This window comes from Chiloscyllium punctatum, chromosome 48 (genome assembly GCF_047496795.1).
Source record: "Chiloscyllium punctatum isolate Juve2018m chromosome 48, sChiPun1.3, whole genome shotgun sequence".
Classification (NCBI taxonomy): domain Eukaryota; kingdom Metazoa; phylum Chordata; class Chondrichthyes; order Orectolobiformes; family Hemiscylliidae; genus Chiloscyllium; species Chiloscyllium punctatum.
Genome location: NC_092786.1, coordinates 22479250 through 22551338, shown reverse-complemented (window position 1 = coordinate 22551338; position 72089 = coordinate 22479250). Strand labels below are relative to the sequence as shown.

General features: G+C 45.7%; 1 long non-coding RNA gene across 2 annotated transcripts; it reads left to right on the top strand.

Moving 5' to 3' along the window:
• Window positions 1-26215: 26215 nt before the first annotated feature.
• Window positions 26216-53822, top strand: LOC140468777 (uncharacterized). 2 transcript variants are annotated; one of them, XR_011955829.1, is made up of 4 exons: window positions 26216-26421; window positions 27727-27959; window positions 29246-29359; window positions 51016-53822. It is a non-coding gene; the product is annotated as an uncharacterized lncRNA (long non-coding RNA). The 2 variants fall into 2 exon arrangements; XR_011955828.1 differs by having other exon boundaries at window positions 27342-27959.
• The last annotated feature ends 18267 nt before the right edge of the window (window positions 53823-72089 follow it).

Here is a 72089-nt window from a genome sequence, read left to right as displayed (position 1 = left end):
CATCTTTCTGTGTAATGACAGAGGTCTAACACCTGTCCTTCTAACTCTTTTCTTACCAAACCAGGTCCCAAACATTCCTGATGAGCGAAACAACAATTTACATGCTTAGAGTCAGAGCTGTGCAGCATGGAAACAGGCACTTCATTCCAACTCTTCCTTGCCAACCAGATCTCTTAAAGTAACCTAGTCTCATTTGGCAGCCTTTGTCCCATATCCCTCTCAAACTGTACTATTCATGTACCCATTCAGATGCCTTTTCAACATAATTGAACTTGTGTAATTGTACTTCTTTCAATTCTGTACACTTTACCTGCTCATAATGCTATTTGTCCTGCACTGGGGAGACTAAATGTGGATTGGGTACCACTTACAAATGTGTGTTCACTACCATCCTCTCCAAGTCACATACCATCTTGACTTAGGACTATATTGCTGTTTCCTCACTATTACTGAGTAAAAGTCTTGTAACTCCCTTCCTAACAGTATTGTGGGTATATCTAAATTCTAATGAATACAACAGTTCAATAGCTCACCACCACCTATTCAAGGGCAGTTAGAGAGAGGCAATAAATGCTGGTATGGCCAGTGATGCCAATTGGTAAGAAATTTAGTAGAATATCTTTGATCAATCTGCAGTCATGACACTAAGGTCCCAGTGAACTGTCATTTTAATTATATAGTCATAGAGATGCACAACACCGAAACAGACCCTTTGGTCCAACTGGTCCATGCTGACCAAATATCCTAAACTAATCTCTTCCAATTTGCCAGCACTTGGCCCATATCCCTCTAAACCCTTCCTATTCATATACCTATCCAGATGCCTTTTAAATATTGTAATTGTATCAGCCTCCACTACTTCCTCTGGCAGCCAATTCCATACATGTACCATCCTCTGCCAAGAAAATGTTACCACTGAAGTCTTTTATATTCTCTGCCTTGCTGTTGAAATAAAGCAGTCAATCAAATTGGGAAGGCAGAAAAAGAACAGAAAGGGAAATGTGTGATGGGATGAAAGATGAGAAACATTAATTGGCAAACGATTTGGTTGTGCTGGGCCATGGAGAGTGATAAAGATGGCAGCAGAGTAGAACATCTCAGCCATTGCACATCCGCTCTGACTGTTTCTTTGATTTTGTCTTTTGTGTTTTATTCCCCTTTTCTCTTCACGCCGATGTCCTGAACTCCTGACCTTAGCACAGACTTGGACTCTGGGCATCAGCGTGGACCTGACATGGCCATCTCTCGGATGGTCATGGTGGCTTCTTTGCTCAGCGTGGTTCTCTCCCAGCCCGGTCTGACAGTCTCTCAGGGTCCCGGGTGGTTGTCCCTTGGTGGCCTGGTGTGACCAAGGTGTGGACTTCCAGCATTGAGGTAACTCCAAAAGCCTTGAGGTGAAGCCTGGCACAGTCTGGGGTCAAGGCCTGGCGCAGTCTGGGGTCAAGGCCTGGCGCAGTCTGGGGTCAAGGCCTGGCACAGTCTGGGGTCAAGGCCTGGCGCAGTCTGGGGTCAAGGCCTGGCACAGTCTGGGGTCAAGGCCTGGCACAGTCTGGGGTCAAGGCCTGGCGCAGTCTGGGGTCAAGGCCTGGCACAGTCTGGGGTCAAGGCCTGTCACAGTCTGGGGTCAAGGCCTGCCCTTAGCCTGTTGCAGTGATCCAGTGAAACTCATTGCAAGCTGGAGGAACAGCATCTCATTTTATGATTAATCATTTTTCAGTCTTCTGGATTCATCATTAAGTTAAACAATTTCAAATCATTGCCCCCTTTCATTCCATTTTCTTTCCACATTTGCCATTTTTTTGTGTGTCAGATTGCAGCTGATTGTCATTCACACCTCCTGTAGACACAGCTTTTATTTAGAATTAGAATTAGCTTTATTGTCACGTGTATTCAAATGAATATAGTGAAAAATTTACAAGTCTCCACTTATTGCACCATCTTAGGAACAACTGTATGTAGATACAGATTGTTAGGGGAAAGAAATTAGAAAAATAAAGAAATAAAAAGTTTGGAATAACAGTCCCTGCTGGCACCTAGCTTCCAGACTGCGCCAGGCCTTGACTCCAGACTGCGCCAGGCCTTGACTCCAGACTGCGCCAGGCCTTGACTCCAGACTGCTCCAGGCCTTGACCCCAGACTGCGCCAGGCCTTGACCCCAGACTGTGCCAGGCCTTGACTCCAGACTGCGCCAGGCCTTGACCCCAGACTGCGCCAGGCCTTGACCCCAGACTGTGCCAGGCCTTGACTCCAGACTGCGCCAGGCCTTGACCCCAGACTGCTCCAGGCCTTGACCCCAGACTGTGCCAGGCCTTGACTCCAGACTGCGCCAGGCCTTGACTCCAGATTGCGCCAGGCCTTGACCCCAGACTGTGCCAGGCCTTGACTCCAGACTGCGCCAGGCCTTGACCCCAGACTGCTCCAGGCCTTGACCCCAGACTGTGCCAGGCCTTGACCCCAGACTGCTCCAGGCCTTGACCCCAGACTGTGCCAGGCCTTGTCTCCAGACTGCGCCAGGCCTTGACCCCAGACTGCTCCAGGCCTTGACTCCAGACTGCGCCAGGCTTCACCTCAAGGCTTTTGGAGTTACCTCAATGCTGGAAGTCCACACCTTGGTCACACCAGGCCACCAAGGGACAGCCACCCAGGACCCTGAGAGACTGCCAGACCGGGCTGGGAGAGAACCACGCTGAGTAAAGAAGCCACCATGACCATCCGAGAGATGGCCATATCAGGTCCACGCTGATGCCCAGCGTCTAAGTCTGTGCTAAGGCCAGGAGTTCAGGACATTGGCGAGAAGAGAAAAGGGGAATAAAACACAAAAGACAAAAATCAAAGAAACAGTCAGAGCGGATGTGCAATGGCTGAGATGTTCTACTCTGCTGCCATCTTTATCACTCTCCATGGCCCAGCTCAACCAAATCGTTTGCCAATTAATGTTTCTCATCTTTCATCCCATCACACATTTCCCTTTCTGTTCTTTTTCCACATTCCCAATTTGATTGACTGTTTTATTTCCAAATTTCCTCAATTCCAATGACAAATTATTGACCTGAAACATTCACTCTGCTTTTCTCTCTGCAGGTACTGTATGACCTGCTAAGTATTCCTGACTTCTTCTGTGTCTATTTATGACCATTTATCTTATTGCTATTTGTGAGATTTTGCTGTACAAAAAGTGTCAGCGTGTTTCCTATTTTACAACAATATTTCAATAGTAATTGGCCCTTAGCTGTTTTGGGAGGGGTCATAGAAAGTGTTACAGAAATGCAAGGACACTTTTCCTTTAGTGTTCTTCCATTCAATCAGTTATATATTTCTTAATTGTATAAGGAATTGAATATAGAATTGTTTACTTTAAATGTGAAGGCTCATTTAGTTCAGTTGGCTGGGTGACTGGTTTGCAATGTAGACTGATGCTAACCGTGGATTCAGATCCTAAACCAAGTGACGTTACCATGAGGAACTATCTTTCTCAACCTCTCCTCTCATGTGAGACTCAGTGATCCTCAGGTTAAACCACCTAATGTCTTTCTCTAATGAGAGTAGAACTGTGGCAGTGCTTTTAACTTCAAATGACTGCGTAACATAACCCATTTTCTATGCAGTTTTTAAAAAATTCACTCTTGGGAATTGGGCGTGACTGATTGGGCCAGCATTTATTATCTGTTCCTAGTTGCCCCTTGAGAAGGTGGTAGTGAGCCCCTTCTTGAACCCCTGCAGTCCACAAGCTGTGGGTTGATGCCCTTGGGGAGGGAGTCATGGAGATGTACAGGACAGAAACAGACCCCTCAGTCCAACTCATCCATGTCGACCAGATATCCCAACCCAATCTAGTCCCACCTGCCAGCACCCAGCCCATATCCCTCCAAACCCTTCCTATTCATATACCCATCCAAATGCCTCTTAAATGTTGCAATTGTACCAGCCTCCACCACTTCCTCTGGCAGCTCATTCCATACACGCACCACCCTCTGTGTGAAAACATGGCCCCTTAAGTCTCTTTTATATCTTTCCCCTCTCACCCTAAACCTTTGCTGTCTAGTGCTGGACTCCCCCACCCCAGGGAAAAGACTTTGTCTATTTATCCTATCCATGCCCCTCATAATTTTATAAACCTCTATAAGGTTACCCCTCAGCCTCCGACGCTCCAGGGAAAACAGCCCCAGCCTGTTCAGCCTCTCTCTATAGCTAAAAATCCTCCAACTCTGGCAACATCCTTGTAGATCTTTTCTGAACCCTTTCAAGTTTCACAATATCCTTCTAATAGGAAGGAGACCAGAATTGCACACAATATTCCAACAATGGCCTAACCAATGTCCCGTACAGCCGCAATATGACCCCGCAACTCCTATACTCAATACTCTGACCAATAAAGGAAAGCATACCAAACGCCTTCTTCACTATCCTATCTACCTGCGACTCCACTTTCATGGAGCTATGAAAGGTCTCTTTGTTCAGCAACACTCCCTAGGACCTTACCATTAAGTGTATAAGTCCTGCTAAGATTTGCTTTCCCAAAATGCAGCACCTCGCATTTATCTGAATTAAACTACATCTGTCACTTCTCAGCCCATTGGCCCATCTGGTCAAGATCCTGTTGTAATATGAGGTAACCCTCTTCACTGTCCATTACACCTCCAATTTTGGTGTCATCTGCAAACTTACTAACTATACCTCTTATGCTCACATCCAAATCATTTATACAAATGACAAAAATTAGTGGACCCAGCATCGATCCTTGTGGCACTCCACTGGTCACAGGCCTCCAGTCTGAAAAACAACCCTCCACCACCACCCTCTGTCTTCTACCTTTGAGCCAGTTCTGTATCCAAATGGCTAGTTCCCCCTGTATTCCATGAGATCTAACCTTGCTAAACAGTCTCCTATGGGGAACCTTGTTGAACGCCTTACTGAAGTCCATATAGATCACATCTACCGCTCTGCCCACATCAATCCTCTTTGTTACTTCTTCTAAAAACTCAGTCAAGTTTGTGAGATATGATTTCCCACACACAAAGCCATGTTGACTATCCCTAATCAGTCCTTGCCTTTCCAAATACATGTACATCCTGTCCCTCAGGATTCCCTCCAGCAACTTGCCCACCACCGACGTCAGGCTCACGGGTCTATAGTTCCCTGGCTTGTCCTTACCACCGTTCTTAAACAGTGGCACCACATTTGCCAACTTCCAGTCTTCCGGCACCTCACCTGTGACTATCGAAGATACAAATACCTCAGCAAGAGGCCCAGCAATCACTTCTCTGGCTTCCCACAGAGTTCTGGGGTACACCTGATCAGGTCCTGGGGATTTATACATTTTATGTGTTTCGAGACATTTAGCACTTCCTCCTCTGTAATCTGGATGTTTTTCAACATATCACCATCTATTTCCCTACAGTCTATATCTTCCATATCCTTTTCTACAGTAAATACTGATGTAAAATACTCTTTTAGTATCTCCCCCATCTCCTGCAGCTCCACACAAAGGCCGCCTTGATGATTTTTGAGGGGCCCTATTCTCTCCCTAGTTGTCCTTAATGTATTTGTAAAAGCACTTTGGATTCTCCTTAACTCTATTTGCCAAGGCTATCTCATGTCCCCTTTTTGCCCTCCTGATTTCCCTCTTAAGTATACTCCTACTGCCTTTATACTCTAAGGATTCACTCGATCTTACCTGACATATGCTTCCTTCTTTTTCTTAACCAAACCCTCAATTTCTCTAGTCATCCAGTATTCCCTATCCCTACCAGCCTTCCCTTTCACCCTGACAGGAATATACTTTCCCTGGACTCTCGTTATCTCACTTCTGAAGGTTTCCCACTTTCCAGCCGTCCCTTTACCTGTGAACATCTGCCCCCAATCAGCTTTTGAAGGTTCTTGCCTAATACCTAATTGCCTAATTTGTCCTTTCTCCAATTTAGAACTTCACCTTTTAGATCTGGTCTATCCTTTTCCATCACTAATTTTAAAACTAATAGAATTATGGTCGCTGGCTCCAAAGTGCTCCCCCACTGACATCTCAGTCACCTGCCCTGCCTTATTTCCCAAGTGTACGTCAAATGTTGCACCTTCTCTAGTCGGTACATCCACATATTGAATCAGAAAATTTTCTTGGACACATTTAACAAATTCCTCTCCATCTAAACCCATAACACTATGGCAGTCCCAGTCTAAGTTTGGAAAGTTAAAGTCCCCTACCATAACCACCCTATTATTCTTACAGATAATTGAGATCTTTTTGCAAATTTGTTTCTCAATTTCCCTTTGACTATTGGGGGATCTATAATACAATCCCAATAAGGTGATCATCCCTTTCTTATTTCTCAGTTCCATCTAAATAACTTCCCTGGATGTATTTCCGGGAATATCCTCCCTCAGCACAGCTGTAAGATATCCCTTATCAAAACCGATACTCCCCCTCCTCTCTTGCATCCCTTTCTGTCCTTACTATAGCATTTATATCGTGGAACATTAAACTGCCAGTCCTGTCCATCTCTGATCCATGTTTCTGTAATTGTTATGATATCTCAGTCCCATGCCCTGAGTTCATCTGCCTTCCTTGTTAGGTCTCTTGCATTGAAATAAATGCAGGATAATTTATCAATCCTACCTTGTTTTCTGCTTTGTCCCTCCCTGCCCTGACTGTTTGACTCGCTTCTTTTATCAACCGGACCAGTCTCAGATTGATCTCTTCCCTCACTATCTCCTTGGGTCCCCCCCCAACCTTATAGTTTAAATCCTCCTGAGCAGCTCCAGCAAATCTCCCTCCCAGTATATTAGTCCCCTTCCAATTCAGGTGCAACCCGTCCTTCTTGTACAGGTCACTTCTACCCCAGAAGAGATTCCAATGATCCAAACATGTGAATCCTTCTCCCATACACTAGCTCCTCAGCTACTGTATCCTCCTATTCCTGCCCTCACTAGCTCGCAGCACTGGGAGTAATCCAGATATTACTACCCTCAAGCATCTTCTTTTTCAATTCCTGTCTAACTGCCTGTAATCTCCCTTTGGAATCTCATCCTTTTCCCTTCACAAGTCATTGGTTCCAATGTGTACAATGACCTCCTGCTGGCCCCTCTCCCCCTTGAGAATATTCTATCCCCTCTCTGAGACTTCCTTGATCCTGGCACGCAGAAATGTCTGTCTGTGCCTCAGACTAGAGAGTCCCCAAACACAATGGACCTCGTGGAACCCTGACATAGCCCTCATTGCATTAGAGCCAGTCTTGATATGAGACTGTTCGTGCTACGTTCCCCTGAGAATCCATCACCCCATACATTTTCCAAAACAACATACTTATTTGAAATGGGGATAGCCACAGAAGATTCCTGCCTGCATCTCTTACCTTTCCTGGAGTTAACCCATCTATATGACTGTATCTGCAACTTTTCCCCCTTCCTATAACTGCCAGCCATCACATCCCCTTGTTCTTGTAAATTCCTCATTGCCTCTAACTGTCTCTCCAACTGATCAATTCGATCTAGTAGGATTCACAGCCAATGGCACTTATTGCAGATATAATCCTCAATAACACGTAACCTCTCCCTGAACTCCCACATCCGACAAGAAGAGCATATCACTCTACTAAAGGCCATTTTTGCTTCTTTCGGTCTACAGACCCAGAAAATAGCATTGTCTTATTCCTCTACAAAACACTCTTCCAGGCTAACTTAAAAATATAAGCCATAAGTATTACGTTTAATCAAGAGACATATCTCAATAACACATATGATCAAGGAAGGACCCACTCTATTCACTACTGCAGACTTACCTGTTGTGCTGTGACCTCTCCCGAACAGGTGCGTCCCGGATTGGTTATGGCTTTCACTGTTTGTTGGTTTTCCCGGACGCATACCGATGTCCGGGTGTACATGGGTTGACACAACAAAGGCGGTGACTGTGCAGTGCTGTGTCGGTTAGCACTGTGGGATCGATCCTTCCTTCCTTCCTTCCTTCCTTCCTTTCCTTCTGTCCTTCTTTCTTTCTCTCTTTCCTTCTTTCTTTCTTTCTTTCCTTCATTCCTTCTCACTCCCCTGCACTGACCCCACCATGTGCTGCCTTTGTCTGTTCCCCCTCCATTTCAACCCTTTCCCCTCAAAGTCCCAAAACAAAGCAACAACATATAAAACAGTAATTGATGTTCCTGGAATACGAGGAAATCACCTCCGATACCTAAAATACCTCAAAAAGAGGAGCAGCCTGTTGCAGCCATAAATTTTTCCTGTCCTCCATCTTGGATTTCCCAGAATCCTTTGCTCAATCTAGGTTTTTGACCCAGCCACAGTGAAGGAATGGTGATTTATTTCCCAGTCAGGATGCTGTGTGTCAGATAGGGGAACTTGCAGGTGGCCGTGTTGCCATGTATCTGCTGCCCTTGTCCTTCTAAATGGCTGGATGGTGACAGACTTGAAAGGTGCTGTCTAAGGATCTTTGGTGAATTTCTGCAGTGCATCTTGTTGATAGTACACATTGCTGCTCCTGAGTATTGGTGTGGAGCGAGTGGATACTTGTGGATGTGGTGCCAATAAGGTGGGGTGCTCTTTCCTGGATGATGTCAAGCTTCTTGAGAGTTGTTGGAGCTATACCTAGTGGGATGTATTCCATCACATTCCTGACTTGTGCCTTGTAGATGGTGGACAGGTTTTGGGGAGTCAGGATGTGCATTAATCATTGCAGGATTCTTAGCCTCTGACCTGCCCTTGCAGCCACTGTGTTTATGTGGCGAGTCCAGTTGAGTTTCTAGTCAATGGTAACCCCCAGGATGTAGATATTAGAGGGTCCAGTGATGGTAATACTGTTGAATGTCTTATTGGTGATGGTCATAGCTTGGCATTTGTGTCGCATGAATGTTACTTCTCAGTTGTCAGCCCAAGCGTGGATATTGTCCAGATCCTCTTGTATTTGAGCATGCATTGCTTCAGTATCTGAGGAGTCATGAAAGTGATGTACATTGTGCAATCATAAGTGATGTTTGCATAGAACAATGCAAGCCCTTCAACCTTCAATGTGGTGCCAGCCTTTTATCCTACACTAAGATCAGACTAACCTACATCCCCTTCATTTACTATCTTCCATGTACATTATGACTTCTGACCTTACGGTGGAGGGAAAGTAATTGCTGAAGCAGCTAAAGTTGGTTGGGCCTAGGACACTACCCTGGGGAACTCCTGCAGCTGAGATGACTGACATCCCATGTGCCAGGTATGACTCCAACCAGCAGTAGGTGTTCCACCTGAAACCTATTGATTTAAGTTTTGCGAGAGCTCCGTGATGCCACACATGGTTGAATGTGGTCTCCAGGCAGTTACCCTCACCTCAACCTCTGGAATTCAGCTCTTATGTTCATGTTTAACCCAAGGCTGTAATGAGGTTAGTAGGTGAGTGGCCCTGCTTGGTTGTGGGATTGCTTAGCTCTGCCTATCATTTGCTGCATATGCTGTTTGACACCTCATTTTTAGGTATTCCTGGTGCTGCTCCTGGCGTGCCCTCCTGCACTCTCCATTGAACCACGGAAGATCTCCTCGTTTGATGCAAATGGTTGAGTCAGGAATATTGCCAGGACATGAGTTTACAGATTGGGCTGGAGTACAGTTCTGCTGCTGTTGATGGCCCACAGCACCTCATGGATGCCCAGGCCTGAATTGCTAGATCTGTTCAAAGTCTGTCCCATTTAGTACAGAGTTACTGCCATAGTATTGTCAATGTGAAGGTGGGACTTTGTCTCCACAAGGACTATGCGGTGTCACTGTTATTGATACTGTCATGGACAGATTCAGTTGCAGATGGCAGTTGGTAAGGATGAGGTTAAGTGTGATTTTCCTCCTCGTTGGTTCCCTCCCCACCTGCTGCAGACCCAATCTAGCAGCTATGTCCTTTAGGACAAGACCAGCTCGATCAGTAGTACTGCTGCTGAGCCACTCTTGAAATCCCCCACCCAGCGTATATATTTTGTGACCTAATCACCCACCGTGCTTCCTCTAAGTGTTGATTCCATCAGCTGAGGGAGGAAGGTATGTGGTAATCAGAAAAAGATTCCCTTGCCCATGTTTCACCTGAGGATGTTAGACTTTATGGGGTCCAGAGTCAATGTTGAGGTCACCCAGATCAACTCCTTCTTGACTGTATATCACTTATTCCGTCATCTCTGCTGGGTCTGTCCTGCAGTGGAACAGGACCTATCCAGACATGGTGGTGGTGGTGTTTCTGATATTGTTTGTAACGTATGTTTCTGTGAGTGTGACAGTGTCAGGCTGTTACTTGACTGGTTAGTGAGTTAGCTGTCCACTAGCCCGCAAATATTAGCAAGGAGGACTTGGTGAGTTGTCAGGTCTATTTCCGCTGTTGGTTTTTCCGATGCCTGGGTTGATGTCTGTGCAGTTTCATTTCTTTGTTGAGATGTCATAGCAATTAATACAACTGAGTGACTTGCTTTCAGACAGCAACTGAGAGTCAACCACATTGCTGTAGGTTTGCAATCACATGTAGGCCAGACCAAGTGAGAATGGCAGATTTCCTTCCCTGAAGGGCATTACTGAACTAGGTTTTTTTTCTGACAGTCATTTCATGGTCCTCAGTAGATTCCTAATTCTAGATATTTTTTATTGAATTCAAATTCCAGCTGAGTTTCTGGATTAAGAGTCCAGTGATACGAGATCATCGTCTCTCTTATACGTGATATGCTATAAATGAGAGCGCGGGGGTCCGGCAGCTTCACCTTTTAACTTCAAATGAGGACATGATATGACTCATTTGCTGTGAAGTGTTTGGACTGTCTGAAGGATATACATGTAAACCTGTTCGTTTTACAGGTGATTGTACCTGGCGGATGATTTCAGTTTATTCAACTGTGGGAAATACCACATCAGCTGTTAGGACTGAGCTGGGCTTGGACATACATGTTGTAGCAGGAGGAAACAAAAGAAATTGCAATTACTTAGCACATTCTATGACTTTAGCGTGCCACAAAGTTTTTTTCTACAAACAATGAAGTACTTTTTCAAGCATAGCTTCTATTGTAATGTCAGCTTCGAACAGCAGTGGAATTCAGGGTAATCTCTTTCTAGTCTCAGGTAATTGACTGACAGTTAAATATTGGTTGCATATAGTGGTGTAGGGGTAATCTCACCAGACTGCTAATCTAGGGGCCCAGTCTAATGTCCTGGTTCAAATCCCACCAGGTGAAATGATTGAAATTGAATTGATGCAGCTGAAATTAAAAGTTAGTCTTGGTAATTGTGACCAGGAATATGTTTTGACTATCATAAGAAAAACCTGATTCACTGAATACCAGTTTGAGAATGAAACCTGCCAACCTTACCCCTCTGACCTTGAAGTAATTACTATTTAAACTTGACTAAGAAGCCATTCAGTTCAAGGGTGAGCAAGGAGTGGCAATAAACTTTGTTCTCACCATGAAAGAATAAAGGAAATAAATGATATAGTTTTTATAGAATTTAGAAATTACCAGCTGGAGTCAGTGATGCATGCAGGCATAGTCAGTGTTTCCAGTGTTATACCTGGAATGGGTGGATTGTTTTATTAAGTAAAGGTTGGACTGGCTTGGTTTGGAATTTAAAAGAGCAAGAATCAACTTGTTTGAAACATTTAAGATCCTGAGGGGACTTGGGAGGTGGATACAGGAAAGATGTTTCCACTTGCAGGAGAATATAGAATTAGGGGTTACTGTTTCAAAATCAAGCATCATCCATTTAAAACCGAGATTAGGTGAATTTTGTTCTCACAGCTGGTTGTGAATCTTTGAGACTCGTCCTGAAGTGGTGGTGGAAGTAGAGTCCTTGAGTATTTTCGACGCAGGGGTAGTTAGATTCTTATTAAGGAGGAGGATGAAAGAGGTGGCATAGTGGTTCAGTGGTTAGCACTGCTGCCTCACAGCGCCAGGTACCCAAGTTCGATTCCGGCCTCAGGCGACTGTCTGTGTGGAGTTTGTACATTCTCCCTGTGTCTGTGTAGGTTCCCTCCGGGTGCTCCGGTTTCCTCCCACAGTCCAAAGGTGTGCAGGTCAGGTGAATTGGCCATGCTAAATTGCCCCTAGTGTTAGGTGTAGGGGAATGGGTCTGGGTGGGTTGCTCTTAGGAGGGTCAGGTGTGGACTTGTTGGGCCGAAGGGCCTGTTTCCACGCTGTAAGTAATCTAATATTGTATTGCAGAGCCATCTTGAGGGGTTTAATTGTCTTAATCTTGCTCCTGATTCATTTGTCCATATTTATCATGCATTGCATTCTACCACAGACATTGGGGAGATTTTTTTGAACAGTAGTCTGTATTATAGAACAGTTACATTTATGGAGCTGCAAACAGTGGTTAAAATTTGCTGTCACTAAAGTTTAAAAGTCAGAATCAGGCTGAAAATATACTTATAAAGGAACCTACACAGACAAAGGGGTTTGAGTTTCTTTAGCTGTATAATTTTCTGTGATCCCGTTGTCAAATCAGATCCATGTGATCTATTGATGAGGTAGTCTTGACCCAAGTGAGCAGTGGGGACAGAACGTGTGCTGTTTTGGTGCCAAAAACAACAAATATTACCTGAGGACTCTCTCCAGCTGCAAAATGGATAAGAAGATTGAGATGAAAAGAGATTGAATCTGACTCCTCCATCTTTTCAAACACCACATTCCAGCTTACAATTCTATGCATGTCACTGCTAGTTTTTTTTATCAATCACATTATATCTGTGTCCCATTGGTTACCACTGGAAATAGTTTCTCATTATCTACTCGAGCAAAGCCATTCCTCATTTTGAATGCCCCTATAAAATCTCGACTTTATCCTTTTCGCTCCAAGGGGAACCACTTGAACTTCTTCAGTTTCTCCATGGAACTGATAGACTCACCTTCTTGGAGTTTTTCCAGTGAATCTCATCTGAATTTTCTCCAAGGCCTTGAACATAGTGCCTCAATGTAGTTCCTCAATGTAGTACCTCAATATATTACCTCGATGTAGTGCCTCAATATAGTGCCCAGAGTTGACACAAGGATCCAGTTGATGCCTAACAAGTGTATTATTAAGGTTTAACATTACTTCTCTAATTTTATACTCCAATCCTCTATTAATAGAGGATTAATAATAGGCAGCACAGCAGCTCAGTTGGGCAGCACAGTGGTTTTCACAGCTGCTTCACAGCACTGGGGATCTGGGTTTGATCCCACCCTTGGGTGACTGTGTGGATTTCTTCCGGGTGTTCCCAGTTTCTTCCCATAGTCCAAAGATGTGTGGATTAGCCATGTAAAGTGTGAGGTTACAGGGATTGAGTGGGATGCTGTTTGGAGGGTTGGTGTGGACTTGAAAAGCTGAATGGCCTGCTTCTACACTGTATGATAATAAAACCAAGGATCCTTTTTAAAACTTATCAATTTGTTCTGCCGCCTTCTAAGATTTATCTAGATACATGCCTAAGTGTTTATTCCTGCCCCCCCCCCCTTTAAAATGCTACCATTTACCAGACAAGTGTGAGGTAATGCATTTTGGTGGATCAAATGTAAGTGTGAATTATACTGTAAATGGCAGAACCCTTAGGAACATTAACATACAGACAGATCTGGGCATGCAGGTCCACAGTTCGATAAAAATGGCAACATAGGTTGCCAAGGTGATTAAGAAGGCATATGACATGCTTGCCTTTGTTGGCTATGGGATAGAAACCATGCTGCAGCTATATAAAATCCTTGTTAGGTCGCATTTGGAGTAATGTGTGCAACCAGAAGGATGTGGAAGCTTTAGAGAAGGTGCAGAGAAGGTTCACAAGGATGTGGCCTGGTCTTGACGGAATTTGTTATGAGGAAAGGCCAAAAGGACCATGATTGTTTTGACTGGAAAGATGGCGGATGAGAGAAGCTCTCATAGAGGTCTTCAAAATTATGAGAGGCATAGATAGGGTGGATAGTCTGAGGCTTTTTCCCAGGGTTGAAGTATTAATTACAAGGGGATACAGGTTCAAGGTGAGAGGGGGAAGGTTTAAGGGAGATGCGTGAGGGAGGGTTTTCACACAGAGAGTGGAAAGGACCTGGAATGCATTGCCAGAAGAGATGGGGGAAGCAGGCACATTGGCAACATTTAAGAGGCATCTGGATAGTTACATGAGTAGAGAGGGAATAGAAGGATATGGACTGAATAAGGGCAGAAAGTTTTTTTTACTTTAGTTAGGGCATGATGATCAGCACAGAGTGGAGGGCCGAAGGGCCTGTTCTTGTGCTTGACTTCCCTTGTTAGAGTCATAGAGATATACAGCATGGAAACAGACCCTTCGGTCCAACCCGTCCATGCCGACTAGATATCCCAACCCAATCTAGTCCCATCTGCCAGCACCCGGCCCATATCCCTCCAAACCCTTCCTATTCATATACCCATCCAAATGCCTCTTAAATGTTGCAATTGTACTAGCCTCCACCACATCCTGTGGCAGCTCATTCCATACACATACCACTGTCTGCGTGAAACATTTGCCCCTTAGGTCTCTTTAATGTCTTTCCCCTCTCACCCTAAACCTATGCCCTCTAGTTCTGGACTCCCCAACCCCAGGGAAAAGACTTTGTCTATTTATCCTATCCATGCCCCTCATAATTTTGTAAACCTCTGATAGGTCACCCCTCAGCTTCCGACGCTCCAGGGAAAACAGCTTCAGCCTGTTCAGCCTCTCCCTGTAGCTCAAATCCTCCAACCCTGGCAACATCCTTGTAAATCTTTTCTGAACCTTTTGAAGTTTCACAACATCTTTCCGATAGGAAGGAGACCAGAATTGCACGCAGTATTCCAGCAGTGGCCTAACCGATGTCCTGCACAGCTGCAACATGACCTCCCAACTCCTGAACTCAATACTCTGGCCAATAAAGGAAAGCATACCAAATGCCTTCTTCACTATCCTATCGACCTGCGACTCCACTTTCAAGGAGCGATGAACTTGCACTCCAAGGTCTCTTTGTTCAGCAACACTCCCCAGGACCTTACCATTAAGTGTATAAGTCCTGCTAAAATTTGCTTTCCCAAAATGCAGCACCTTGTATTTATCTGAATTAGACTTCATCTGCCACTTCTCAACCCATTGACCCATCTGGTCCAGATCCTGTTGTAATCTGAGGTAACCTTCTTCGCTGTCCACTACACCTCCAATTTTGGTGTCATCTGCAAACTTGCTAGCTGTACCTGTTATGCTCACATCCAAATCATTTATGTAAATGACAAAAAGTAGAGGACCCAGCACCGATCCTTGTGCCACTCCACTGGTCACAGGCCTCCAGTCTGAAAAACAACCCTCCACCACCACCCTCTGTCTTCTACCTTTGAGCCAGTTCTGTATCCGAATGGCTAGTTCTCCCTGTATTCCATGAGATCTACCCTTGCTAACCTTTGTTCTTTGTTCTCATTTGATATTGCCTCACCTCACACATCTTAAGAAAGGTACCATTTCACACTGCTCTGGTCTGTCTGTGTCGTTCTGAAATCTGTGACTTTTCTTCTCATTCCTGAGTCTATTTCCCAGTCTTATGTCATCTGCAAACTAATTAAGCCCTGTGCATCCAAACTATAGTCATGAATACATATTAGCCGGGGAGTGCTGCCCAGTTCCAGAATGATGTGAAGGCATTGACGATGGTACAGAAATATTTGGTGGGCATGATCTCAGGAATGAGGAAGCTCAGTTATGAAAATAGATGGAGATGTTAGGCTGAGAGGAGATTTAATAGAGGTGATCAAATCATGAGAAATTTAGATTAGATTACATTACAGTGTGGAAACAGGCCCTTCGGCCCAACAAGTCCACAGCGACCCGCCGAAGCACAACCCACCCATACCCCTACATTTACCCCTTACCTAACACTACGGGCAATTTAGCATGGCCAATTAACCTGACCTGCACATCTTTGTGACTGTGGGAGGAAACCAGAGCACCCGGAGGAAACCCACGCAGACACAGGGAGAACGTGCAAACTCCACACAGTCAGTCGCCAGAGGTGGGAATTGAACCCGGGTCTCTGGCACTGTGAGGCAGCAGTGCTAACCGCTGTGCCACCGTGCCGCCCACAATATGGACAAAATAGGTAAGAAGATGGTTCCCAGTCAGGAAAAGATTGAGAATGAGAGGAATGAGAAACTGATGAGCAGAAGTGACAGGTAAACCTTTTCCATTCAGCAGTTATTCTGACTTGCAATGCACTGCCTGAGAGTGAGGTAGAGGCAGGTTATTTTCAGGTACTCTGAAGGGAATTAGATTTATCTGGAAAGGAAAAATATGCAAGATGGCAGAGAGAAGATGGTAGATGGGCAGCAAGTGAGGTGTTTATTCAGAGGGCTGGTGCATATACAGAGGGCCAAATAGGCACTGTTTGCCCTCTTATAAACTTTGCAAGTCTGAAATCAAGAAGATGAATGATCCCATTGCCACTACACTTTCAAATGTGGTAATTTGTTGGTCAACTCCTGAGTATCCTCCAACTGGTGCACAACATTGAGTCTATTTTCGGGTGAGAGATGGTATCGACCATGAACAGTATGTCTGCAGTCACACTGTTGGTCAACTCCTGCTGTCGCCCCCACCTCTCGATGTCTCCCCCACCCAGCTCCCAGACCAAGCATCCACCTCCCAGACCAGGCCTCTGTCACTTAGTGCCCAGCACCCAGCCCAGACATCCACTATCCAGCTCCCAGTCTCCAGGTCTCCTCCACCCAGCTCCACCACTCAGCCCAGGTCTCTGCCGCTAGTATCCAGTCTCCAGACCTCCTCTACCCAGCATCCAGTCTCCGGGTCTCCTCTGCCCAGCTCCCAGACCAGGATCCACCACCCAGCTCCACCACCCAGCCTAGGTCTCTGTTACTAGCATCCAGTCTCCAGGCCTCCTCCACCCAGCTCAGACCAGGCATCCACCATCCAGCTCCACCACATAGTCCAGGCCTCTGTCACTTAGTGTCCAGCACTGAGCCCAGGCATCCACCATCCACCTTCCAGCCCAGGATCCACCATCCAGCCCAGGCCTCTGTCACTTAACGCCCAGCCCTCAGGCCTCCTCCATCCAGCCCCAAGCCCACCCAGCACATCCCCAACTCTGGTCACCCCTGCAGTTGTGGCCCTCCCCTCTGCCAGCCACTTAAACCCACAATGGAGCTGTAGATTTAGGAGCAGTGGCTCTCTAAAGGACCATCTGTTCTTATAGTGAGCTCCTGCTATCATTCAGGAGAAGAACCAAAAGTAAAGCATGCGATAAGGTCGAGTAGGATACAAATGTGTCCACATAAAACTGTCTTATTTCCGAACCTCACCATATCATTCACCTGGGCCTCTGGAATAATACTGTACTGTAGAATGGTGTCATATTTTGAATGAGCTTTTAAGATGCAGACCAACTGCCTCCTTAACTGGGGGAAAAAAAAATCAAGTGGCTTATTTGACGCAGATCGAGGGTGGGAAGTGAATAGAAGAAGTGGATATTTCTTGTAGTGTCTTGGACAATTCTCCCACAGCCAACACCAGATGATCTGGTTTATTACCTTGTGTAAATGAGCTTCTGAGTTTCGATATACAACAGCAGTGCCTAGACTTCAAACTGAACTTGTATTCCAAGGACATAATTGCAGTTATGAAAATGAAAGGCTCTCCTCTCTGTATTAGTCACAGATATCAACAAGAGGAAACATCGGCATAGCAAACAGTAGGTGCTCACAGCCATTGCACAGCGGATTATCAAAAGCATGTTTGCACTTAAGTTGGACCTTGTACAGAGTGGGTTTTTCACAAAATTTTGCATAACGTTCCAGTAATTTCAACGAATGGGAGTTTTAACAGGTGAATGGAAAGTTCAGCCATTATCAATATAGACCTCACAGGGATTCAAACAGAGATCAGTACAGCACAGGAACAGGCATCTTGACCCATCAAGCCTGTAACAACACATGCTGCGTTTCTAAACTAAAACCCTTTTGCCTCTATGCAATCCATATCCCTCTATTCACTGCCTCTTCCTACATCTGTCAAAATGCCTCTTAAAGATTGCTTTTGTATCGATCTCCACCACCTCCTCTGGCAGTGCATTCCAGGCACTTACCACCCTCTGTGTAAAAAACCTGCCTCTCACATCTGTTTAAACTAATTCAGTAGGGGGATGGGAACCTAAGTTGTAGTTACAGTGTCCAGGAGGTTGAGAGTAGTGAGATCAGAAATGAGGTTTCAAGCCCACAAGAGTTCACCAGCAAGCAGGAAGGTGGTCTGAAGTGTGTCTACTTGAACACCAGGAATATCCAGAATAAGGTGGGTGAACTTGCAACATGGGTTGGTACCTGGGACTTTGATGTTGTGGCCATTTCAGAGACATGGATAGACCAGGGACAGAAATGGTTTTTGCAGCTTCCGGGATTTAGATGTTTCAGTAAGAACAGTGAAGATGGTAAAAGAGGGGTAGGCGTGGCATTGTTAGTCAAGGACACTATTACGGTGGCAGAAAGGATGTTTGAGGACTCATCTACTGAGGTAGTATGAGGTTAGAAACAGGAAAAGTGAGGTCACCCTATTGGGAGTTTTTTATACTCCTCAGAATAGTTACAGAAAGGGAGAGGAAAGGATAGCAAAGATAATTCTGGATAGGAATGAGAGTGACAGGGTAGTTGTTATGGGGGACTTTAATTTTCCAAATATTGGTTGGAAACATGGTAGTTGGAGCACTTTAGATGAGTCAGTTTTGTCCAATGTGTGCAAGATGGTTTCCTGACTCAGTATGTAGACAAGCCAGCAAGGGGTGAGGCCACATTAGATTTGGTTCTGGGGAATGAACCCTGCCAGGTGTTACATTTGGAAGAAGGTGAGCACTTTGGTGACTGTGTAAAAACAATGACAGCAGATGCTGGAAACCAGATTCTGGATTAGTGGTGCTGGAAGAGCACAGCAGTTCAGGCAGCATCCGAGGAGCAGTAAAATCGATGTTTCGGGCAAAAGCCCTTCATCAGGAATACAGGCAGAGAGCCTGAAGGGTGGAGAGATAAATGAGAGGATGGTGGGAGTGGGGAGAAAGTAGCATAGAGTACAATGGGTGAGTGGGGGAGGGGATGAAGGTGATAGGTCAGGGAGGAGGGTGGAGTGGATAGGTGGAAAGGAAGATAGGCAGGTAGGTCAAGTCATGGGGACAGTGCTGAGCTGGAAGTTTGGAACTAGGGTGAGGTGGGGGAAGGGGGAATGAGGAAACTGTTGAAGTCCACATTGATGCCCTGGGGTTGAAGTGTTCCAAGGCGGAAGATGAGGCATTCTTTCTCCAGGCGTCTGGTGGTGAGGGAGCGGCGGTGAAGGAGGCCCAGGACCTCCATGTCCTCGGCAGAGTGGGAGGGGGAGTTGAAATGTTCGGCCACAGGGCAGTGTCGTTGATTGGTGCGGGTGTCCCAGAGATGTTCCCTAAAGCGCTCTGCTAAGAGGCGTCCAGTCTCCCCAATGTAGAGGAGACCGCATCAGGAGCCAGGGTGAGAAGGATTGAACAGATGTGAAAAGAAGTTTTAGATTGATGCGGTGTCAGAGAAATTAGCCCAATTGATCAGAGACCACACAAGCTAGTTCGGGCAAAATTGATATGCTGTTTATTACAAGCGATATGGCTGGAAGAGAAATTGACGAGGCTGACGCAGAGCTGACAATCTGCACAGATAGATCAAGGGCTCTATTCCCTCGAGCTGAGGATGAAGCCAGGTTTTATTATAATCCTATACAATAGGGCTAATTAGAAATGGAGAAAAATATAATGTATCTGGAAATGGAGTAATCTAGTTACAATGATGCTAATCGGAAAACAATTATCAGAGGAATGTCCTGATTGTCGATACAATGTAACATTCTGACAGTATCAATGAGTTCTTGATGGGATCAGGAGATTCCAGTTCTCTGCAGGTTGGTGAGAATGTCTCTTTTGAAACAGTAAGGTGCTCCCATTGTTCCTGTCCTGGGAGTGAGGTCCTTCAGTGCCTCTCTGTCTGGCCTGTCCTGTGTTGCTTTGGTGTTGCTGTTTTATCAGACTGTCCTCGGGGCTTTGAGACAGCTGTATTGACTGGGACCAGGAAATTTATTGTTAGTGTGTTTTGGGAAGTGTATTCCTTGGTCTGTGAGTGACTGTGGTTCTGTCCAGTTTCACTTGTCAGCCTGTTTGGCCAATGCTGAGGCATTCTGGGTGTTTCTGGTATTGTTTGGCCAAGTTTGACTTCTTATGTTCTGTGTGGGCATACCGTGGGTAGCAGGGTGGCAGATCTTTTCCCACATGCAGTGACAGTGAAATTTGGGACAGTTGCGGTATTTCTCATGTCGTGTATGTAAATGTATAGTAATCCTTCACCTACCACTCAGAGTGCCACACCCCGATAATTCTGTTATATATTGCTAGTAGGAAGATAACAAGAGGAAGAACAACTATAGTTTGAACAAATGATCCACTTGATTAAGCACCAAATTTGATAGAAGCAATGGAGGTGCTAGAGCTGATGGGAGCCCCTTGATGCCTCTTTTTGGGAAGGTCAGCAACATTGTACATCACATAGACATTTCACTAGACAGCAGTGAGCCATGTCCAAGGTCAAGGACCATGGGAGCAGACATACAATCCCTAGAGCTGGTACCTTTATTTAATGGCAGTGTCAATGGGAGCTGTATAGCCAACTGAGGCTGAGGGACTCAGGAAACAGGTCAGTGATGGCAGGGGTGGGAGCTAGAGTGTTGAATTAGAACACAAAGGTTAGGATTAGGGTGAAGGGGAGTATCTGTCGACCAACACCCCATTCCCAATGCCAGGTCTTTGAGTTGGCACTGAGTGCCTTTGAATAGGGGGCTTCTGTGTGAGCCCCTAACAAGCCTGTCATGGGTTTGCTTGGCATGGCCCCCACTCATTGTGTATCAATACCAACAGAGGCAGGATGGAGCCCTTAAGTGGGTATTAATTAATTGCCTAATTAAGGGTGCCAATTGGCACTGGAGTTATGAAAACTATCTAAGAATTAGATTTTGGGCTGGGGTATGGGGCAGTTAGCCCCCAGCATATTATTGCTGTGGGGCAGCTAGGTTTCTGTTTGGAACAGACATACCTGTTAGTGGGCGGCACGGTGGCACAGTGGTTAGCACTGCTGCCTCACAGCGCCAGAGACCCGGGTTCAATTCCCGCCTCAGGCGACTGTCTGTGTGGAGTTTGCACGTTCTCCCCGTGTCTGCGTGGGTTTCCTCCGGGTGCTCCGGTTTCCTCCCACAGTCCAAAGATGTGCAGGGTCAGGTGAATTGGCCATGCTAAATTGCCCATAGTGTTAGTTAAGGGGTAAATGTAAGGGGAATGGGTGGGCTGCGGGTCGGTGTGGACTTGTTGGGCCGAAGGGCCTGTTTCCACACTGTAAGTTAAATCTAAACCTTTCATTTGGGAGAGTTCACCCTGCAAAATCCACCCCTTTCCCTTTGAGCAAAGGTTTGGTCACCTGTATTAAAATCTTCTTCTGCCACTCGGTGTGATGTCTCGTTTGATACCTATTAAAATATCTTGGGGATGTGTTGCTGTGCTAAAATATGAATACAGGATGCTGTGTTAATTGAACTGCTAATGTGTTCTGTTGTTAGTTCCAAGCGTCAGACACTGGCTAGTGATTGGTCTTCTTATTTTAAATCAGAGATTGGTTTCACTGTCCCTCAGGTCCATGGATGAATCGCAGTAACACTAGCAAGAAAAGTTGAGGACTTAAGGACATAAAAACCAGGAGCAGGAGTAGGTCCCTCAAGCCTGCTCTGCCATTCTATAAGATTTTGTATTTTTCAATGTCACCCTCACCCTGATGGCCACCTCTGTGTGTGGCTGCATCAAGCTGTGCACATAGTGTCACTGCATACTGAGGTTCTACTTGTCCCCAATCCTCTATCCCCTTCACCATCAGGACTGACCACCTGAAGGTGCTGGGTATTTGGTTCGGGGGGGCTGGGGCGTGCACCAAGACCTGGGCGGAGCGGATCAGGAAGATGAGACAGAAACTAGGCAGATGGGGGCAACGGTCGCTCTCCATCGCGGGAAAAAACCTGGTCATCAGGTGTGAGGTACTCTCAGTATTGCTATATGTGGCACAGGTCTGGCCTATCCCCAGGACCTGTGCCGCCGCAGTCACCCGGGCCATCTTCCAATTCATTTGGAGATCAAAGATGGACCGGGTCCGAAGAGACTCAATGTACAAAGACCGGTGCAATGGGGGAAAAAACACGCCCAATACCACCCTCACCCTGATGGCCACCTTTGTGTGTGGCTGCATCAAGCTGTGCGTGGATCCCCGGTACGCAAACACCAAGTGTCACTATGTACTGAGGTTCTACCTGTCCCCGGTGTTGCGAAGGATGGGCCTGGCCTCGCTGCCGCGGAACGCTCCGAGTAGTTGGACCGTTCCGTATCACCTGTCCTTCGTGGAGAAGTTTATGAGGAAAAACACCTTTGACCACAAGTCCATCAGGAAGTGGTCAGCACGTAGTGTCCTTGAGACCCTTCGGGAAAAGGAGAGGGTGGATCCTATCGAGCGGTTCCCTGGGCAGACTGTCAAAGCCATTTGGCAGAATGCCTCATCACCAGAACTTTCCAACAAGCACCAAGACGTGGCTTGGCTGGTGGTGAGAAGGGCTCTGCCTGTGAGATCCTTTATGCATGCCCTGGACTCTCAGCCACACCGCATGCTGCCCTCGAAGCGGCTGCGGGGGGGGGAAACGAGACTGTCACACACCTCCTTCTGGAATGTGCCTATGCAGAGGAAGTCTGGAGAGGAATGCAGTGGTGCTTGTCGAGGTTCGTCCCGAGCAGCGCCGTGACGCGGGACTCCGTGCTCTACGGCCTGTTCCCTGGGACTCACACCGAGACGAACATTAACTGCACCTGGAGGATCATCAACTCGGTGAAGGACGCTCTCTGGGCGGTCCGAAACCTGTTGATCTTCCAGCTGAAGGAGTTGACCCCGACTGAGTGTTGCAGACTGGCACATTCCAAGATCCAAGACTACGTGTTGAGGGACGCGCTGAAGTTTGGGGCAGCTGCCGCCAAGGCGCGGTGGGGAAAGACCACCGTGTAAGATCGGCCTGCCTAAAGAAGAACAGGGGGCCCATGCGGACGTTTTTTTGGGCTCTGCTGATGCCTCAGCCAAATATATGTGCATAAGATTGAGAAATGCACAGACCCGTATATGACAAGGATAAATTCGAATCTGTGTTTGTAAATGTTGACATATGTATGGCATGACCAAATGTACAGACCATCAAATCATTTTATGAATAAAATGTATTTTTGAAATAAAAAAAACTTGTCCCCGGTGTTGTGAAGGATGGGCCTGGCCTCATCGCCATGGAACACTCCAAGTAGTTGGACTGTTCTGTGTCACCTGTTCTTTGTGGAGAAATTAGTGAAGAAAAACACCTTTGACCACAAGTCCATCAGGAAGTGGTCAGCATGTAGTGTCCTTGAGAACCTTCGGGAAAAGGAGAGGGCGGATCCTATTGAGCGGTTCCCTGAGCAGACTGTCAAAGCCATTTGGCAGAATGCCTCATCGCCAGAACTTTCCAACAAGCACCAAGACATGGCCTGGCTGGTGGTGAGAAGGGCTCTGCCTGTGAGATCCTTTATGCACGCCCGGAGTCTCTGCCGCTGCCCTCGAAGCAGCTGCGGAGGGGACGAGAATGTCACAAACCTCCTTCTGGAATGTGCCTACGCAAAGGAAGCCAGGAGAGGAATGCAGTGGTGTTTGCCGAGGTTCGTCCTGAGCAGCGCCGTGACGTGGGACTCCGTACTCTATGGTCTGTTCCCTGGGACGCACACCAAGACGAACATCAACTGTGCCTGGAGGATCATCAACTCGGTGAAAGACGCTCTTTGGTCTGCCCAAAACTTGCTGGTCTTCCAGCTGAAGGAGTTGACCCTGACGGAGTGTTGCAGACTGGCACATTCCAAGGTTCAGGATTATGTGTTGAGTGATGCGCTGAAGCTTGGGACAGCTGCCGCCAAGACGCAGTGGGGAAAGACCACTGTGTAAGGTCTGCCTGCTAAAGAACAATGGGGGGGGGGCACTCAGTAATTGGCCCTGCTAATTGCCAAGAGGTCAATTGTAAATATAGAGAATGTGAACATCAAGGCTTAATTTGTTCTCTGTAAGTAAAGACAATATAGATCTGAACGGCTTCATTAACTGTACATGGACATAAAGATTTATTCTTATGAAGAAAGTATATTTTTGCAATAAATAAATGACCTATTGCAGGTCTCATCTCCTTTTCGAGGCAGAAGTGGGTACTGCAGATGCAGAGTCAAGATTAGATTTCGCCCAAAACGTCAAATTTCCTGCTTCTTAGATGCTGCCTGGCCTGCTGTGCTTTTCCAGCACCACTCTAACCTCAACTCCTTTTCTGCACCAGCTCCTCATATCGCTGGACTCCCTGATATTTCAAACATCCAATTCACCTCCTTTTCAAATACTTTCAGTGACTTAGCCTTCACAGCTCTCTGAGGTAAAGAATTCCAGGTGTTCTGGGTGGCACGGTGGCTCAGTGGTTAGCACTGCTGCCTCACAGCGCCAGAGACCCTGGTTCAATTCCTGCCTCAGGCGACTGACTGTGTGGAGTTTGCATGTTCTCCCCGTGTCTGTGTGGGTTTCCTCCGGGTGCTCCGGTTTCCTCCCACAGTCTAAAGATGTGCAGGTTAGGTAAATTGGCCATGCTAAATTGCCCGTAGTGTTAGGTAAGGGGTAAATGTAGGGGTATGGGTGGGTTGCGCTTCGGCGGGGCGGTGTGGACTTGTTGGGCCGAAGGGCCTGTTTCCACACTGTAAGTAATCTAATCTAATCTAAAACTACACTCTGACCGATGAAATTCCTTCGCATCTCAGTTTTAAATGAGCTTCCCCCTTATTCTGTAACAATGGACCCTAGTTTGAGATTCCCCGACAGGTGGAAACATCTTCCCAATATCTACCTTGTCAAGCCCCTGAAAGGTCTTGAAAGTTTCATAAATTTAGAATGTTAGAGGTCAGCACACTCTGTAGGATTTTGGCCTTGCCCAATTTCATAAAGCCTTAACCTCCCAGAGGTTAAAATATAGGAGGGAAAAAACCAATAATACTTCGAAACAAACTTATTGGGTGTAAAAAAAAACAAGGAACTGCAGATGCCAGCGATCTGAAACAAAAACAGAAATTGCTGGTGAAATTCAGCAGGTTTGGCAGCACCTGTGAGAAGCATTAACCCTTCGAGTTGAGTGACCTTTCAGAATTTCTGATGAAGAGTAACTGGACTCGAAACGTTAACTCTGCTTTCCTCCCACAGATGCTGCCAGACCTACTGAGCTCCAGTTTAAAATATATAATACATTTTGAAGGATAATGTTGGACTTTATACAAATTTTACTGATTTTCTTCCTTTCTGGGTTCTCCCTCATTCTTATTTATCATTGCCGTTTTAAAGAGTAATTTTAAAGAAAATTATCTGACAAATATGGCACAAATGATTATAAGGTCACCGAATGGCATGTGATATTGAGCCAAAAGCTATCACAATTGAAATCTAACTTTGCTTTGAGATCAGTACCTGAACACTGGATTCCATTATAGCTCCTAGCAGGGTGCAGGGAACCCAAGGTAAAAACAATGACTGCAGATGTTGAAAACCAAAATACTGGATTAGTGGTGCTGAAAGAGCACAGCAGTTCAGGCAGCATCCAACGAGCAGCGAAATCGACGTTTCGGGCAAAAGCCCTTCACTCCTTTTGCCCGAAACGTCGATTTCGCTGCTCGTTGGATGCTGCCTGAACTGCTGTGCTCTTCCAGCACCACTAATCCAGTATGCAGGGAACCCAGTTGAGTGACTTCCCTGTCTGACTGGGTTCAAAATCACACAACACCAAGTTATAGTCCAACAAGTTTAATTGGAAGCACACTAGCTTTCGGAGCGTCGATTCTCCTGCTCCTTGGATGTTGCCTGACCTGCTGCGCTTTTCCAGCAACACATTTTCAGCTCTGATCTCCAGCATCTGCAGTCCTCACTTTCCCCTCGTTGTGTGATTTTTAACTTTGTACACCCCAGTCCAACACCGGCATCTCCAAATCCCGTCTAACTGGGAGCATATAGCAGCAGGGAGGTTTAATGGCTGGACCTCATTAACATGTCACTTACTTCCTGAGTCATGACCAAAACAACCAGGAAGTTGGAGATTTCCCTGCGGGGCCCCACAAGAGCATTCCTGTGCCTGCCTGACAGGGGAAAACTTAAATACGTAAAGAACTTCTCTCAAGATCCCTGACTCCTGTGTACTCAGCAGGTACAAAAGAGCAACGAAAGAGCAGGAGTAGGCCATTCAGCCCCTTGATCCTGCTCTGCCTTTCAATCCCAGAGGGAAATAAAGTGCCATACCTGGGAATGAAAGTACCAGTTGTCCTGGAAATTGCTTTTGAGGAATACAAGGTGAGTTAGACCCGTATGTCTCAATCACCAGTTTTACTAGATTTTCTTTATGTATGACTGATTGAACTCTAACCTCAAATCCACATTTTCGACTACACCCTATAATCCTTCACTCTCTTGCGTAACTTTGGATTTAAAACTATTCAAGGACTCTGCTTCTACCACCTTCAGAGTCCCAATGACCCACAGCCCTTTGGAGAAAAGAAATCACTTATGTTTTAAGTGATTGACCAATGATTTTTAAATACTGATCCCCAAATTCTAGATTCTCATATTAGAAGAAATGTCCTCTCAATGTCCATCCTGCCAAGACTTCTCAGGATCTGATATTTTAATTACTGTTCTCCACTCAGTTTGTTGGTCAAGGTAACACATCAGGTGCTGAAGGTGTCTTAGAACCCCATGCATTGGACATCCAGTGGGCCTTCCTGCTTTCACTTTAGTAGCACTGGGCTGGAACAGGCTAGGAAGTGAGGGGGAATTAGCCCGGCCACTGCACCCCCTCTCCCTCCCCCAGCATGGGTTAAATCAAGAGGAGCAAATTGGGTGACATGGCACAATGGTTAGTTGCCTCACCAGGGATTGGGTTCGATTCCAGCCTTGGGTGACTTTCTGTGTGGAGTTTGCACATCCTCCCTGTGTCTGTGTGGGTTTCCTCTGGGTGCTCCGGTTTCCTCCTACAGTCCAAAGATGTGCAGGTTAGGTGGATTGGTCATGGGAAATGCAGGGTTACAGTGATGGGGTGGTGGTGGTGATGGGGTGTTGTGGGCCTGCTCTTCAGGTGGGCCAGTGTTAACTCAATGGGCAGAAAGGCCTGCTTTTATATTGTAATTCTCTGATTAAAATCAGCCCCTGTGGCTTTTCAAAACAAACAGGTTGCTTTAAATCAATACCAGTTAACCTTGTGATTTGACCCTAAGGAATGACAAACTTTTCGATCAACAAAATACTTTAAAATGTCAAAACAAGTTAAAAATCATCAAAATGGGAAGGAGTGAGGAGAAGACTGCACTGCACAATGACAGTGACCCACAGGAGGGAATCTACCCTTGATTAAGGGGTGAATAAATGAACAGCTAGACACAGTAAATCAATGGCACAGCTCCATCAACACTTTGATAAACCACTGTGATGAAAAGCTGGGTGATAGGAGACAACGCACATGTGACTGGGAGATACTGAGATAAACAAACCGCTCCAAACCAGTTTATCATCAATGAGCTGCTTTTATAAGGAGTTGAATAACAAATAGCAAGTCTGCTCATTCCAAAGTCTCTATTCGAATGTAAATGTTTCAAAATACAGTGAGAGAAAACTGAAAAGACGCACTCTGAGGAAAAATGAAGCATTGCTGAGTGGACGAAAGCAGAACCAAATTTGAGAAAACAACAAGGGACTGAAAATGTACCAGTGAAGACCCCGCGCCTCTGAGCAGATAGTACGCTCATGAAACAATTGCGTCTTGTTCCATTGGGATAAGAGAAGAAACGTTGAAACACAAAGCAGAGGCAAACATAAGGAAGTAAAATACTGGAGTGGTGAGTAATTGTGTGGTCACCATTTGTGAGTGATTTCCATTGGGTGAGCTTTTGACTGTCAGGCCTGCCTGAAGACATCATTCCCATCAGGTCCCTTATTTTAACATTTTGGGTAAACCACCAAGTCTAATTGAGCTTTTTGGCTGACCCACTGGGAAGGAAGAAATGCAGCTGGCCTGCAGATTTTTCCAGGGCAGCTGAGTTTATTCTCTGGTGAAATGGTTTCTTGCAGTCAGCTGTGACGATGAATGCTACTGAGGCACCCAGATTTGATTTGGAGCTGTGAGTCCCGAAAAGGGTAGTTCAGCAGCTGAAATAACTTCACAGAGGCCGGTATCATGTCACCAACTCACCCTTTATTTACACGCGCATTGCATTGTACTTGACACTGGTCCAGCTTCCTCAGGGCCAGCTCTCAGAGTGAACAGAACCTCTGACATTTCTGTTTATATCTGCCAGCCAGGGCTCCCTGATTGCACCAGGTATCCAAGAACTGCCATCCAACTCCCTAACTGAGTGCAGTGTCAGAGCCCTGGGCCCAAATGTCTGACTGTGGTACCCCCTGTCCCGGATTGCCTCAGTGGCCAGTCTCCATAATCACTGAGCCCTATCAATACTTCATACAACCTTCATTGCCCTGAGTTACCCAACCTTAGTCCCAGCAACCCGCACTCACGTTGCAATCCAACTTACTTTCTGTACATTTCCCTAGTTACACTGGGACTCTTCACTGCACCTCTTCCTGCCTGTAGTTGTACACCGTGTCCAGGCAGGAACACGTTCAATATCTACCTCCTGGTCATACCTCGCTGCCTATTGCACTCATCACTACACCCATGCTGAGTTACCTCCTAGATCTTCAGAACCCGACATGTGCACATACTAAAAGGAGCTTGTATGATTAGGATCTGGTGCAGTCTTAATGCAGTTGTCAACAAGACATGTTGGTGAAGTGTGGATGGCATTTGGGGTAGTGGGCGATGAATGAGAAGGAAGAAACATGATGTTGAAGGTTCCCTGCCCCATACAGCATACTCCTTTCACACGGAAAAGTAGGAAGTCACTAATTAGTAACATTGCCAGGAGGAGTGTATGCAACGAGGGGAGATGATGGGACTACAGGACACACACATTGTGTTTGCGCACTTTCCCTTCCTCATTTCTGTATTATTACCTCTCTCACCCACATAATCAGCATAATAATAATCTGATAGCATTTTGTGTGCTTTCGTATTGGCAACCTTTAGCATTTCCCTGATGTGTCTAACACTTATTCTTTTGATTAGAAATCTCAGGACAAGGTGCAGCAGATACAGGACGACATGAGGATATCCACGGGCCTTTTAAGCACCAGCCAGAAATTGATTCTGTTTCTACTTGACTTGTAATACCAGTGCCTGGCAAGTATCTATTGATCTCAGTTTTCGAGGGCGAGAGTTCCAGATTTCCATTATGCATTTTGTGTGAAGGAATGCTTTCTGACGTCATCCCCGAATGGCTATGCTCCAAGTTCAAAGATCTGCTTGCTTGTTCTGGCCTCTCCCACCTCAAAAATCACAGAATGGTTCCAGCACAGAAAAAGGCCTTTCAGCCCATCATGATTTCATAGCATCATAGATTCCCTAGAGTGTGGAAGTAGGCCATTTGGCACATTAGGTCCACACTGACCATCCAGATAGCATCCCACCCATCCTTTAATTCTACATTTCTCATTGGCTAATCCATCTAAGCTGCACAACCTGGACACTATGGGCAATTTAGCACGGCCAATCCACATAACCTGCACATCTTTGAACTGTGAGAGGAAATCATAGCACCTGGAGGAAGCCCACGCAGACACAGGGAGAATGTGCAAACTCCACACAGACAGTCACCTGAGGGTGGAATCGAACCAGTTCCCTGGTGCTGTGAGCCACTGTGCTGGCTCCTTAGTTCAGTATAAATATTAGTTAAATGCAAATTCACACTGAGGGGTAGTATATTAGCTAGAACATTAATTAAATACCGACTGGATCATTGAATGTTACTGTGTGAAGACAGCATGAATACCTTGACAAAGATGTGAAAAATTCAGCAACTCAGCAGCATTCAGTTTTTAGGTCTCCTCGTCATTGTAACTAACTTTGACTAAGAAGCACTAAAAATCATGTTGGAGCTTTCTGATTTATTAAATATGGAACCTCGATCTTTTTGGAAAATTTTCAACCTTCCTAAAACCTTTGATGTATGCTGAGATGACACAAAATGGGTGGCACGGTGGCACAGTGGTTAGCACTGCTGCCTCACAGTGCCAGGGTCCCAGGTTCAATTCCAGCCTTGGGAAACTGTATGTGTGGAGTTTGCACATTCTCCCCGTGTCTGTGTGGGTTTCCTCTGGGTGCTCTGGTTTCCTCCCACAGTCCAAAGGGGTGCAGGCCAGGTTAATTGGCCATGCTAAATTGCCCCATAGTGTTAGGTGCATTAGTAAGGGGTAAATATATGGTATGGGAATGGGTCTGGGTGGGTTACTCTGTGGAGAGTCGGTGTGGACTTGTTGGGCCAAAGGGCCAAAGAAAGTAGGAGACAACAGCTTCCCTTCACTTGGAGGTCGCCACTGATTATGTTACCTAGCCAGGTAATGCAACGTCTGCATATCAAACATACAGCTCAGCGAGTAAACCTCAACCTGAGCTACAAACCTTGCAAAGGGCCTGTTTCCATACTGTAGGTAATCCAATCTAAAAAAGCATGTGCACACGGAAAGGTTGACAATATAATATCAAACATCAATAAATCCACTATCAAACAGAGTGACCATGAGCACTGTCCCTGACACGGTGCACCAGTGAGCAACTCACTGGATTCGTACGTTCAAATCAAGTAATCACTGTTGCAATCTTCTTCAGGGAACCTTTAGATGGCTCAGTGGTATCAGAATTGTTGCTGACAGATATTCCTACTTTCATGTTTGATCACTGTTCTAATTTCCTACCAGTTCTGTAAAATATTGGGGAGCAGTTGGTGTTTGTCCATGACAGATAAGACAGTCGTCTCCAAGTTCTTATAGCAATTTCTCTCCTTATTGATTTACCTCTTGCAACTGAATCATCCCTTGAAAAGGGTGGCATGGTGGCTCAGTGGTTAACCCCTTTGCCTCACAGTACCAGGGTCCCAGGTTTGATTCTAGCCTCGGGCAACTGTCTGTCTGGAGTTTGCACATTCTTCCCGTGTCTGCATGGGTTTCCTCCGGGTGCTCCGATTTCCTCCCACAATCCAACGATGTGCAGGTCAGGTGAATTGGCCATGCTAAATTGTCCATAGTGTCAGGGGTGAATATATGGTAGGGCAATGGGTCTGGGTGGGTTACTCGTTGGTGTGGACTTGTTGGGCTGAAGAGCCTGTTCCCACACTGTAGGGAATCTAATCTAATCTAAAAAAATGAACATGACAATCCACTGATTTTGCCATAAATTTGTATGATTAAAAAACTTAACTGTGTGCACGTTCTGATTTACTAAACTTCTAATGGCCATGTCCGCATCATGTTTTTGAGTCAGTGTGCTTTATAATAAATGCTAATGTCTATATATGAAATGGAGAGTCCAGTGGTAACTGACAGTAGATACAATGGAGGGGAAATGGCCCAGAGAGTTTCAGAAAGGTAGGTGGTAGAGCTTAATTAGATGGGAGGCAAAGGTTCCTGTTTCTCGATGGTGGCTTAAGTATGTGGTATGAGGTTCTCAAAACCTTGTGGATGGCACATCTTCCTGTTTTGTATTCGTTAGAAAGCCATTAATACTCATTAGCACTCCAGGCTACTTGGATGACATTCACAGGCATAAATGGGGAAGGCACAAATAAATCAATAAGGAGAATCAGCCAAAAAATGGGGAAGAGGCGTGTTCTCAAACAAGACTAAATTTACAAAACGAGTACTTGGCAGGAAAGGCTGCTTTGTCCCAGTGACAGTAAGCAAATCATTAATCCACTGCCTGGCTCCTTTTGAAACCAGTCTCTTTATTGTGCAAACACTTCCATTGTTATGGCCGAAGATTCTCTGGATTCAGTAGCTCATGAAAACAAACATTCCTACACAGTCAGGCACCTTCAATAGAGCGATGACAGTGTTATGGGTGAAGGTTGATCAAGTCCACTTACCAGTCCTGTTGATGCAGTCACCATGGCGCATTAAAACAAGCCGAGCAAGGTTGGCTAAGTAGACAAGCAGGAGGCTGGAAGAACAGAGCAAGTCAGGCAGCTTCAGGAGGTGGAGAGGTCAACATTTCGGGTATAACCCTTCTTCAGGGGGTTATAGGGGGGAGCTGTAGATAGAGAGAGGAGGGAGGGGGTTTGAGTGAGGAGAGGGATGGAGTGATGAGATAGTGATAGGAGAACACAAGTGGTTGGAAGGACCTGGTTGGTCGATGGGAGAGATGAATCTAGCTGGTAGCTGGAAGGCAGGATTGGTCGGTAGAATGGAAGGGAGGGGGCGGGGCTGGAAAGGGAATCGGGGGATGGGTGGGAAGGTTACTTGAAATTGAAGAACTCAGTGTTTAGTCCCCTGGCTGCCCAGGTGGAAGATAAGGTGTTGTTCCTTCAATTTGCAGTCTGATTTACTCTGGCAATGGAGGAGACTGAGGATGGATATGTCAGAAAGGGAATGGGAAGGGAAATTGAAATAGACAGCGACTGGGAAGTCAGGCAGGTCCCTTACGGACCCAGCTGAGATGCTCAGTGAAACATTCTCTCAGTTTACATTTGGTCTCCCTGATGTAGAGAAGACCACGTCGGGAGCACTGGATACAGTAAACTAGGTTGGTGGAGAGGCAGGTGAACCTCTCTCTCATCTGGTTGGACTGTTTGGGGCCCTGGTTGGAGGTGAGGCGGGGGGGGGGGAGGGGGGGGGTGGTGGTGTACTGACAGGATTTGAATCTTTTACGGTTACGGGGGAAGGTACTTGGGGGAGGTTGGTGGTTGGAAGGGTTGGTGGGGATATGGCGCAAACCAAGGAGTGGGGAGGGGAATGGTCTTTGTGGAAGGCAAAGACGGGTGGGGAGGCGAAGATGTTCTGGGTGATGGGGTCTAATTGGAGCTGGCAGAAGTGTTTGAGAATGGTACATTGGATTCAGAGGCTGGTGAGGTGGGAAGTGAAGACAAGGGGGACCCTGTCTTTATTGTATTTGGGGGAAGAGGAGTTTAGACCAGTAGTGGGGGGAATGGAGGAGATGCAGTGGAGGGCTGTCTGGATGAAGTGGGGGGAGGAAAAATCATTTTATATAGATGGACATCTGGGACGTTTGAGATTGGAATGTCTCCTTGTCTGAGCAGATGTAATGAAGAAGGAGGAATGAACTAACATCCACTGCCGTTTATGGAAGACAGTTCCAAACATCTCCCACCCTGTCTATGTAGCAGTGCTTCCCAATATTCCTCCTAAATGGTCTGGCCTTCGTTCTCAGACTATGCCCTGAGTTCTACAATTCCCAAACAGTGGGAATAATTTATATTGTGGCATCCAGACCTGCCTGCAGTACTCCAAGTGAGGTCTAACCAGGGTTTTGGATAATTGTGGCATAGCATCTGCATCCTTATCCTCCAGTACTCTGGACCTAAAGGGCAGTATTCCGTTGGCTTTCTTGATAATTTTCTGCATCCATTTGTGACATTTTAAAGATCAGTGCATTTGAACCTGTAAGCGATTTGTATTTAACTACCTACCCTGGTCTATTCTGTATTGGTCCAAAATGGATAATCTCCTACTTGCTTATTTTGAACTCCACTTTTTACAGTTTTGCAAATTGATTTAGTCCATCACTATCCCTTTGTAATTTGAACTATCATTTACACTGTCTACAATGCTGCCTATCTGTCTCCATGATATGGAGATGTCGGTGTTGGACTGGGGTGAACAAAGTTAAAAATCACACAACACCAGGTTATAGTCCAACAGGTTTATTTGGAAGCACTAGCTTTCGGAGCGCTGCTCCTTCATCAGGTGGTTGTGAAGCAGGACCATAAGACACAGAATTTATGCCAAAAGATTACAGTGTCGTGCAAGTAAAATGATATATTTTAACAAACCTTGATTTTGTTAAGTCTTTCCTCTTTTAGGATGGGTTACAGGTTTCCCTTCATTAATATGTGAATTCCAGAACTCCTTTTTTATCACATTCTCAAGATGATTTAAGGTTTTATAAAATAACGTGACATCTCAGCTCGGACAGTGCATTAAAGGTGTGAGGTTAGAGTCTGTCTGTATCCCAATCCTGAGTCGGACTGGTTCTATTTCCAAAGTGGAATTTATAAACTATTACATGGATTGACTGCCTGCAGATTGTGCATTTATTGAGCAAAATAGACTGTACTGCAAATGCAAGCTCAACGCATAGACTTATATGTGTGTGCATGACAGAGAGAAAGAGTGATTGTGTGTGCAATTTAGCATGGCCAGTTCACCTAACCTGCACATCTTTGGATTGTGGGAGGAAACTGGAGCACCCGGAGGAAACCCACGCAGACACGGGGAGAATGTGCAAACTCCACACAGTCAGTTGCCCGAGGTGGGGATCGAACCTGGATTGCAAGCACTGTGAGGCAGCAGTGCTAACCACTGAGCCATCGTGCTGCCCCAATGTGTATTAAAACTGAGTTCTGATGTAAGTGGTGAGTTAATTAGAGAAACTGTTGTGTGGCTCCTTTTGCTGGAGTTAACCAAAAATGAGGGTGGGATTCTTCCACAGACTTGGCAAGCAACAGCTAATTGAGCCAGTCACAAAATCATACTTTACAAAGTCCCAGAGGCCATCATCACCATCCCTGGATAAGTCCTGTCTCAGCAGCATGTCAGACCCAGCAGAGGCAGCAGCACAGTGGTATACAGTTGGCCTGGGAGTCCTCAACATTGACTCCAGACTCCATGACGTCTCGTGGCTTCTGGTTAAATATGGACATTGAACCTTCCTGCTGGTTATCATAAAGGTTAACCCTCAGCTGATGAATCAGTGCTCCTCCATGTTGAACAGCACTTGGAGGAAGCACTGGGGATGACAAGGTTGCAAAATGTACTCTGGGTGGGGGATTTCAATGTCCATTATAGAAAGTGACTCGGCAGCAGTACTTCTGATCGAGCTGGTCAGGTCCGAAAGGACACAGCTGCTTGACTGGTTCTGCAGCAGGTAGTGAGGAAACCTACAAGAGGAATAAAGCTACTTGACCTTATCCTCTCCAGTCTTACTACCAGAGATGCATAGGAGACAAAGTCTAGCCTTCTCATTGAGAATACCATCGTGGTGTTGAGTGGCATTATCACTGTGCTAAATGAGATAGATTTTGAACAGATCTCGCAACTTAAGAATTAGCATCCATGAGGCATTGTGGCCCATTAGCAGCAGAATGTAACTTCAGTTCAATCTACAATCTCATGGTCTGGCATATTCCCTCACTCAACCAATAACATCAAGCCAAGGGATCAACTCTGGTTCAATGATGAGTGCAGGAGCATCACCAGGCACATCTAAAAATAAGGTGTCAGCCTGGTGAAGCTCTCAAACAGGACCACTTGCCAAACAGCATAAGCAGCAAGTGATAGACAAAGCAAAGTGATCCCCCAACTAATGGATCAGATCTAAGCTCTGTAGTCCTACCACATCCAGTTGTGAATGGTGGTGGACAATTAAAGAACACACAGGAGCACAAGGCTCAAAAACTATTCAATGATGGAGAAGTCCATCAAAAAAATGAAGCTGCAACACTTACAACCATCTTCAGCCAGAAATGCTGAGTGGATGATTCCATTTTGGCCTCCTGCAGAGTTCCTCAGCTTGCTGCACCTCTAACGCCACTCTTCCATCACAGTTACAACTCTGGTATCTACCTCGACGATGTGGAAAATTGCCCAGGTGTATCCTGGACACAAAAGCAGGGCAAATCCAACCCAGCCAAAATCCACCTCATTCATCAATTCTCAATCATCAGTAAAGCGATAGACGGTTGGTCATCAACAGGGCTATCAAGCAGCACCTGCTCAGCAATAACCTGCTCAGTGACACCCAGTTTGGGTTCCCCCAGGGCCACTCAGCTCCTGACCTCATCACAGCCTTGGTTCAAACATGGACACAAGAGCTGAATTCCAGAGGGGAGAGCGACAGCCCTTGACACCAAGACCACAAGTGGTCGAGTGCGGATCAAGGAATCCTAGCAAAGCTGGAATCAATGGAAATCAGGGGAAAGCTTTCCTCTTGTCGGTATCATATGAGCACAAAGGAGTTTGCTTGTGGTTGCTGGTGAACCATCTCAGCTCCACATCATCGCTTCAGGAATTCCTCATGGGAGTGTCCTAGTCCCAACTATCTTCAGCTGCTTCATCAATGACCTTCCCACACCATCTTAACATCAGAGTGGGGGTGTTCTCTAATGATTGCACAATGTTCAGCACCAATTATAACGCCTCAGACACTGAAACAGTCCGTGTTCAATGCATAAAGGCCCAGGAAAATTTGATCTGAAAGTGGCAAAAAACATTTGCACCAAACAAGTACCAGGCAGTGATCATCTCCAACAAGAGATAATCTTACTTCTGTTTAAACTGGAGGAGGCTCTGAGAGTGTACCCCTGGATGGGGGGATGGCAATACCAACCACCAACAACAGCTCAGCAGCAGCACTACTGATCAAGGTGGTTGAATCGTAAAGTACATAGCTGCTAGGCTGGGTCTGCAGGAGGTGGTGAGGCAACCAATATGAGGAATAAAGGTACCTAACCTTATCCACACCAATCTGACTGCCATATCTGCACAGAAGCTACAAAACAAACTCACCGTCTGCAATAACAATCACCTGTCCTGATTCGTTCAGCACAGTTCCAGTAATCTGTTACAATATGACAGCATAATGCTGTCTGGCAGAAGATACCAGAACATTCAGTCTCTCACGGCCAGACTGTGCAACAGTTTCTTCCCCGAACCATCAGGCTCCTTAACACTGTATAATTGGACTCTTTTCCATCTGAAACTCTGCACAACTTTGAATTGGTGCTAGAACAATGTTTTATTAATGATCATTCTTTTATTGCACTATAATTTGTACACCACGGTGCCTATTGTCCTGACATGTCAGGAGTTACTGTGCTGTCTTGCGTGTTTTGCACTTCTTATACAGTTTATGCCGCCCTGTGTATGATCGTGTGGTTTGTGCTGTCCCCATGTAGCACCTTGGTCCTGGAGGAACACTGTCCCGTTTTTACTGTAACAGTTGTAAATGACAAATAAAAGCTACTCTTGATTCTTGATTCTTGAAATGTTTCTCTGGATCAAGAACCCTCAGTGGGTAAACCCCATTCCTAAGAGCCATCAGCCAATCAGAGCGTGGCAACTCTTTTGCTCTGTAGCACCCCTGGGGAGGTGGTGGATGTTGCTGGAACAACACGCACTATTGATAGAGCCCAAGAACCTGGGGGGTTGGGGAGTGGTGGGGGTGGGAGGTGTGCAGGGAATATAAAGGGGTCAGCAGCAAGGGTGGCCTCACTCTTCCTGATGCTACGTTCCTCAATCAGGCACTGAATGCCTTTGAATGAGGGCCCCCATGCATCCTAAAGCCCTTCCCACAGCTGCCCCGCCCCCCCAACTCCCAGGGTGCCATGAGCATCCCACAATGCATTTTGTGTTTTACCCCCCCCAGTCTCCTGATGGCAGATCTCCCACCGCTGGCTAATATTAACAGTGGCTGGATGAGATCTTACGGGGGCCCTGCTAAAGGGCCATCACTGGCAGTGGTGCCAGGTGCCTGCACATGAACATTTTACTCCAGACATCATTTTCACAAAGAAGGTAGTAGAGACTCACCACCCCCTTCCAGGATGGTTAAAAGCCCTCTGTGTCTCCAAAATTCATCTAATTCTGCCATGTTTCTGTGAACTACATCTGACAGCTTCAAGTTAGTGACTGCCTCATTGAACCCCTACAGTGTGAAAGCAGGCCATTCAGCCCACACCACTCTCCAAAGGGCATCCCACCCAGATCCACACTATTCCTGTGACCCTGCATTTCCCGTTGCCAATCCACCTGGGCTGCACATCTCTGCACTGTGGGAGGGAACCTGTGCAGGTACAGGGAGAATGTGCACACTGCACATAGACAGTCGCCCGAGGTTGGAATTGAAGCCAGGTCCCTGGAAACAGTGAGGCAGCAGTGCTAACCACTACGCTACCACACCGCCCTCTTTTCTGTGACTTCTCAGTGACCTGAACACAGTTGATTGGAATTTTGTTCCTAGTTATACATTTCCTCTGAATTGGTACCATGATGACTATATCACAGGACAAATCCATAAAGCCGATCTTGTCTGTAGCCAGTCACTCTGATATCCATCCAGAATGATTCCCATCATACTCTCTTTGAAAAATATACATCAATCACATGCCAGTTCCCCTGCACTACTGTCTTCCCATAGTCCTGGGTCAATCCCAAACTAAACCCACTGTACCACCCTCTCCCCATAGCTTTAGGTAAATCCCAAACTAAACCCACTGTCCCACCCTCTCCCCATAGCTTTAGGTAAATCCCAAACTAAACCCACTGTCCCACCCTTTCCCCATAGCTTTAGGTCAATCCCAAACTAATCCCATTGTCCCACCCTCTCCCCATAGCTTTAGGTCAATCCCAAACTAATCCCATTGTCCCACCCTCTCCCCATAGCTTTACGTCAATCCCAAACTAATCCCATTGCTACGCTTTATCCCACTGTCCCTACCTCAATCCATAACAGAGCCTCTCCCCCTTAACTTTCTCTCAAATGATGAGAACATTCTTCCTTACAAGACACAAAGGTCTTAAACTCAATTGCTCCCTGGGGCACAGATTTATGTTTGAAAGGTCCCTGTGTAAAGCAGTATAGTTAACTCTTACTGTGCTAGTTTTTGTTGATAGTTTTAAACTAATGACTTGCCATTATGCATCCCCAGGTTCCTGTCATAGAAAGGGCTGTAGATAATGACTATGTACATCGACAAGAACAATGACTGACGTGTGAATGATCTCAGCTCAGCACAGTTCCCTCGGCACTTTATGGCCTGTCATGGCTGAGGGCACCAAGACAAAATTCTGGATTAGTGGTGCTGGAAGAGCACAGCAGTTCAGGCAGCATCCAAGGAGCAGCGAAATCGACGTTTCGGGCAAAAGCCCTTCATCAGGAATCCCCGAAACGTTGATTTCGAAGCTCCTTGGATGCTGCCTGAACTGCTGTGCTCTTCCAGCACCACTAATCCAGAATCTGGTTTCCAGTATCTGTAGTCATTGTTTTTACACCAAGACAAAATCCCAGTGGTTACATTGACAGAGAGATAGGGATTAGCCTGAAGATGGATTTTAGCTCCCTCTGCTTCACATAGCACTATATCACCTGAAAGAAATTAGCCTGCTCTTGTGTTGTTTATACACTGCACTCACCAGACAAGATTAATGTTGTTGCAGAATGGTGTTGACTTCAGACCAATGCTGCGCTTGTGAGCTCTGAAATTTCTGGAAACTCTAACGACACTCTGAAGTGGTTTTATGGAATATCAGGAGATTGGGGCAGAACCCAGTTACAGTCCACTTTGTAACCTTATTATGTTGGTGGCATTGTCTGAATACCTGCTAACCCAATACAGACATTTCCATAAGAGGCAGCACTAAACACTATTTTAGCTCAGAATTCCCCAACCTTATGTGTTGTTGAGACATTAAGAGGAAGGTAAATAAGCAAGGGAGCAGGGGAGAATAGAAGGATATGATGGGTTGATGTGAGGTAGGGAGGGACAAGGCTGGTGAGTATTATATACACCAGCATGGGTCAAATGGCCTGACTCTGTGCTGTAAATTCAAAGTAATTCCCTGTAACTCATCAGTATAAAGCAGGAACATTGCCAGACCCTGCTGAGGGTGGAGCTGTTTTGCTTATCTTGGACCCAGAGTAATCGATTACTATGGAAAAACAACAATTTAAATTGGGATTCCTGGCTTTAAGGGTTATTTTTAAAAGAGTTTTAAAAGGCTCGGGACATTAGATGGAGTCAGTAGTCTATCAGGGAGACCAGAAGATCCTTTCCAATCCTGGGAGGCTACGAATAGAAAATTATCCATCAAGCCTCAAACAGGGTTTCTGTGGCTCTCATTCCTGTTCAAGTCAGGCCTTGTGTCTGGTCTCGAGCCCTGCAGTGATGTTAACCAAAGCCAAGTCAATCCTCATGAGGCTACATTGAAAAGGGGACGATTTTGGTACCAAGACCTATTTGAACCTCTTCATTCCTGAACCTAATGTTGATCAGGTTGTAAGTTTGCTCGCTGAGCTGGTAGATTTCTTTTGAGATGTGTCCTCACCATGCTAGTTAACATCATCAGTGAGTCTCTGGTGAAGTGCTGGTGTTCTGTTATGCTTGTTATTTATCTGTCTTGGTTTGTTGTAGTGGGTGATGTCACATCTGGCGATGTTTCTGAGAAGTTGGTAAATGGGGTCCAAATCTATATGTTCACTAATGGAGTTCTGGATTGAATGCCATGCATGGTTACTTAGCTTGATGGTGAAACATCTGAGGACAAATCTACCAGCTCAGTGAACAAATTTACAACCTGCTCCACAACCTGAGCTACAAATCTTCTCCAAAATCTCTAATGTTAATGATTAGCTGGAGGCATGAAAATATTAATCATGGTGGCCTAAGTAATTCAGCACAAAGGTTAATCTCCTGATTGACACTTTCTGGTCCCAGACTCACTGTGTTTCTGTGCTTTGGCAATGCCAGTGGTCAGACAATTGCAGAGTCGAAGAGTGTGGTGCTGGAAAAGCACAACCGGTCAGGCAGCTTCAACATTTAGAGCAAAAGCCCAAATGAAGGGCTTTCCTGACGGAGGGCTTATGCCCGAATCATTGTTTCTCCTGCTCCTCGGATGCTGCCTGACCGGCTCTGCTTTTCCCGCACCACATTTTTTGCCTGTTTTCTAAGGATCTGTATCCCACTGCTCCCTGCCCATTCATATATCTGCCTATTTACTTTATCCACAGCCCTCATGATTTTATATCTGTTCCACTGCTATGAGCTCCCCCACACAAATTTCTCCAAGGTCAGCTGTAAATTTCACTGTTTATTTTTCTTAGACGAATTCCAATGTCCAGAGGTCCTTGACACCAAACAGCAGAAGCAGTCAGCTGTGCAGGTTCACAGCTGAGACAGACAGTTGTGCAGATTTACTTCTCCATTTGTTTCACTTCCCATTTGGCCACCACCGTTATCTCTCTTCCTCCTTTTTAAAATGCGGTTGTTTTGAAGTTTTTGTTTCCAAAGTTCCAGAACAATACATCAGCTTGTAAAATAGTAATTACTACTCCTAGAATTCAAAGAAATCAGCTCTAACACCAAAAATACCTCATAAGAGGAGCAACTGTTACAGCCACAATTTTATCCCACCCTCCATCTTGAATTACCCAGAATCCTTCTATGTATGGTTTAGCTCATTGTAGCCGTGAAGTCTCCATTTCAAGTTCACCTACTTCTAATTCTAATTGTTGGATAACCACTTTCAGCATCTTCTCCTTATAATATCCTACTTTTATTTCTACCTTCAATTTGTCCTCTAATTCTCTTAGTTTAACCTTATTCAAAGTTTCAAACAATTCACTGTTATGTATTTTACACACAGAAAGCCCTTAGCAACATTCAGGGTCACATTGAAAATCTAATCTGTGCCACAAAGTTCATGTCAACATTCATGTTTTATGTCCAGCACCTCCATATTCTTGTTTCTTTAAAATATACACCAATCCCCATTAATTCAATGAACTCAAATCACAACAAAAGCTTACTTTTAATCCAATCTCAGCTGACAATTCTACTAGACCAATCAGATCCCAGAATGGAATCGGTCATGACCAACCAGACAATAACATTCTGATCATTCACTGAAACATAATCACTCAAGACCACAGAATTTCTTTCACAACAGAACTGTCTGTGTGGAGTTTGCACATTCTCCCTGTGTCTGCGTGGGTTTCCTCCGGGTGCTCCGGTTTCCTCCCACAGTCCAAAAATGTGCAGGTTAGGTGAATTGGTCATGCTAAATTGCCCATAGTGTTAGGGGCAGGGGTAAATGTAGGAGAATGGGTCTGGGTGGTTTGCTCTTTGGAGGGTCGGTGTGGACTTGTTGGGCCGAAGGGCCTGTTTCCATACTGTAAGTAATCTAATCTAATCTAAACAGACATTTATTACATAAAACATAAAAAAAACTTGTTTTTATTCAATTATGGGATGTGGGACATCACTGACTAGACAGCATTTAAGCTGCCCATCCCTAGTTGCCCTTGCTTTCTTGAACTGCTGCAGTCCATGTGCTGCAGGTTGACTCACAATGCCATTAGGGATGGAATTTCAAGACTTGGACCCAGCGACAGTGAAGGAACAGTGATATATTTCGAAGTCAGGATAGTGTGTGGCTTGGAGGGGAATTTGAAAGTGGTGGTGTTCCCATCTAGGTGCTGTCCTTGTCCTTCTAAATGTAAGTGGTTGAGGGTTTGGAAGGTGCTGTCTGGGGGTATTTGGTGAATTTCTGCAGTTCATGTTGTAGACAGTCCACATGCTGCTACTGCACATTGGTGGTGGAGGGAGCGGATGTTTATGGAGTGGGCTGTTTTGTCTTGGATGGTGTCAAGCACCTTGAATGTTCCATCACACTCCTGACTTGTGCCTTGTAGGTGGTGGACAGGCTTTGAGGAGTCAGGAAGTGATTTGCCTGCCGCAGTATTCCTTGCCTCTGGCCTGTTCTTGTAGTGAATGTGTTTATGTGGTGAGCCCAGTTGAGTTTGGGGTCTTTGGTAAATCCCAGGATGTTGATAGTGGGTGACTCAGTGATGCTAACACCACTGAATGTCAAGGAGTGGTGGTTAGATTGTCTCTTATTGGTCTTGGTCAGAGTCTTACATTTAACTGTTACTCGCCGCCTGTCAGCTGTTTGGTATGCAAGTAATCCTGTTCACCAGGATTGATACCTCATCTTCAGGTATGCCTGGTGCTGCTCCTGGCATGTCCCAGAGTTGACCCAGGGTTGGATGGTAATGGGTGAGTGAGGGATATGCTGGGCCATGAGGTTACAGATTGTGTTGGAGGACAGTTCTGCTGCTATTGATGGCCCACACTGCCTCCTGGATGCCCAGTCCTGAGCTGCTAGATCTGTTTGAGGTCTGTCTCATTTAGCATGGTGATAGTGCCACACAACACGATGGAGGGTATTCTCAATGTGAAGGCGGGACTGTTCGGTGGTCACTCTTACCTATACTGTCATGGACAGATCTACCTGCAGCTGGCAGATTGGTAAAGATGAAGTCAAGTATGATTTTCCTTCTTGTTGGTTCCCTCACCACCTGCCACAGACTTAGTCTAGCAGCTGAGTCCTTTAGGACCTGAGCTGCTCGATCAGTAGTGCTGCTGTCAAGCCATTGTTGGTGGTGAATATTAAAATCTCCCACCCTTGTGCCCTTGACATCCTCAGTGCTTCCTCCAATTATTGTTCAACATGGAACAATACCAACTCGTCACTCGAGCGAAGACAGTACGTGGTAATCAGCAGGAGGTTTCCTTGCCCATGTTTAACCTGAAGCCTTGAGACTTCATGGGATACAGAGTCAATGTTGGGGAATCCCAGGGCAACTCTCTCCCGACTGCATACCACTGTACTGCAACCTCTACTGGGTTTATCTTGCTGGTGGGACAGCACATACCCAGGGATGTTGAAGGTGGTGTCTGAGACATTATTAGTAAGGTATGATGCTGTGACTATGATTATGTCAGGCTATTGTTTGACTAGTCTGTGAGACAGCTCTCCCAATTTTGGCTCTAGCCCCCAGATGTTAGTGAGTGGAATTGACAGGGCTGTTCTGTTGTTGGCTTTTCCAGTCTCTAGGTTGATGTCAGGTGATCTGTCCCATTTCATTTCTTTTAGACTTTGTAGCAATTGCTGAAACTGAATGACTTGCTTGGCCTAGTGAATTCAACTTTCACCTTCTGCTGGGGTGGTATTCAAACCCGGGTTCCCAAAACATCACCTGGGCTTCTGTGTTAACAGTCCAGCAATAATAGGGGCTGCCACCTGCCCCTGGTTACAACGACAGGGCAGGAGAATGGGTTTGAGAAAAATTTCAGCTGTGATCAAATCACGGGACAGAGTCAGTGGGCCGAATGGTCTCATTCTGCTCTTACACCTTACGGTCCTATCTTCCTGGGTGGATATAACAGATCTCAGTGTAAAAAGGAGCAGAGGAGTTCTAGTTAACCAACACCACTTCAACAATTTATCTGGCCAGGCTTGGATTTCTGTCTGTGGGATCTTGCTGTGTGCACAAGGACTGCCTCACTTCCTACATCTCAGCAGTAACTAACCTTCAAAAGTATTTCATTGGAGCTGCGTTACTTTGGGCCGTCATTACACTGAGAACAAAACTGTACAAATGTAAACATTCCCTTTCTCTATCGAGAAGCTGGGGCTGTTCCCCTCAGAATGGAGAAAGTGAGGGCAGGTTTATTGGAGAGGATTTGGCAGAGTAACGCAGGGGAAACTGTTTCTCTGGCAGAATGGCTAGTGATTATAATTCACAGATTTGGATCATTGATAAAAGAAAGAGAAGTGAGTGAGGAGAAAATGTTTTTGGGTAAATTGTTAGGGTGTGGAATGCATTGCCTGAAAGGCTGTAGGCCAGATTAGAGTAAATTGGTTGAATATTTGAAAACTGAAAAGTTTCAGTGTTTGGGGAAAGATCAGAGGAATATGATAATTGGAACGCTTTCACTTACAAAGACCCAGCACAGGCAGAATAGACCAAAGAGCTGTTTTCTGTAATGTATAATCCTGAGACTAGTTCGTATGAACAGCACCTCAAGCAAATTGCAGTACAGGAAGACACTGCTCTGAACAACACTCCAGTAACTGAGTTTTCCTCTTAGATTGTGGAAGATCGCGTCAAAGACCAGATACTGAATTTAAACAGTAAATATAGAGACACAAGAAATACTATTGATATTAAAATTGCAAAAACCCTGTTATTTTGGAATTGTGCTCATCTATAATTGACAACAACTTGTATTTATTTAGCTCCTTTCATCAGTTTGGTTTAAATGCATGGCTGCTAATATTTGGAAAGGTGATAGTTATAAAATCATGGCCTTGTTTGATCTGGACCCATGGCCAGCCATAAGTAATGGGCAATCTTGACTTTTACTCTTGTGCTTCATTGCTGCCTCAGACTGCAACATCTGAACGGCTGACTCTGACTCTGCGCTGCCATTTGATCGGGCCTGATATTTTTCTCAACCTCATTCTCCTGCCTTCTCCCTGTAACCGGGAGAGGTGATGGCCCCATGGTATTATCACTGGACTGTTAATCCAGTGACCCAGGGAATGCTCTGGGAATCCAAGTTTAAATCCTATTATGGCAGATGTTGGAACTTGTATTCAATTAAGTCTGGAATTAAGAGACCAGAAGAACTGGATGCTTTAGTCAGTTTAATTCTGCATATTTCCCTCCTTTGCAGAATAGGTTTTGGGTCTCACTTATCCACAGTCTCTCTCTGGTGGGTTTCGAATAACACTGTACATGGTTTTTTGATAAGAATCTGTCCAGCAGTAATTTCTTGAAACCTATTAAGATTCATTGTTTCACCAGCAACTCTGGTCATCTCTATCCCATTTAGTAAGTACATGCCTCCTAGCATTTCCTCTTTTCATTTCTTACCCTTCAATGATAAATATGATCCTTTAGGCTTAAACACTCTAACCAGGACAGAAAAGCCCACTTGGAGTCAATTTATCCAAACCTTTCATAATTTAAATACATTTACCAAATCACCCCTTAGAACTAACGAGATCAATCTCAGTTTTTCATAAGTTTAACTTTATTCACCAGGCAGAATCTGAGTCAATCCTCCCTCCAATGTGGAAGCCCAATGCTGTAGATCGTCCCTCAGTGTTAGCCCCTTCTTGATGTGGTATCTGGGATCTGGCAATTGTTTCTTTAAATTTAGACACTGTTGTTAACTCCAATCTGCTACGTCTTCCCAATCTCTCAAAGATCCATTGGTGGGCTTTTTACGTTCAGCAGGTCATTGATACCTGATGTAATTATACCTAACAAAAAGGTGCTGGAAAAGCTCAACAGGTCGTAAGTTACACTTAAGTTAGTTCCCCTAATCTAAGAGGGAGATAATTAGATTACAGCTGCAACATGACCTCCCAACTCCTGTACTCAATTCTCTGACCAATAAAGGAAAGTATACCAAACGTATTCTTCACTATCCTACCTACCTGCGACTCCACTTTCAAGGAGCTATGAACCTGCACTCCAAGGTCTCTTTGTTCAGCACCTGACCTGTGACTATTGACGATACAAATATCTCTGTAAGAGGCCCAGCAATCACTTCCCTATCTTCCCACAGAGTTCTAGGGTACCCCTGATCGGTCCTGGGAATTTATCCACTTTTATGCGTTTCAAGACATCCAGCACTTCCTCCTCTCATTTACTAGAATTATTTAAACTAGTTTTTCAACTAGATTGGCAGAGGGATGGGAATCTGAACTACAGATCAGCTGATGGAATAGGTAGTGAACAGCCAGCTACAGCTTGCAGAGAGTCTGAGAGGAGGGATAGGCATTTGATAGGGCAAAGGTGCAGCCAGTGTGATGGGCTGATGTATGTCAATTTTAATGCAAGAAGTTTCAGGAATAAGGGTGATGAACTTACAGCATAGATCAGTATGATGTTGTGGCCATTACGGAAACTTGGATATCACAGGGGCAGCCATGGTTGTTGGATTTTCCAGGGTTTAGATGTTTCAAAAGGAATGGTGGGAAGGTAAAAGAGGTGGGGAGTGGCATTGCTAATCAGGGATAGTATCACAGCTGCAGAAAGAGGGGTTGTCGAGGAAGGTTTCTGTACAGAGTCAGCGTGGGTGGAAGTCAGAAACAGGAAAGGAGCCCCCCTTCGAGTAGCAGCAGAGACACAGAGGATCAGAAAGGGAGGAGGATTTTGGAAATGAGCAGAAGTAAATGTGTTGTCCTGGGTGACTTTAACTTTCCTAACATTGATTGGAGCCTACTTAGTTCAAATAGTCTGGGTGGAGCAGTTTTTGTCAGGTGTGTCCAGGAAGGCTTCCTGACTCAATATGTAAATAGGCCGACTAGTGGGGAGGCCATATTGAATTTGGTGCTTGGCTACGAACCAGACCAGTTGTCAGATCTCTCGTTGGGAGAGCATTTCGGTGATAGTGATCACAACTCCCTGACCTTTACTGTAGTCATGGAGAGGGATAGGAGCAGATGGTATGGGAAAGTATTTAATTGGGGAAGGGAGAGTTACAATGCTATGCAACAGGAACTGGGGCAATGAAATTAGGAACAGATGTTCTCAGGGAAATGCACGACAGAAATGTGGAGGTTGTTTAGGGAGCACTTGCTGCAAGTGCTGGACAGGTTTGTCCCACTGAGGTAAGGAAGGGATGGTCAGGTGAAGGAACCTTGGGGACAAGAGATGTGGGACATCTAGTCAAGAGGAAGAAGGAAGCTTACTTAAGGTTGAGGAGGCAAGAATCAGACAGGGCTGTAGAGGGTTACAAGGTAACCAGGAAGGAACTGAAGAATAGACATGGGAGAGCTAAAAGGCGGCATGAAAAAGCCTTGGTGGGTAGGATTAAGGAAAACCCCAAAGTCTTCTACACTTCTGTGAGGAACAAGAGGATGGCCAGAGTGAGGGTAGGGCCAATCAGGGCTAGTGGAAGGAACTTAATGCCTGGAGACGGAGGGGGTAGGGAGGTCCTTGATGAATACTTTGCTTCAGTATTCACTAGTGAGAGAGATCTTGATGTTTCTGAGGACAGCATGAAACAGACTGATATGCTTGAACAGGTTGATATTAAGATGGAAAATGTGCTCAAACTTTGGAAAAACATAAGGATAGATAACTGGGCCAGATGGGATATACCCTGTGTTATTACAGGAAGTGAGGGAAGAGACTGCTGCACCTTTGGTAATGATCTTTGCATCCTCACTGTCCACTGGAGTAGTACCAGATGATTGGAGGGTGGCAAATGTTACTCCCTTGTTCAAGAAAGGGAATAGGGATAATCCTGGGAATTACAGACCAGTCAGTCTTACATCAGTGGTGGGCAAAATATTGGAAAGGATATTAGAAAACTACAGTTTGATTAGAGATAGTTAGTGTGGCTTTGTGAGGGGCAGGTCGTGCCTCACAAACCTTATTGAATTCTTTGAGCATGTGACAAAACACATTGATGAAGGCATAGCAGTGGGTGTGGTGTACATAGATTTTAGCAAGGCTTTTGATAAGGCTCATTCAGAAAGTAAGGAGGCATGGGATACAGGGAACCCTGTCTGTCTGGATACAGAATTGGCTGGCCCATAGAAGACAGAGGGTGGTGGTAGATGTAAAGTATTCAGCCTGGCACTCGGTGACCAGTGATGTTCCACAGGGATCGGTTCTGGGAGCTATGATTTTTGTGCTTTTTATAAATAACTTGGATGAGGAAGTAGAAATCGACGTAAGTTTGACGATGACATGAAGGTTGTTAGAGTTGTGGATAGTATGGAGGGCTGTTGTAGGTCACAACGGGATATTGACAGGATGCAGAGCTGGGCTGAGAAGTGGCAGATCGAGATAGCGTGAAGAGATTCATTTTGGAAGGTCGAATTTGAATGCAGATTACAGGGTTGAAAGGAGATTAGTCAGTCTTACATCAGTGGTGGGCAAAGTATTGGAGAGGATTCTGAGAGACAGGATTTATGATTACTTGGAAAACTATACTTTGATTAGAGATAGTCAGCGTGGCTTTTTGAGGGCAGGTTGTGGAGGAACAGCAGGATCTTGGGGACCATGTGCATAGATGCCTCAAAGTTGCCACACAGATTGATAAGGTTGTTAAGAAAGTGCATGGTGTATTGGCTTTCATTACCAGGGGTATTGAGTTTAAGAGCTGTGAGGTTATGCTGCAGCTCTATAGCGTCCTGGTTAGACCGCACTTGGAATACTGTGTTCAGTTCTGGTTGCCTCATTATAGGAAGGATGTAGAAGCTTTAGAGAGGGTGCAGAGGAGATTTACCAGGATGCTGCCTGGACTAGAGGGCATGTCTTATGAAGAAAGGTTTAGGGAACTAGAGCTTTTCTCAGTCGAGTGAAACAGGATGAGAGGTGACTTGATAGAGGGGTACAAGATGAAGGGCTTTTGCCTGAAATGTCGATTTTCCTGCTCCTTGGATGCTGCCTGACCTGCTGTGCTTTTCCAGCACCACTCTAATCTTGACTTTAATCTCCAGCATCTACAGTCCTCACTTTTACCTGCAGAGGTGTACAAGACGATGAGAGACATAGATAGAGGGGATAGTCAGAGTCTTCCTCCCAGGGCAGAAATGGCTATCACGAGGGGGTGCAATTTTAAGGTGATTGGAGGAAGGTTTAAACATAGAACATAGAACATTACAGCGCAGTACAGGCCCTTCGGCCCTTGAGGTTGCGCCGACCAGTCATACCAATCTGAAGCCAATCTAACCTACATTACTTCATGTACGTCCATATGCTTGTCAAATGACAATTTAAATGTACTTAAAGTTGGCAAATCTACTACTGCTGCAGGCAAAGCATTCCATACCCTTACTACTCTCTGAGTAAAGAAACTACCTCTGACATCTGTCCTATATCTATCACCCCTCAATTTAAAGCTATGCCCCCTCGTGCTCGCCGTCACCATACTTGGAAAAAGGCTCTCCCTGTCCACCCTATCTAACCCTCTGATTATCTTATATGTCTCTATTAAGTCACCTCTCAACCTTCTTCTCTCCAACGAGAACAGCCTCAAGTCCCTCAGTCTTTCCTCATAAGACCTTCCCTCCATACCAGGCAACATCCTAGTAAATCTCCTCTGCACCCTTTCCAAAGCTTCCCCATCCTTCTTATAATGCGGTGACCAGAACTGTACACAATACTCCAAGTGCGGCCACACCAGAGTTTTGTACAGCTGCAGCATAACCTCATGGTTCTGGAACTCAATCTCTCTATTAATAAAAGCTAAAACACTGTATGCCTTCTTAACAACCCTGTCAACCTGGGTGGCAACTTTCAAGGTGGCAACTGAGATCTCTCTGCTCATCTACACTACCAAGAATCTTACCATTAGCCCAGTACATTGCATTCCAGTTACTCCGACCAAAGTGAATCACCTCACACTTGTCCACATTAAACTCCATTTGCCACTTCTCAGCCCAGCTCTGCAGCTTATCTACGTCTCGCTGTAACCTACAGCACCCTTTGTCATGATCCACAACTCCACCGACCTTTGTGTCGTCTGCAGATTTACTAACCCACCCTTCTGCGTCCTCATCCAGGTCGTTTATAAAAATGACGAACAGCAGTGGACCCAACACCGACCCTTGTGGTCAGATGTCAGAGGTAGGTTCTTTACACAGAGAGTGATCCACGTGTGGAATGCACTGCCAGCAGCAGTAGTAGACTCAGATACATTTGAGACATTTAAGCGACTCTTAAATAGACACATGGATGATAGTAAAATATAGGGAATGTAGATTCGTTGATCTTAGAGTAGAATAAAAGGCCAGTACAACATCAAGGACTGAAGGGTCTGTGCTGTACTGTCCTATGTTCTGTTGTTTGTTTTTCCTTCTAGAATGTTAGCAGAAATAGGTGCAGGAATGTCTGAAGGTCCTGAAGTGTGCAGTGTCACAACAGGTTTAATGATTCATCTCTCGCAAGGGTGAGGACAACATCAAACCTTAACATCAGGCTACAGTCAGGACTGCAGGTATCAAGCAACACCAGTGACAGGCAGCACCTTCTGAGGGTGGCCAGAGCTCTGTAATGTGGGGGAGTGTGTACCCAGTGTCATTACCAACCTGTCAGCCATGCTCAGAGCCCTGGTACTGCCAATGAACTCGAAGCATTATAACCAGCAGTTTCTTAGATTAAAGAGACAGTGGTATTGTTCAGATGAACCAGCAATGCCTTCTTCTCTCTCTCTCTCTCTCTCTCTCTCTGTCCTTTAGGAATTGATGTCACACAGGAAGAGTGCCCCAGCTTGCCATCATCACAGCCAGGGTGTTGGCTGAAATGGAAGTCAGCAGAAGCTTTCCCTGCACGAGCAGATGAGTGCAGGAGAGATACCTGCAGGAGAGGGTGAAAGGATATTGCGTTCTGGAGACTTCACCATAATGGGAAGGCTGGGTATTTTTTTCTTCTCTGTTCTATATCTGGATAACTTGCTTTTTTTTTCATTGTTTTTCACTGGTTATTATTACTGGGAGGAGATGGCCTAGTGGCATAGTGACTCAGTGGTTAACACTGCTGCCTCACAGCACCAGGGACCCAGGTTCGATTCCAGCCTTGGGCATTTGTCTGTGTGGAGTTTGCACATTCTCTCCGTGTCTGTGTGGGTTTCCTCCGGGTGCTCCGGTTTCCTCCCACAGTCCAAAGATGTGCAGGTCAGGTGGATTGACCATTCTAAATTGCCCATGGTGCTAGGTGCATTAGCCAGAGGAAGATGGGTCTGGGTGGGTTACTCTTCGGAGGGCCAGTGTAGACTTGTTGGGCTGAAGGGCCTGTTTTCCACACTGTAGGGAATCTAATCTAATCTGGTATTACCACTGGACCATTAATCAGCTGATGTTCTGGGGATCCAGGTTTAAATCCCACCAGAACAGATTTGAATGGAATTGAAAAAAGTTCTGAGATTATCGATTGTTTGGAAAATCGTATCTGGTTCATTAATGCCCCTTAAGGAGAAAAACTGCCATGCCTACATGTGAGTCCAGACCCACAGCAATGTGGTTGACTCTTATCTGCCCTCTGGGCAATTAGGAATGGGCAATAAATGATGTTCACATTCTGTGAATTAATAAAAACCAAACCTTCATCCCCTTATTAACCAAGGACATATCCATCTCTGTCTTAAATACACTTAATGATTTGGCCTCCACAGCCCTCTGCAACGATGGGTTCCAAAGATGAACCATCCACTGGCTGAACAAATTCCTCCTCATCCCATTTCTGAAGGGTTGTCCCTACACTTGGAAGCTGTGCCCTCTGATTCTAGTCTCTCTTACTGGTGGAAACACTTTCTCCATGACCACTCTATCCAGGCACCTCACTGTTCTGTAAGTTTCAATGAGAGTCCGCCTCATCCTTCGAATTCCATCGAGTACAGACTCAGACTCCTCAACTGCTCCTTGTCTGACAAGCTCTTTGTCCCCAGGATCATTCTTATGAACCTCTTCAGGGGCCCCTCCAAGGTCAGCTTTGGGCAACTGTCTGTGTGGAGTTTGCATAATCTCCCCGTGTCAGCATGGGTTTCCTCTGGGTGCTCCAGTTTTCTCCCACAATCCAAAGATGTGCAGGTTAGGTGAATTGGCCATGCTAAATTGCCCATTGTGTCCAGGTGTGTGTGGGATAGGTGCATTAGTCAGGGGTAAATGTAGGGGAATGGGTCTGGGTGGGTTACTCTCCAGAGGGTTGTTGTGGACATGTTGGGCCGAAGGGCCTGTTCCCACACTGTAGGGGTTCTATAAGCTTCAAAGAATTTTGGGCTGTCTTGAGGTCTCGACAGTGGGATGTAATTGCAGGGAGTTCTAAATCTGTGCAGTACTGAAAGAATAGATTTAATCTGAAAGGTTTTTATCATTCAATCTTCTCCCTGTGTTAACCCAACATCCTTTAGTCCCTCTCCCTCTGCTGGTCACTCGACATGTTCAACCTTGGGTACCTCCCAAGCTGATTGTCATAGCAACATTGAATCAGGCCCTTTGGCTCTTTGGGTTCATGTTGATGTTCTAGGAAGCAAACCAATCACTCCAACTCGTCCATTTCATTCCCATAGCTCTGCAAGATTATTTCCCTCATGTACCCATCCAATCTCACTTTAAAATCATCAATCATCTCTGCTTCCACAACTGTCTTAGGCAGTGAGTTCTAGGTCATTATCACTCACTAAAGAATAAAACTCTCTCTCAACCTTTTGGAATAGCCTTTAATGTAGGGGATAGAAGAACTGACAGAGCCTTCACAAATGTAGAAACAAAATGTAACACCAGACCACCAAAGGAGATACTAAGCGATTGAACAACAGCTTCATCAGAGAAACATAACTTAGTCTTATAGGAGGAAAGGAACTTAATCATATTCTGTGGGTCAGGAGTCACCTACGAGACATACTGGGTTTGGCACATTTTCTTTACTGAAATACACTAGTGAAACTAATGAATTTTTCAACAACAATTGATCATTTAATTGATTACCATCATTGGGATGGGCTTCCTTCCAGGTTTATTAAGCCTCAGTGAGATTTGAACTCACTTTCCCCAGAGCATTCGCCCATATGCTGGTATTCCTTATCTCGTAGCATTACTGCTTGAGATTCTGTGAGGAAGGATACACAGTTGAAAGGGCAAAGTAGCAGTCAGTGTGATGGGTTGAGGGAAGTTTTATTTGGAAGCACTAGTTTTTGGAGCACTGCTCCTTCATCAGGTAGCTAGTGGGACAGGATCATAAGACACAGAACTTATAGAACAAAATCATAGCTGAAATGATATATTAAACAAACCTAGATTACTGTTAAGTCTTTCATCTTTTAGAATGGTGTTGAAGGTTTCGATTTATTGATATGTAAATCCTAAAACTTCTTTCAAGTCACAGTCCCAAGATAACTTGAAGTTTTATAAAAAAAAGGAGACATCTCCGATCAGACAATGCATTAAAGGTGTGAGGCAAGAGTCTGTCTGTATTCCAGTCTTGAGTCAGACTGGTTCTATTTCCAAAGTAGGAATTTGTAAAATGTCACATGGATTGACTGTCTGTACTGACTGCCTGCAGATTGTGTGCTTTTTGAGCAAAAGTAAAATGCATCTGCAAATACAATTCTGCAAATGCAAATTCATCCCATAGACTTATATGTGTGTGTGCGTGCATGTGAGAGAGAAAGAGAGAGTGTGCGCGCGTGTGTATGTGAGAGAGAGTGTGAGAGTGTGTGTGTGTGGGAGGGAGTGCAAGTGTGGATGTGTGCGTGCATGTGTGTGCATGTGTGCATGCTTGGTAGAGTGTGTGACAGAGTATAAGTCTGTGAGAGGGTGTGGGTGTGAGTTTGGGGGGTGTATGTGTGTTGGTCTGAGAGAGAGAGAGAGGCCGTGTGTATGAGAGGGGGTTTGTGTGAGTGTGTGAGCATGCAAGAGTGTATGTGTAGGTGTACTTATGTGTGAGTGTGTTGTGAGAGTGTATAGTGTAGTGGGGTCATCTGTAGTATGACATAAACCCCAGGTCCTGGTGGAGGCCATGCTCATGGGTTCCGAACTTGGCTGACAGTCTCTGCTCAGTCACTCGGAGTTGTTGCGTATCCTGAAGTCCACCTCGGAGGATGGTCACCCGAAGATCCGAGGCCGCATGTCCTGGACCGCTGAAGCGTTCTCCGACTGGGATGGAACACTCCTTTGTCCTTGTCCACCCCGGTCCAACACCAGCACATCCTCATCATCACAGCGACAGGAATCGTTGTTGGATATTCCAGGGTTTTGATGTTTTAACAGGAGCAGAGAAGGAGGTCAAAGTGGTGGGGGAGTGACATTGCGAATCGGGGATAGTATTACTGCTGCAGAAAGAGAGGTCATCGAGGAGGGTTTGCCTACAAAGTCAGTATGGGAGTAAGTCAGGAACAGGAAGGAGCAGTCATGTTATTAGGAGTTCTCTATAGACGCCCCAACAGCAACAGAGACATGGAGGAGCAGATTGGGAGGCAGATTTTGGAAAGGTGCAGAGGTAACAGGTTGTTGTCATGGGCGACTTCAACATCACTAATATTGATTGGGACCTCCTTAGTGCAAATAGTTTGGATGGAGCAGATTTTGTCAAGTGTGTGCAGGAAGGATCCCTGAGTAAATAGGAGTATATTTAAGAAGGAAATCAGGAGGAGAAAAGGGGGCATGGCAAATAGAGCCTAACCCCAAACCTAACCCTAACCCTAAACCTGAACCTAATGCTAACCCTAACATTAACCCGAACCCTAATCCAAACCGTAGACTTAACCCTACCCTAACATTAACCTGCGCCCAAATCCTAACCCTAACCCTAACCCATACCCTAACCCAAGTCCTAACCTAAACCTAACATTAAACATAACACAAAACCTAACATTAATCCTAACCTTGAACCTAGCACTAACCCTAACCCTAACCCTAACCTGAGCCTTAGCCCAAACCCAAACCCGAACCCTAAACCCAACACTAACACAAGACATAACCCTAAACCAAACCCTAACCCTAACCCTATCGCTCACCCTATCCCAAATCCAAACCCTAACCCTAACCCTAACCCTAACCCTATCCCAAATCCAAACCCTAACCCTAACCGAAATCCAAACCCTAACCCTAACCCTAACCCTAACCCTAACCCTATCCCAAATCCAAACCCTATGCCTAACCCTAACCCTCACCCTAACCCTAGCCCTAACCCTAACCCTAACCCAAATCCAAACCCTATCCTTAGCCCTAACCCTCACCCTAACACTAGCCCTAACCCCAACCCCAACCACAGCCCTAGCCCTAACCCTAGCTCTATCCGTAGCCCTAACCCTAAAACTAGCCATAACCGTTACCCTAACCCTAGCCCTAGCCTTAATCCTAGCCCTAACCCTAACAATAAACTGAAACCTAACCCTAACACTCAGCGTCACCCTAGAACTAGACCTAGCCCTTACCCTAAATCTAGCCCTAACCCTAAACTGAAACCTAAACTGAGCCCTAACCCTAAATGGAGACCTAACCCAAACCTCTAACCTCATACCTAACCTGAACACTAGCCGTGTCCCTAACACTAATTCTAACCCTAAACCTAAACCTAACCGTACCCCTAACCCTAAGCCTAACGCTAACCATAACCCTAGCCGTGATCCTAACCCTAACCCTAAACCTAGCCCTAAGCCTAACCCTATCTCTAACCCTAGCCCTAACCATAACCGAATCGTATACCTAAGCCTTCCCTAACCCTAACCCTAACGCTATCGCAGTAAGTCTCTTCTGAAAACTCACCTGACCCTAACACTAACCCTAAACTTAACCTAGCCTGAAACCGAAACCTAACCTTAAAACTAAACTGAACCTTAACCCTAACCCTAACCTTACCCCTAACCCAAAACCTTACCCTAACCCTAGCCCTAACAGGAACTCAGGCCCTAGCCCTAACCCGAGCCCTATCCCTAGCCCTACCCCTAACCCTAAACCTAAACCTAGCCCTAACTGTTACCCTAACCCTAGGCCTAACCCTAATCCTAGCCCTACCTTTAAACCTTACCATAGCCTTAACCATAAAACGAACCCTAAATCTAACAGTCACCGTAAACCTAGAACTAGTCTTAGCCCTAAACTTAAACCTAGCCCTAAACCTAACCATAATCCTAACCCAAACCATAACTCTAAACGCAGCCCTAGCCCTCACCCTAACCCTAACACTAGCACTAGCCCTTACCCTAACCATAACCCTAACCTTAGCCCTAACGCAAGCCCTAACCCTAACCTGAAACATAAACAAAGCCCTAAACCTAAACCGAGCCCTAACCCTAAACCTAACCCTGACCCGAATCCTAACCCTAACCATAACCTGAAACCGAGCCCTAAACCTAACCCCAAACCCCATCCCTAACCTAAATCCTAACCGTAACCCAGACCCTAATTCTAATCCTATACCTAAACCTAGCCGTAACCCTAACCCTAAGCCTAAAGCTAACTCAAGCCCTAGCCCTAACCCTAGCCATAACCCCAGCCTAACCCTAAACATAGCCCTGAACCTAAACCTAATAATCCATACTCTAACCCAACCCAAATCTAAACGCTAATCCTAAACCTAACCTTCGCCCTAACCCCATCCGCAGCCCTAGCCCTAGCCATAACCCAAGCTCTATCCCTAGCCCTAACCCTAATCCTAACCCTAACCCTAACCCTAACCCAAATCCAAACCCGTACACTAATCCTCGCCATAACCGTAGCCCTGACCGGAACCCCAGCCCTATTCCCTAGTCCTAACCCTAAACCTAGACCTAACCCGAAACCTAGCCCTAAACCTAACTCTACTCCTAACCCAAACCCTAACTCCAAACCTAGACCTAAGCCTCAACATAACCCGAACACGAGCACTAACCCTAACACTAGCCCTAGCCTCAACCATAAGCTTAACCTTAGCCCTAACCCAAGCCCTAACCCTAAACTGAAACCTAAACCGAGCGCTAACCCTAAACATAACCCTAACCCTAACCCCCCAACCCCATCCCTAACCCTAACCCTAGCCGTAACCCTAACCCTAATACTAACCCTAACCCTAAACCTAGCCCTATCACAAACCCTAACCCTAACCCTAACCCTATCACAGGAACTGGTAAGACACTTCTGAAAACTCAACTAACCCTAACACTAACCCAAACCTTAACCCTAGCCTGAAACTGAACCATAACCCTAAACCTAAACCGAAACTTTACCCAAGCTCTAACCCTAACCATTATCCTAACCCTAACCGTAATCCAAATCTTAACCCTAACCCTAGCCCAAAACCTGACTCTAACCCTAACCCTAACCCTAATCCTAAACCCAGCCTCAACTCGAACCCTAACCCTAACCCAAGCCCAGCCCAAAACCTAGCCCTAACCCTAACCCAAACCTTAACCCTAATCCTAAACCTAACACTAACCATAAACCTAACCATAAACATAATGCAAACCCTAAATTTAACCCTAACCCTAACATTTACCCACAACCTAAACCTAACCCTAATCATTAACCCCAACCCTAACCCTAACCGCAGCCCTCAACCAAACCCTAGCCTTAACTTAAACCTGACCCAAACCCTAACCTAACCCTAACTCTAACCCTAACACTAACTCTAACCCAAATCCCAACATCAACCCTGACCCTAACTCTAACCCCAACCCCATTCCGAACCCTAACCCTAACCCTAATCCTCGACCTAACCCTAACCCCTGACCGCGACTTAACCAATGCCCAAACCCTAGCCCTGATCCTAACCTGAGCCCGAACCCTAAACCTCTACTAACCCTAACCCTAACTCTAAACCTAGCCCTAACACTACACCTAACCCGAACACTAGCACTAACCCCAGCCCTAAGCCCAACCATAACCTTAACCTTAGCCCTAACACAAGTCTAACCCTAAACTGAAACCTAAACCGAGCCCTAACCCTAAGCATAACCCTAACCCTAACCCCTCAACCCCATCCCTAACCCTAACCCTAGCCGTAACTCTAACCCTAACACTAATCCTAACCCTAAACCTAGCCCTATCCCAAACCCTAACCCTAACCCTATAGCAGGAACTGGTAAGACACTTCTAAAAACTCGCCTAACCCTAACACTAACCCGAACCTTAACCCTAGCCTGAAACCATACCCTAAGCTTAAATCTAAACCGAAACTTTACCCAAGCTCTGACCCTAGCCCTTATCCTAACCTTAACCGTAATCCTAACCCGAACCCTAACCCTAAACCTAACTCTAACCTAACCCTAACCCTAACCCTAAACCTAATCCTAAAACCAGCCACAACCCGAAACCTAGACCTATCCCTAACCCTAACCCAAACCCAGCCCAAACCCTAGCCCTAGATTTAACCCTAACCTAAAGCCAAACCCTAACCCTAACATTTACCCAAGCCCTAAACCTAACCCTAATTTTAACATTAGCCCTATCCCATAACCCTAAACCTCTACTAACCTTAAGGGTATAAAGTCTAAACCTGGCTCTAACCCCAACCCCAGCCCTATCCCTAACCCTAACCCAAGCCCAGCCTGAACCCTAGACCTAATCCTAACCCTAAACCTAACCCTAGCCCTAAACTTAACCCTAACCTTAAACCTAACATTTACCCAAGCTCTAAAACTAGCCCTAACCTTAACACTAGCCCTATCCCAAAACCTAACATTAACCCTAACCCTAACCCCAACCCTAACCCTCACCCAAACCCTAGCCCTAAATTTATACCACACCCAAACCCTAACCCTAACACTAACCCTAGCCCCTAACCCCATTCCAAACCTTAACCCTAACTCTAATCCTAAATCTTGACCTAAACCTAACCCCTGACCGCGCCTTAACCCTAGCACTAACCCTAACCCAAACCCTAATTCTAGCCCTAACCCTTAACCCCATTACTAACTCTAACCCTAAGTCTAAACCTAGCCCTAACCCTAAACATACCCATAACACTAGCACCAGCAATAACCCTAACCCCAAACCTAACTCTAATTCTAACATTGGCCCTAACCCTAGCCCTAACCCGGACCCTAAACAGACTCCTAACCCCTAACCAGATCCCTAAACTTAAACCTAACCCAAATCAAAACCTAGCCCTAACCCTTACCTTAGCCCTAACCCGAACACTAACCCGAGCCATAACCCTAACACTAGCCCTAACCCTAAACCTAAACTTAAATCTAACCCTAAACCTAACCCTAACCCTAACCCTAAACCAAACCCTAACCCCAAATCTAACCCTAGCCCTATACCAAACCCTAACCCCAACCTTTAACCTAAACCTAGCCCTAACCCTAGCCCTAACCCAAATCTTAACCCTAACCCTAACCCGATCGCAGGAACAGGTAAGACACTTCTGAAAATTCACCGAACCCTAACATTAACCCTAACATTAACCACAGTATGAAACCGAACCCAAACCCGAAACCTAAACTGAACCTTAACACTAAACCTAACCCTAACCCTAACCCTTACCCTAACCCTAGCCTGAAACTGAACACTAACCCAAAACCTAAACCTAAATCTAAACCAAACATTAACCCGAGTCCTCGCCTAAGCCCTAAAGCTAACCCTAAACATATACTGAACCTTAGCCCTAACCCTAGCCCTAACCAGAACCCTAACCCTAGCCCTAACCATAACACTAACCCTAATCCGAACCCTTACCAAATCGCATACCTAACCCTAACCCTAACCCTAGACATAACCCTAACCCTAACCGAATCGCATCCCTAACCCTAACCCTGGACATAACACGAACCCTAACCCTAGCCCTATCCCAAACCCGAACCCTAACACTAACCCTAACCCTAACCCTATCGCAGGAAGTGGTATGACGCGTCTGAAAACTCGCCTAACCCTAACACAAACCCGAACCTTAACCCTAGCCTGAAACCGAACCCTAACCCTAAACCTAAACTGAAACTTAACCTGAGCTCTAACCCTAACCCTTACCCTAACCCTAACTGTAATCCTAACCTTCACCCTAATCCTAGCCCTAAACCTAACCCTAACCCTAACCCTAGCCTTAACCATAACACTAAACCTAACCTTAACCCCAAAGCCTAACCTGAACCCTATCCCTATCGACCAAACCCAAATTCCAGCTCTACACCTAGCCCTAACCCTAACCCCAGTCCTAGCCCTAACCCTAGCTCTATCCCGAACACTAACCCTACCCCTAATCCATACCCTAACCCTAACCCAAATCCAAACCCTATCCTTAACCCTGACCCTCATCCTAACCTTAACACTAACCCAAATCCAAAGCCTAACCCTAACCCACACCATAACAATAGCCCTGACTGGAACCCCAGCCCTAGCCCTAAGCCTAATCCTAGCCCTAACCCTAAACCTAAACCTAGCACTAACTATAAACCGAACCCTAGCCCTAACACTCGCGTAACCCTAGAACTAGACCTAGCCTAACCATAAACCTAGCCCCAAACCTAACCCTAATCCTAACTCAAACCCTAACTCAAAACCTAGTCCAAACACTCAACCTAACCCTGACACTAGCACTAAACCTAACCCTAACCCCAACCATAACCCTAACCTTAGCCCTAACCCAAGCCCTAAACCTAAACTGAAACCTAAACCGAGCCCTCATCCTAACCCCGAACCACATCCCTAACCCGAACCCTAACCGTAACCCTAACCCTAATTATAACCCCACAACCTAAACCTAGCTGTAACCCTAACACTAAGCCTAATGCTAACCATAACCACAGCCCTAATCCTAACCCTAACCCTAACCCTAACCCTAGCCTTAACCCTAACCCTAACCGTAGCCCTAACCAAAACACTAGTCCTAACCCTAACTCTAACCGAATCGCATACCTAACCCTGGCAGGTAGTGGTAAGTCTCTTCTGAAAACTTGCCTGACCCTAACACTAACCCTAAACTTAAACTTTACCGTAAACTTAGCGCTAACCCTAACCCTAAACCTAAACCAAACCTTAACTCACACCCTGTCCTTAGCCCTAACCCTAACCCTCACCCTAACCCTAGCCCTAACCCAAACTCCAGCACTAGCCCTAACCCTAGTCCTATCCCTAGCCCTAACCCTAAGCCTTGCCCTAAACCTAACCCTCACCATAACCCTACCCCTAGCCCTAATCCTAGACTAAACCTAACCCAATTCCCAACCCTAACCCGAACCATAAGTCTATCCCTATCCCTAGCCCTAACCCTAGCCCTAAACCTATCCCAAATCCAAACCCTAACCCTAAACCTAACCCTCACCATAACCCTATCCCTATCCCTAGACCTAACCCCAACACCAGCCCTAGCCCTAACCCTAGCTCTATCCCTTGCCCTAATCCTAACCTAAATCCAAACCCTAACCCTAACCCTCACCATAACCCTAGCCCTAGCTCTATCCCTAGCCCTAACTCTAACCCTAACCCTAGCGCTAACACTAGCCCTTAACCTGACACTAACTCTGGCCCTAACTATAAACCTAACCCAAATACTATTCCTAACCCAAACCCTATCAGCTCCCTTACCCTAACCCTAACACTAACCCTAACCGTAAACCAAACGCGATCGCAGGTACTGGTAAGTCTCTTCTGAAAATTTGTCTAACCCTAACACTAACCGCCACCTTAACCACAATCTGAAACCAAACCAAAACCCGAAACCTAAACTGAACCTAAACATTAAACCATAACCTAACTCTGACCCTAGCCCTAACCCTAATCATCACATCAACCCTAACCCTAACCCTAACCCTAACCCTAAATCTAACCATAGCTCTAACTCTAACCCTAACCCTAATCCTAACCCTAGCGCTAACACTAGCCCTTAACCTGACCCTAACCCTATCCCTAACCCAGCCCTAACCATAAACCTAGCCCTAACCCTAACATTAAAGCTAACCTTAAACCTAACGCAAACCCTAATGCTAGCCCTAAACCTAACCTTAACCCTAACCCTAGGACTAACCTTAACCGTAACCCTAAACCTAACTCTAAGCCAACCTCACCAAACCTAGCCCTCACCCTAACCCAAGCCCTAATCCCAAAATCTAGAATTTAACCTAACCCTAGCCCTAAAACTAACCCTAGTCCTAACCCCAATCCTGACACTAACCCTAGCCCTATCCTAACCATAACACTAACCCGAACCTAATCCTAAACCTAACCCTAGCCCTAACCTTAACCCTAACCCTAGCCCTAACATTAACCCTGACCCTAAACCTATTGCCTCCCTAACCCTAACCCTAATCCTAACCCTAAACCTAATCCTAAACCTAACCCTATCACAGGTACTGGTAAGTCTCATCTGAAAGCGCGCCTAACCCAAACACTAACCCTAACCTTACACTTAGCCAGAAAGTGAATCCTGACCCTAAATGTAAACTGAACCTTAACCCTAACCCTAACCCTAACCGAACCTTAACACAAAGCATAACCCTAACCCTGACCCAAAACCTATCATTAACCCTAACCCTAACCCAAACACTAGCCTTAACCCTAAACCTAATCCTAACCACGGTCCCCAAATGAGCACTAACCCAAACCCTAACCCTAACCCTAATTCCTATCACGAACCTAACCCTAGCCCTACACCTTACCCTAACCCGAATCTTAGCCCTAACCCTAAACTTAATCCTTACCCAACCCCTAAACCTGAACCTAAACCTAACCCTAACCTTAAACCAAACCATAAGCCTAACACTAAAACTAACCCTAACCCTAAAACTAACCATAACCCTTACCTTAGCCCTAACCCTTACCCTTACCCTATCTCTATCCCTAAACATAACCCAAAACTTAGCCCTAACCCTAGCACTAATCCTATCCTTAACCCTAACCATAACTATAACCCAAACCCTAAACCTAACCCTAACTCTAACCCTAGCTCTAACCCTAACCCTAAACCTAGCCGTAACTCTAGTCCTAACCCAACCCAAACCCTAGACCTAACACTAACTCTAAACCTAAACCTAAACCTAAGCCTAACCCTATCCCTAACACTAGCCCAAACCTTAACCCTAACCCTAACCCTCGCCCTAACCCTAACCCTAACCCTAACCCAAGCCCTAACCCTAATTCTAGCCCTAACCCGAACCTCAACCCTCACAGTAACCAGAGCCCTAACCCTAAACCTAACCTTAGCCCAAATCCTAACTCTTAACACTGGCCCTAACCCAAACCCTAAACCTAACCCTAACCCTAGCCCTAACCCTATCCTTAACCCTAACCCTAGCCCTAACGCTGACATTAACCCTAAAGCTAAACCAAATCCTAACCCTCGACCTAACCATAACCCAACCCTAACCTTAAACCTAACCCAAACCATAAATCTAACCCTAGCACTATCCGTAACCCTAACCCTAGCCATAACACTAACCCTAACCGTAACCTAAACTCTTACCCTAACCCTAACCCTATGCCTAACCCAAACCCTAACACTAGACCTAACCCTAAAATAAACCCTAACCTAAACCCTAACCCTAGCCCTAACACTAGCCCTAACCATAACCCTAACCCTTGACCGAATCCTAATCCTAAATCTAACCTTAGCTCTAACCCTAATCCTAACCCTAACTCTAGCCTAAACATAACCCAAAACCTAGCCCTAACACTAGCACTAACCCTAACCATAACCCTAACCCTAAACATAGCCCTAACCCAAGCCCTAACCCTAAACTGAAACCTAAACGTAAACTCGAACACTAACTCCTAACCACATCCTTAACCCAAAGCCTAACTGTAACCCTAACCCTAACTATAACCCCAAAACCTAAACCTAGCCCTAACCCTAACCCTAAGCCTAACGCTAACCATAACCACAGCCCTAATCCTAACACTAACCCTAACCCTAAGCCTAGCCCGAACCCTAACCCTAACCCTAGCCCTAACCATAACACTAATCCTAACCCTAACCCTAACCGAATCGTATACCTAACCCTTCCCTAACCCTGGCAGGTACTGGTAAGTCTCTTCTGAAAAGTCGCCTGACTGTAACACTAACCCTAAACTTAACCCTTACCGTAAACTTAGCGTAAACTTACCTAAACCTAAACCGAACCTTAACCCATACCCTGTCCTTAGTCCTAACCCTAACCCTAGCCCGAACCCAAACTCCAACCCTAGCCCTAACCCTAGCCTTATCCCCAGATCTAACCGTAAACCTAGCCCTAAACCTAACTCTAATCCATACCCTAACCCTAACCCAAATCCAAACCCTAACCCCAAACCTCACCGAATCGTATACCTAACCCTTCCCTAACCCTGGCAGGTACTGGTAAGTCTCTTCTGAAAAGTCGCCTGACCGTAACACTAACCCTAAACTTAACCCTTACCGTAAACTTAGCGTAAACTTACCTAAACCTAAACCGAACCTTAACCCATACCCTGTCCTTAGTCCTAACCCTAACCCTAGCCCGAACCCAAACTCCAACCCTAGCACTAACCCTAGCCTTATCCCCAGATCTAACCGTAAACCTAGCCCTAAACCTAACTCTAATCCATACCCTAACCCTAACCCAAATCCAAACCCTAACCCCAAACCTCACCATAACCCTATCCCTATCTCTAGCCATAACCCTAGCCCTAAATCTTACACAAACCCTAGCTCTATCCCTAGCACTAACCCTAAACCTAGCCCTAACCCTAAACCTAACCCTAGACCTAACCATAAATTGAACCCTAACCCTAACACTCACCATAACCCTAGAACTAGACCTAACCCTAACCCTAAACATAGCCCTAAACCTAATCCTAACCCTAACTCTAAACCTCGCCCTAACCCTCAACCTAATCCTAACACCAGCACTAACCCTAACCCCAACCATAACCCTAACCTTAGCCATAACCCAAGCCCTAACCCTAAACTGAAAACTAAACCAAGCCCTAACCCTAAACCAAGCCCTAAACCTAACCCTGAACCTAACCCATCCCTAACCTCTAACCCATTCCCTAACCCAAACTCTAACCATAACGCTAACCCTAATTCTAATGCTAAACCTAAACCTAGCTGCAACCCTAACCCTAAGCCTAACACTAACCACAACCATAGCACTAATCCTAACCCTAACCCTAACCTTAACGCTAGGCCTAACCTAATCCTAACCCTACCCCCAACCTGAACCCTAATCCTAACCCAAGTCCTAACCATAACACTAAACCTAATCCTAACCCTAACCTAATCGCATACCTAGCCCATCCGTAACCCTAAACCTAACCCTATCACAGGTACCGGTATGTCTCTTCTGAAAACTTGCCTAGCCAGAAACCGAATCTTAATTCTAAACCTAAACCAAAACTTAACCCTAAACCTCACCAAAACCCCAGCCTTAGCCCTACCCCGAGCCCTAATCCTAGCCCTAGCCCTCACCCTAACTCTAACAGTAAACCTAACCCTAACCATAATCCTAACCCTAACCCTAACCGTCAACCAAACCCCAGCCTTATCCCTACCGCAAGCCCTAACCCCAGCCCTAGCCCTCACCCTAACCCTAACAGTAAACTAACCCTAACCCTAGCCCTAATCCTAACCCTAAACTTAACCCTAAACCTAACACAAACCCTCACCCTAACCCAATCGCAGGAGCTGGTAAGTCTCTTTTGAAAGCTCGCCTAACCCTAACACTAATCCTAACCTTAACCAAAGTCTGAAACCGAACCCTAACTCCAAACCTAAACTGAATCTTAACTCTAAACCCAACCCTAACACTAAGCCTAGTCCAAGCCTAATCCTCAACCCAACCCTAAGCCTAGCCCTAACTCTCACCCTAAACCTAAATCTAACCCTAGCCCTAACCCAAACCCTAACCCTAACCCTAAACCTAACCGTAACACCAGTCCTAACCCTAAACCTAACCCTAATCCATGCCCTAACACTGGCATTAAACCAAACCCTAACCCTAACCGTAACCCTATCCCTAATCCTAGCCCTAACCCTAACCCTAGCCCTATCCCTAACCATAAACCTAACCCTAACCCTAATCTTAAACCAACCCTATCACCTCTCTGACCCTAACCTTAACACTTGTGCTATCGTAGTTACTGGTAGGTCTCTTCTGAAAACCTGCCTAACCTTAAAACCAACCCTAACCTTAACCCAAGCCTGAAACTGAGACCTAACCCTAACACTAACCTGAACCTTAACCACTTGCTGAAACCAAACCCTAACCCTTAACCTAAGCTGAACCTTAACAATAAACATCACCCTAAACCTAACCCTAGCCCTAACCCTAATCCGAACCCTAACCCTAGCCGTAACTCTAACCCTAACCCTAAATCTAACCCTGACCCTAACCCAAACTGCCCAAACCCTAGCCCTAAACCGAACACTAACCATAATCCTGACCCTAACTCTATCGCCTCCCTAAGCCTAACCCTAACCCTACCGCCAGTACTGGTAAGTCTCTTCAGAAAACTCGCCTAACCCTAACACTAACCCAAGCCTTAAACCTAGCCAGAAACCGAGCCCTAACCCAAAACCTAAACCAAAACATACCCTAAACCTAAGCCTAACTCTAACCCTAACCCTAAACCTAACCCTAACTCTATCCCTAACCCTAACCTCAACCCTAACCCTAGCACGAACCCAAACCCTAGCCCAGTGCGAACCCTAGCTCTAACCTTAACCCTAACCCAAATCCTAACCCTAATCCTAACCCTAACCCTAGCTCGAACCCTAATCAGAACCCTAACCCTAACCCTTAGCCTAAAACTTAACCAAACCCTAACCCTAACCCTAACATGATCCCTAACCCTGGCCCTAACCATAAACCTAACCCTAAACCTAACGCTATTGCAAGTACTGGTAGAGTCTCTTCTGAAAATTGAACACTAACACTAAACCTTACCGTAACCCTAAACCTCGCCCTACCCATAATCCTCATCCCAACCCTAACCCTAGCCATAACTCTAACCCTAACCCTAAATCTAACCCTAGCCCTACCCAAACCCTAATCCTGACCCTAAGTTTAGCCCATATCCTAACCCTAACCCTAACCCTAAACCTAACCCGAGTCCTAACCCTGAACCTAACTCTAACCCTTTCCCTAAACCTAAATCTAACTCTGGCCATAACCATAAACCGAACCCTAACACTAAGCCTAACCCTACACCTATCACGATCGCAGGTACTGGTGAGTCTTTTCAGAAAATTCGGCTAACCCTAACATTAACCCCAACCTTAACCACAATCTGAAACCGAACCAATACCCGAAACCTAGTCTGAACCTTAACACTAAACCTTAACCATCCCTAACCCTAGCCCTAACCTTAATTGTCACACCAACCCCAAACCTAGCCCTAACTCTAACTGTAACCCTAAATCTAACACTAGCCCTAACTCTAACCCTAACCCTAACCCTAACGCCAACACTAGCCCTTACCCTAACCCTATTCCTAATGCTAGCCCTAACCCTAACCTTAAACCTAACCCTAACGCTAGCCCTAAACCTAATCTTAACCCTAACCCTAGCTCTAAACTTAACTGTAACCCTAAGCCTAACCCAAACACTAGCCCTAACCCTAAACCTAACCCTAACCCTTATCCTAGCCCTAACCCTAACACTAAAACTAGCCCTAACCTGAGCCCTAACCCTAGTCTTAGCCCGATCCCTAAACTTAACCCTAAGTCAAACCTTAACCCTGAACCTAAACCTATCCCTATCCTAAACCCAAAACCTAACACTAAACCTAAAACTAGCCCTTAACTAAAACCTAACCCTCACCCTTACCCTAACCCTAACCCTAACCCTAGCTCTAACCCTAAACCTAGCCCTAAACATAACCCAAAACCTAGCCCTAACCCGAGCAATAATCCTATCCTTAACCGAACCATAGCCATAACCCAAACCCGAAACCAAACCCTAGATCTAGCCCTAACCTAACCCTAACCCTAGCCCAAAACAAAGTCCAAACCCTAGCCCTAACCCTAACCCGAGCACTAATCCTATCCTAAACACTAACGCTAAGCCAAGCTCTAACCCTAACCATAAACCTAGCCCTAACTCTAGTCCTAACCCTAACCCAAACCCTAGCTCTAAGTCTAACCCTAAACCTAAACCATGGCCTAACCATAGCTTTAACACGAGCCCAAACCTTAACCCTAACCCTAAACCTAACCCTAGCCCTAACCCTAAACCGAACCCTAAACCTAACCCTAACCCTAGCCCTAGCCCTAACCCTAATCCTAACCCTAATCCTAACCCAAGCCCAAGTCCTAACCCTAATCCTAACCCTAACCTAACCTCAACCCTAACCGTAACCATAATCTGAACCCTAAACCTAACCCTAGCCCAAATCCTAACCCTAACACTGGCTCTAACCCTAAGCCTAGCCCTAACCCTATCCTTTACCCTAACCCTAGTCCTAACCCTAACATTAACCCTCACTGTAACCATAACCCTAACCTTAAACCTAACCCTAGCTCGAAAAGCCACCCCAACCCTAAGCCTAAACCTAAACCTACCATTAACCTTCGACCTAACCGTAAACCAACCCTAAACTTAAACCTAGCCCAAACCCTAAATCTAACACTAGCACTATCTGTAACCCTAACCCTAGCCATAGCACTAAACCTAACCTACCCCAACTCAAACCCTAGCCCTAACACTAAAATTAATCCTAACCTTAACCCTAACCCTAGCCCTAACACTAGCCCAAACCTTACCCTAACCCTTACTCGAATCCTAATCCTAAACCTAACCTTAGCTCCAACCCTAGCCCTAAACATAACCCAAAACCTAGCCCTAACACTATATCTAAACCTAACCCTCACCCCAACCATAACCCTAACGTTAGCCCTAACCTAAGTCATAAACCTAAACTGAATCCTAAACCGAGCCCTAACCCTAACCCCTAACCATATCCCTAGCCCGAAACCTAACCCTAGACCTAACCATAAATTGAACCCTAACCATAATTATAACCCCAAAACTTAACCTCGCCATAACCCTAACCCTATAACCTAACACTAACCATAACCCACAGTCCTAATCCTAACCCTAACCAAATCACATACCTAAACCTTCCCTAACCCTGGCAGGTACTGGTAAGTCTCTTCTGAAAACTCGCCTGACCCTAACACTAACCCTAAACTTAACCCTCACCGCAAACTGACCCTAACCCTAACCCTAAACCTAAACTGAACCCTAATCCATACCCTGTCCTTAGCCCTAACCCTAACCAAGCACTAACCCAAACTCCAGTTCTAGCCCTAACCCTAGCCTTTTCCGCAGATCTAACCATAAACCTATCCCTAAACCTAACCCTAATCCATACCCTAACCCTAACCCAAATCCAAACCCTAACCCTAACCCTCACCATAACCCTATCCCTACACTAGCCCTAAACCTTACACAAATCAAAACCCTATACCTAAACATAACCCTCACCATAACCCTATCCCTATCCCTAGCCTTAAGCCTAATCCTAAACCTAGCCCTAACCCTGACTCTAACCTTAGCCCTAACCGCAACCCCAGCCCAAGCCCTAACCCTAGCTCTATCCTTAGCACTAACCCTAAACCTAGCCCTAACGCTAATCCTAACCCAAATCCAAACCCTAACCCTAACCCTCACCATAACCCTAGCCCTATCCCTAGCCCTAACCCTTATCCTGACCCTAACCCTATCGCCTCCCTAAGCCTCACCCTAACCCTACCGCCAGTACTGGAAAGTCCCTTCAGAAAACTCGCCTAACCCTAACACTAACCTGAACCTTAAACCTAGCCAGAAACCGAACCCTAACCTGAAACCTAAACCGAAACATAACCCTAACCCTATCCCTAGCCTTAAGCCTAATCCTAAACCTAGCCCTAACCCTGACTCTAACCTTAGCCCTAACCGCAACCCCAGCCCAAGCCCTAACCCTAGCAAACCCTAACCCTAACCTCAACCCTAACCCTAGCACAAAACCTAACCCTAGCCCAGTACGAACCCTAGCTCTAACCTTAACCCTAACCTAAACCCTAACCCTAATCCTAACCCTAACCCTAGCTCGAACCCTAATCAGAACCCTAACCCTAACCCTTAGCCTAAAAATTAACCTAACCCTAACCCTAACTTTAGCCCTAACTCGATCCCTAACCCTGGCTCTAACCATAAACCTAACTCTAAACCTAACGCTATTGCAAGTACTGGTACGTCTCTTCTGAAAATTAGTCTAAACCTAACACTAACTCTAACCTTAACCACAGTCTGAAACCGAACCCAAACCCGAAACCTAAACTGAACCTTAACACTAAACCTTACCATAACCCTAACCCTAGCCCTAACCATAATCCTCATCCCTAGCCGTAACTCTAACCCTAACCCTAAATCTAACCCTAGCCCTAACCAAAACCCTAATCCTAACCCTCAGTTTAGCCCATACCCTAATCCTAACCCAAACCCTAAACCTAACCTGAGTCCTAACCCTAAACCTAACTCTAACCCTCGCCCTAAACCTAAATCTAACTCTGGCGCTAACCATAAACCTTACCCTAACACTAACCCTAACCCTAAACCTAACGCTATTGCAAGTACTGGTAAGTCTCTTCTGAAAATTTGTCTAACCCTAATACTAACTCCAACGTTAACCGTAATCTGAAACCGAACGCAAACCCGAAACCTAAACTGAACCTTAACACTAAATCTTAACCTAACCCTAACCCTAGCCCAAGCCCTAACCGTCACACCAACCCTAACCCTAGTCGTAACTATAACCCTAACCCTAAGTCTAATACTAGCCCTAACTCTAAACCTAACCCTAACCCTAATGCCAACACTAGCCCTTACCCTAACCCTATCCCTAATGCTAGCCCTAACCCTAACCTTAAACCTAACCCAAACCCTAACACTAGCCCTAAACCTAACCTTAACCCTAACCCTAGCCCTAACATTAACCGTAATCCTAACCCTAACCCAAACACTAGCCCAAACCCTAAACATAACCCTAACCCTAACCCTAACCCTAAACATAACCCTAAACCTAGCCGTAACCCTAGCACTAATCATATCCTTAACCGAACCATAAGCATAACTCAAACCCTAAACCTAACCCAAGCTCTAGTCCTAACCTAACCCTAACCCTAGAGCAAAACATAGCCCAAAACCTTGCCCTAACCCTAGCACTAATCCTACCCTTAACACTAACACGAAGCCTAGCTCTAACCCTAACCTTAAACCTAGCCCTAACTCTAGTCCAAAACCTAACCCAAACCCTTGCCCTAACTCTAACCCTAACCCCAACCTAAGCCTAACCCTAAACCAAACACTACCCCAAACCTTAATCCTAACCCTAAACCTAACTCTAACCCTAGCCCTAACTCTAACCCTAACCGTAAACCTAATACTAGCCCAAGCCCTGACCCTAATCCTAACCCTAAACTTAGCCCATATCCTAACACTAATCCTAACCCTAAACTTAGCCCATACCCTAACACTAATCCTAACCCTAAACCTAACCCGAGTCCTAACCCTGAACCTAAGACTAATCCTCGTCCTAAACCTAAATCTAACTCTGGCCATAACCATAAATCTAACCCTAACACTAACCCTAACCCTAAACCCTAAACACGGTCGCAGGCACTGGTAAGACTCTTCTGAAAATTCGTCTAACACTAACACTAACTCCAACCTTAACCACAATCTGAAACCGAACGCAAACCCGAAATCTAAACTGGACCTTAACACTAAACCTTAATCTAACCCTAACCCTAGCCCTAACCCAAATCGTCACACCAACCCTAACCCGAGCCGTAACTCTAACCCTAACCCTAAATCTAACACTAGCCCGAACTCTAACCCTAACCCGAACCCTAATGCCAACACTAGCCCTTACCTTAACCCTATCCCTAACGCTAGCCCTAACCCTAA